We start from the raw sequence: 72,089 nt of genomic DNA, 5'->3' as shown, positions 1-72,089 counted from the left end.
GTAATTAGATTGTTTTATACATCAAAATGACTAGCCAAGTCAATATTGTAACCCAACCACTTATATATTGCCCTTTTACTTTATATTCTTTCGATGTGGGATTCCAACAGAAAGCATTAGTTGTTTTTTTAAATTCAAGCTCTCATATAGGATAAAGCATAGTTAAAATAATTTAATTTATAATTATAAATATATAAATTCAATAACGTACAACTATTTTTTTTATAAGAAATTATAAAACAATAATTTAATTCAAATTAAAATATTTTTTAAAATACTTATTAGACTTTATTTTAATTTTTTAAATTAAATATTAATACGAATAAATATGTATGAATAAGAATTTTTATCCAAATTTGAACGTAGATCAAAAGTAAGAGCATTATTTTTGTGTATTTGTAATGATTAAAATTAGGTGTAAGTATTTTTGAAAAATAATTTTATATTAATTAATATTTTTATAAATAATATAAATTTATAAAAAAAATTATCAGTTAATTAATTTATATTATTACTATTATTAGAGTAGGTATAGCGAAAAAAAGTAGCATCATATATACGGGAAATTACCCCAAAAAACTTTAATTTTTTTTAATTATACCTATATTAATTTTAGGGAAAACTACGAATAAATACCTGTGTAGTTTCGTGTTTTGATACATAAAGTACTGTAATTTAATTTTTGTCAATTCGATATCATGTGTTTTTCTCTATTAGCAAATTGAATATAGTACAAACTGTTAGTTATCATTAAATAACTATTTAACATTGACGTAATAAATATGTGGCGTTGACGTGGTGATATATGGTAGGTGTGGTGTTTACATGATGCTCATGTAGTGCTTATGTGGCAAACACATGGCATCCATGTATTGCCATGTCAGTGCTACATGTTCACCACATTAGTGTGGAAACTCAATATTTATCTATTTAATTATTTATTTATTTTTAATTATCTAACAATAATTTAAAATATTTATCTAGAAAAAAAAAATAAGATAAATAATATTTTATTGGATGGCCTGTTTATTTATTTATATATATATATATATATATATATATATATATATATATATATATATAATTTTTGAAATTAAATATATATCTGTAATCTGAACAATTCAATTCAATAATAACTCTTATCCCATTCTACCCCTAATAGAACTCTTGAAATATATATACCCTAATCATCTCTTCTGCTAAACTTTGCTCTCAAAACCTGCTTGTCACCTCTTTTTCTACCAAATACTCTTTCATCATCTTTTATTTATTGTTATATATATATATATTAAAAAAAATTACGGTTTATAATCTAATGTGCGTAGATAATTCATAAATTCTTACTTCTCTATTCATCACCTTGGATTCTATTTTCAAGGTAAAAATTTCTTTTCTTTGTTCAATAATGGGTGAATTTGATTTTATTTTCTTTCCTAGAATTGTTACAACTACTCTAGAAATTCATTTTTTTTATTTGACCATTGGTATTGAATTGGATTGATCATTATTACTGTGAGATAATAACTTTGAATCTACATTATATATATACATATATATAAGTGTGTGTGTGTAAAGGAGAGGGAATTTTCATCTGGGTTGTCGGCTGTTCTTATATATATATATATATATATATATATATATAATTGAGAGGGATCCTTGTTCGTTCTGGGATTTCGTTTTTTTTTCATCGAAAGTATATATGTATGTAAAGGAGAGAGGAGCTGACTTGTCCACCGAAATATATATATATATATATATATATATATATATATATATATATATATATATATATATATGAATATAACTGTTTTGTGTCCCCGTCGTCCCACCATCTACCGAAATATATATATATTAAGTTATTTTGTTTTATTATTATTTGATATTTTTCTTTTATATTTTGGGTGTATAGGAGATTTAAATATTTAATCTGTCAGTTGAAATTGTTTATTTTCCATTGAAAATAATCATTGTCTTGGAGGTTCCAGGTGAGTGGTAATTATAGTACATGATACCGTTTTAGTTCCTTTTAAAATTTCTTAGCATTACATTTATTATTAAATGAAATTTTAAATCAATATTTTATTAATTATTTTACATGTAATTTTTTTTAGAGTTTTATTTTATTATTGAATTTAATTCCGATTTTGATTAAATAATTGATTTTGTTAATTATCTCTGCATTAGAGCTATTAGAATTCTAGGAACAGGCCTTTAATATCTTTATATTGATTGATATCTGACTATAAAATTTACCGATGTGTTACACTGAATTGATTTGATATTGATTTGATCTTATTGACTCTATGGAATTATTGAAATAAATTATTAGAATTGTACTATCACTTATTATTTGCTATCTGAAATTTTTTTATTGATTTTGATTGATTTGTGCAAATTGATTTTCTGTTTTGAATTGGTACCTGTATCCATTATCTGTATCTATTATCTGGCCCACAGTGTGGACTATCACGGTATTAGGTTGCATTGTTGAGTCATGCATCATTGCAAGTTATGGTTTGCATTAGTGTCATATGCATTGATATTTGTGAAAGAGGAGAAAGGTATCTAATATCTAGTAGCGCGCTTACTATCTGGCCTTTGGTGATTTGGGATATCATCACCCTGGTGTACTGTACCATAAAATTTTATTGAACAAATTTCTTTTCTATATATGTTTTATGAAATTATTTTATTAATGATTTTGATAGCATGAGCATGATTTTATTGAATAGAAATTTTTGTGAAATTATTCAAGCGTCCGCCTGTTCTTATTCCGTTGTGTGCTATAATTATCATTCACTGAGCATTAGCTCAAACAACGTTTTCTCTGTCTATTATCTGTTTCAGATCAATAGAATTCTGCAGTTGGTCCAAATATTTAGTACATTTTCTGGAGAGGGTCAATCTTTGATTTGTTTTCATGGTATGCCCAAATTCATGTTTCCTCTGGCTAATAATTTTAGTTTGTTGAACAGTTTAAGTTTTTATTTGAAATCTGTAGAGACTTCACAGTTTACTTATGAGATATTTATGATGTTTATTCAATATTTTGTTTAGTTGGATTTTGTCTATTTTTGGGATTAGTAAGTGACAATATATTTATTTAAGATACTCTGATAAAGCATGCATGATTTAAGAATACTTAAATTATGCGCCGGTCACCGCACAAAATTTTGGGTCGTGACAATTAGCATCATTTAATGGTAACTAATAGTTTAAACCATATTTACTAATAGAGAAACATACAAGGTATCGAATTGACAAAATTAAATCACAGTTACTCATTTGTCAAAGCACAAAATTACAGAGTATTTTTCTATACTTTTCCCTTAATTTTATTTTCAAATAAATTCTATACTTTTTATATTTTTCTAATTACAACATACTGTCAAATTAATTACTTTTATTTTCAATTAAATTCTATACTTTTTATATTTTTCTAATTACAGCATACTGTCAAATTAATTACTATTATAAAATGTGAATTGTAAGTTTGAAGTGTAAAATTGTGAACTATAATTTACTATTGCCAAATGTGAATTTTAAGTTTAAGGGAATTGTAAGTTTAAGTAGTGAATTGCATTTTTAAGGTATGAATTATGAAGTGTGAATTGCAAGCAAGTGTAAATGGCATGGCATTTACTTAGCAATGATGCAGCTGTTTCATTGCAATTCTACATCAGTATCTTCTCCTGCAGATGTATCCTTGCATTTCTTCTCTGTTAACATTCATTGCATCACAATCTCATAAACTGAATCCAAGTGTCAAATGAAAGACAAAAGCAATTACACAAATTATATTTTGGATAAAACAAAGTAATTAAGGGACCTATTGATGATACGATGTAATTAGGAAAATATGAAGAGTATAGGGTTTAATTAGAAATAAAATTAGTATAGGGTATAATTGCAAAAATATTAAGGTATAATTTTTTTAGGAATTTTTCCTTTATATAATGAGAGTATATATCTTAACTTATAGGTTGATAAAATCAGTTTATAAGCTCTAAAAATAAATTTATATCTTTTTTATAAAAATAAGCTAGCAGATATTAACTTTTCATTTTGTTACTGTAACACACTAGGCAAATCCCACATCGGCAAAATACGGGAGAGATGCAGGGTTTATAAGTTGACGGTTCGTAACCCCTAGAGAAGCGTTTTAAAACCGTGTGGGCTTCGGCCCAGAGCGGACAATATCATTAGTGGGCCGAGCCATTACATTTGTGGTATCAGAGCCGCTCCGCGTGCAACCTTGAGCGATGGTGGGGCAAAACACGGGAGAGATGCTGGGTTTATAAGTTGGCGGTTCGTAACCCCTAGAGACTCATTTTAAAACCGTGAGGGCTTCGGCCCAGAGCGGACAATATCACTAGTGGGCCGAGCCATTATAGTTACTTACAAGTTTTGTGTTTATAAGCTAATTTAAACAAATATTTTACAATGTCACTCTCATTTAATTTTTAATGAGAAAATAACTATTTAGTCTATGTATTTTGAAAAATACACTATTTAGCCATATATTTTGCTTTTATTAAATTATTTAGTCCCTCTGTTAAAATTTTCATTAGTCAAAGGATTTAATACTAGTCGAACTACTATTTAGTTTTTTCTATTTTAAAGAAATTAATTAGTTGGTTCTTGCATTTTGGAAAATATATTAGTTAGTTTATATTTGGTTTGATTAACTTTTTAGTCCTCCTATTATTTTTCTAAATATATACCTAAGCTATGTTGACCATCTCTCTTTTATTTCTCTCTTCCCATGCCTCTTCTCTTCTACACCCACACCCTTCTCCCCCTCATCCTCTTTCTATTTTTCATCTATTGAAAAAAATTGATACAAACTATATGCATAAAAAGATTAATTAATTTCCTAAATCTCCAAGTAATTAAGACGATAATCTAGAAATTTTATTTTTTAATAGAAAAAATACAAAAATGATGCCTAGAGAATTGAAAGAAAATACTTAAACAATTTTTTTTAAAATGTAAGGTCATATTTAGTCTTCACACAGTAAAATTTTTATTTTTATCTAGGAATATATTTTTCAAAATATTGTGTTCTTAAAATACAGGAACTAATTAATTAGTTTTAATAAAATAGAAGGACTAAATAATAGTATTTTTTAAAAGGTGGGGACCAATTAATTAAATTGGCTAAAATGGAAGGACTGAATAATATTTTGATAGGTATTGGTTAATAAAAAAAGTTGACAGAGGAACTAAATAGTTTAATGAAAGGAAAGTATAGGGACTAAATAGTTTATTTTTTAAAATATAAAGACTAAATAGTTAATTTTATTAAAATACAAAAAGTAAATAGTAATTTTTCTATTTTTAAAATTTTACCACACATTTCATTTAATATCCTTTTAGCCATTTATGATAAATGTGCTTATAAAGTTTTTTTTTAAGCTATTTTTTATTGAACATATTAGCTGCTTATCAGTTACTTATAAGTACTTTAACCAAACGTAAAAATTTTAAATATTTATAAACTCAATAGAAAAATTTATTTTTTAGTCCCAATATTTTAACAAAACTAATTATTTAATTTTTGTATTTTGAAAAATATACTATTTAATCCTTATATTTTACTTCGATTAAATTATTTAATCCATCCGTTAAATAAAAGTGAGTAAAGCAATTTGTGTATAAAAAAAATAAGAGAGACTAAAAAATTAATGAAATCAAATTACATAGACTAATTAAAATATTTTTTAAAATATAAGAATCAACTAATAGTTTTATTAAGATAGAGAGAATAAATGATAATTTGACTAAAATTAAAATTTTTGACTAACGAAAAATTTAATAAAGTAACTCAATTACTTAACAAAAATAAAATATATAAACTAAATAAAATATTTTTCAAAATATAAATTAAATAATTAATTTTATTAAAATATAAAAAACTAAATAATAATTTTCCCTAACTCATATAAACTTATTTTTATAAACTAGAGGCTAGTGCTATTCAAACACCCCCACCCAATGTGGTCGAGAGTGAGACAAGACACCGTCACAAGTTGTAGATTTTCCACAAGGGAATGGACACCACCGACAATGACGATATCTTTCTCTCCTCTTTTTATATATGTATATATATACTTTCTTAATTAATGTATTTTTTTTTCTTTTTTAAGAAAAAACCTTGTCCTCACCTTCAGGTGAGCCATGAGAACCCAAAATTAGCTCAAACGTTCTCTACTTACTTACCACAACATCACATGCATTACAATTAACCCTCAATTTCCCTATGAATTATACATCTTCAATTGTCACTTGTTATAATTTGGAAACAACTCCGGTGATATGATGAATCCCATGCCATAAAGGAGGGAAGTTTTCTTCATATGATTTTTCTAAGGAACATTATACATGAAGGTGCAAAGGGTAGCACCGAAGGAGGTAAATTCAACTTTCCTTCTTTGGTTCTTTCTTTCTTTAGTATTTTCATAGCCATCTCATAGATGGGCAAAGGATTTCTTTGTTGAATCTCCTTTCTAATCCCAATCTAGGGGCCAGAATCAGAAGATGAGTCTCTTTGGGCTTATAGTGGTCGCATAAAAAATGAGAGCGGCAATGTAACTTTTTCCACTATTTTGGAGCCAAAGGAAGATCATAGTCTCCTTCCCAGTTTTCATTTTCACAATCACAATTGGGATCACACATACCCGATCCAGGAATATCCCAAAGAAAATGACCATCTATCTTTCTGGGATAGATGTAGTGCCATTCTGTATGAAAAGGGATATTTTCTTGTCTAGGGAAGGATAAATTGTCCATTATAATCAGGAAACAGTGACCTATGAGGTGAAACTCAATTTTTTTTTTTTTTTGTCATTTTTTATAGCTAAGATCTTCTTGTAAACTGTATAGTAATGCTTTTCAGATTCTTTGAATCGTCTGTTATCATATCCACAGATGTGTTTCTATCTATCAATATTTTCAATTAAGATAGCAACCCAGTATTCATCACTGGCATCAGTTTGGAGTATTCTTTTGCCTATACTGGGAATCTTTAAAGGAGGTGGATATTGAGCTATCTACTTAAGTACCTGGACAGCTGTGGTTTGCTCATCTCCCCAAGGAGAGACCTATTCCTTTAACATCTTTGAAAGCTGACTGGTATGCTCTGAGGCATAAGGAATAAAGTCTCTCAAATAATTGATGATGCCAAGAAATTGTTGAATTTACTTTATCGTCAAATTTTTATTAGAAAACTTGAGCAATTTTTCAACAATATGCGGATCAAGCTGATATTTGCACATTCTTAATTCTATTATTATTATTATTATTATTATGAATGATGCTATTTAAAGATATGAATTTCAATATCAATATAATGCACTTTTTTTATATAAATAAATTTGGTCTCTTATTTATTGATCAAAATGAATTTAACAACATATATAAAAATTCATGAGGTGACTCCATTTTTTATTTTAAAAAGCAATAGTTAGAATCTTTGATCTCATCTTTTATAATGCCCTCATCTACATGGATGACATTGTATTATTTTCAAAAGGTATTCCGGCCATGAGCAATTATTAACCCAATTTCATAATTTAGCTCCGAAGTATAAAATAATGCCATCAGAAAAAAAAAAGTAACTTAAACTAAACAAATATTAAATTTCTTGAGGTGACCTTTCAAAATGGAAAATATCAATGAAAAATAAATAAATCTAAGGAAAATAATCATAAATGACAAATATTAATTGGTTGAAGATTTGAACAATATGGTGGGTGTATTAAAGTTGATGTTATGATGATGATGATGCTTAAGTTGTCTCTTTGGGGCAGTCGGTGGATTTATTAAAGCATAATTAATATACTTAACTAATCCAAAAAATGAGTTAATTTTATATTCTGCTCATAAAAAATGTTGGTTCCTCAATTCACATGTGTGTTGCTCTCACTAATCACTGTCACATCCTTAAGTCCACCATATTCATAATTCACCCGCTCATTAAAATATAGGAACATACTCATTCTCTTTGAATTTTCATTCATCTAGTAAGCCATTTATTTTTTTTTTAATATTTATTATTAAATGACTTTTTTTATGAGGTTAAGAATACAAACTATGCAATTTATACGTTTTAAAATTACATTTAAATTAGGGGTGTAATCGAACCGAGTCGAGCTGAGCTTTGACTTGTTCAGGCTCGGCTCGTGAATATATGTTTCAGGCTCAAGCTCGATTCGAGCTTTAATATTAAAGTTAGAGCTCGATTCGTTTACAATATGTTAAATTCGAATTCGATTTGAGCTCAGCTCGGTTTAAATTCGTTTGTCAAGCTCGAGTTTGAGCTCGTGTCAAGCTCGATAAGTTTAAGCTCGAACTTGTTTTGATAAGCAAGCTCGATAAGCTCGAGCTCAAGCTTGAGTTCGAGCCCAACATTTATAATACATATTTTAAATCACAATTACTTTCAAAATAAATTATTACATAAGTCTGTAGTCATTAATAATACAAAATAACAAGAAAAAAAAAGATAAAATAGATTAAAAGAATGTGGGTGTTTTTCTATTTTTTTATTTAATTTATTTAAATAAGTTTAAAAGAATTAAATAGATTATATTATTTACTTTACCAAATTATATTTGGTATTTTATATCTTTCACTAATGCTCTATTAAAAAAATAAATAATTTAATTTATATGAAATAAGTGTACAATATTAAGTAATATAGTAATTATAGATTAGTTAATATTAATAAAAAGAAATAGGGAGAGAGAGAGGGAGAGAGAGAGAGAGAAGGATAGTTACAAAATAATTATAAATTAATAATATATGGGTAGATTAGTTAGTGTTAATAGAAATAGGGAAGACACACACACACACACACACACACACACACACACACACACACACACACAGAGAGAGAGAGAAAGAGAGAGAGAGAGAGAGAGTCAAATAGAGACAGGGACAGTAGTAGTATACAGAGTATAATAAATTAATAATATATAGGTAAATTAGTTAATGTTAATAGAAAAAAAAATAAGGAGGGGAGGGAGACTACACACACACACACACACACACACACACACACACACAGAGTCAAATAGAGACAGGGACAGGAGTCGTATACAGAGTATAATAAATTAATAATATATAGGTAAATTAGTTAGTGTTAATAGAAAAAAAAATAGGGAGGGGAGGGAGACTACACAACACACACACACAGAGAAAGCGAGAGAGAGAGAGAGAGAGAGAGAGAGAGAGAGAGCAATATTGATTAAATAGATTAGTGATAAGTTTGAAATTTAATATTTTAAAAACTCAATATTTAGAGAGAAAAAGGAAGAGAGGAGGAGAGGTACATGAATTCATATTTAGTAATTTAATATGAATACATTAGTTGAAAATAATTTTTATACAGAAAAGTTATAATACATTATAGGAGCAGATAAAAATAATTATATTTTATAAATGTATTTTTTTATTTTAATTATATCATAAATTTATATAATAATATAATAGTTAATAATATATTATTTTGTATTTAAAATAGATAAACGAGGCCATTCACGAGCTTATAAATAAGTCTATTCATGAGTTTATAAACGAGTCTATTCACAAGCTTACTCACGAGCATGTTCACGAGCTTAATTAACAAATTAGTTGGTGAGCCTGCTCAACGAGCCAGTTTGCGAGCTTGTTCAACGAGCTAGTTTGTGAGCCTATTAACAAGCTGAACTCGAGCTCGGCTCGTTTAATAAACAAGCCTAAAATTCAAGCTCGAGCTCAACTAGTTTAGAAAATGAGCTAAATCGAACTGAGCTTTTTTCGAGCCGAATCTCGAGTAGTTCACGAGCGACTTGGTTCATTTACACCCCTAATTTAAATTTATGTTTTTGGTAATTTTATCTTATTTTTTTAATCTTTGTAAAATTTGCTAAAATTTCAAAATATATAAAAGTTTTATTTAAATTTTTCAAAATTTTAAAAATTTATTGTAATTTTATATTTTTTAACATATTTTTTTACTTTATTTTCTAACTGATCCAACCTTATTAATACAGTCAACTACTTTCAAATTTTATTTTGATATCCATGGTGCATCAAAATTCTTAGTCATTTAATTAAATTTAATAGTTTTAGTCACACTTTCTTTTCTTACTACTATTAAATTTCATCATTATTTAATATTCAATGATTATTAAAATAAAATTATGAAAGAGTTGATAAACGCGGTAATGTTAAATTTTAGTAGTAGCTATAAACAAGTCAAAATTTAATTATTTTTATGAAAATTAAGACATTTGGATTAGATTGTCAAAATGCGAAAAAATCTAACTTTTTTTGTTATAACATCTATTTCATCTCTTATCTATATTTTTTAAAAACAATATATTCACAAGAATTATGATTACTCTAGCTATTAGGGATAACCATTAAGCTAAGATAATGATTTTTTTTAAATAAGAGATCAGAGTGAGGACTCGAATATGTCTATTAAATGAGTAATACGTTTTTAATTACTAAATTAAATTAGGCTAGACGGTCATGATTGCCTTTATTTATTTATGGCCATTAAGAGAGTTACCAACTTAAGTGTAGGACATATATGAATGAACCTTTAAGCTAATAATAAGTTTCTAAGGTATTATTTAATTAACTATCAACTTTTCAATATCAATTCTAAAAATTTAAAAGTTTATTATTCGGAATTGTGGTTAAAACATCTTTAAAATCTTAACATAATATATACTCAACTCGATATACAAGACATATATACATTGCACAAGTGTATAGCTAATATTCCAAGTTAATTCCTTCTAAAATAATCCAAGCTAATTTTGTTTAAATATTGTTTCAATTGAAATGCTAAAATTGTTAAGAATTATGTTGATATTTAATATGACATAATTAAAATTAGATCATAATTACATTGTACATTTGATTATAACATAAAAAAATTTAATATAATGAAATAATAATTATATAATGCAATCAATTATACTTAAACTAACATAATAATAACTATATATAAAAATGGATATATCATAACTACTTGTTTTAATTTTTTTTTTTTAAATTTATTATCAATACTATTACCACTATCATTATTCAACTGGTACTATTACTATTATCACTATTTCTATCTTGTTGTTATCGTTGCCACCACCTTGTCATTACTATCACTATCATCATCACTACCACTTGACCACCGCTTTCGTCATTTAGCCATTGCCATCTTTAACACTATCTGCCACTATCACCACCACTATAAAGGAAATTGTCTTCTTTGTTAAGTTCAACTCAATTCCTATCTTAATCATCGGATATCTTATGGTGAGAAACCTCTCTTTTCACCACAACCTGTGTTGATTATATGCAGGTTCTATGTGACCATCACCTAAGTATCCACCGAAAAAGAACTGCATCAACATTCAAAATCCTTTTTGGTTGTTAGAAAATTCTAATTGGAAGAACACACAAGATAAATAAATTAAGCATTCTCATTCCATTGCAAGATTTGCCAATTTTGAATTGATATACTTTTACTATTCTTTTCTAACTTCAAAAGGCAAATTAAAAAAAAAAAATTCCAAGATGGAGCCTAAGCCTAGTGTTGCTTTCCTTTCTTTTTCTTGTTTCCTAACAAATAAACAAAAGAAGACTTTTTTTTTTTTTGGCCTAGAAGTAAATTTTGAACATCTTTATTTAAGCTCTAAAGAGAATCCAAGGCATAATCACAATTTTAGGTGAATGATTAAAGTAATAGATGACATCTTTAATCTTTAGCTACTGTAAAAGCCAAGATTGTACACTAAATAAACTACTATTCATCTATTAATGGATGATATATCTTACTATAAAAAGTGAAAATCTTGAATGGATCTGGTCATAGTTGATACTTGTTATAGTGATCCCATGCATGGACATGTCATGTGAAATCAAACCAAAACTTTATAATATGAAATTCATCAAGAGAAGCCTTGAGTAACATGAGGACATCCAATGGAAATGGTAAGAAGGAAGTGATGAGTTGTTGTGGAGCATCCTAGCTCCAAGAACTGAGCAAGTCTAATCTAATTCACATGTCAAACCAGCTAGCTAGCATATATGTAACAGAAAATCAAGACCCAAATTAAAGAAACAAGATTCTTGATGAATCATTTGTGGGCATAAACAAGTGTCGATTAGATCCATTGTCATATACATGGGAAGCATTTCTTTTTTCTTTTAATGTAGAGATGCTTTTGGAGTTTGGACATTGCATAAAACAATTATAAGTTGCCCTATTCTGTATGTTTGCTCCCATATCAAATTACAAGGTTTCTCACTGACAAGTGTTAGTACAGTGATGGGTTTAAGTTTGATTCTTAGAAAAAACATTGTGAGAGCAGTAGCCATGAAATTCGAAAAAATTAATTTTTTATGAATCATAAAATGAACATGCATAAAGAGATATCTACTTAAAACAAAAATAAATTCCAAAGTTTCTCAAAAATCTTTCTCCTGACTAATGCTTTACTAGCCAATCAAATGCATTTTCTTAGCATATCAGACGATTTATATAGAGTTTTCTAAAAGATTGCATATTATAAATTATTTTGAATAAAAATATTAATTTTATCAAAATATATTTTTTTATCGATTTAATTTTATAATTAAAATCTGAATTGATTAGTCAATTTAAATAAACTTTGATTAAACTCTCAATTTTATAAACTATTTAAATTTAAATTATTTCATTTTTATATATTAAAATAAGTTATGAATCATTTTAAATTCAGTGAATTCGAATGAGTTAATAGCTCAGACTAAAATTTGTCACTTTTAAGTAACTTATGGGAAAGGTAAGAGGAAATATATATATATATATATATATATATATATATATAAAGCAGGCTAAACTTAGATAAGAGGTTTAATTTACATAAAAAATAATAAAAATAAAATATTAAATAATTAAAAATAAATATAAAATATTTCTTTATATATTAAAATTAAAAAATATATAAATTAAATTATTTATATATAAAATTATTACTAACCACATGCAAGCAGCAATTTCTAATTATTTAACAAGTATACAATGTGACAACGCAAAAGTTATAATGTTTTCTCTTACCACAGGTTAATGCGCTTTTTTTATTAAAGAAAAGTTAATGGGACTAATTTATCCTGCACTCTCAGAGGGAAAAAAGAAGGGAAAAAATATTATTTAATTTTTATATTTTAATAAAATTAATTATTTAATTTTTATATTTTAAAAATATTTTATTTAATTTTAATATTTTACTTTTCTTAAATTATTTAGTTTTTTTTTATATTTTCTAATAGTTAATAGATTTTAATATTACCTAAATTATTGTTTATTTTTTATTTTAATAAAATTAATTAATTAATTCATATACTTTAAAAAATATTATTATTTAATTTTTTTATTTTAGTAAAATTAATTAGTTAGCCCACATATTTTAAAAAATACTTGAAAAATAGTAATTTATTGTGTGGAAACCAAATTTGAATTTACATTTTTTCTAAATCATTCAAATATAATTTCATTTAATTTCTTAAGTATCATTTTTGTGTTTTCTCTAACGAAAATCAATTTTCTTGGATTATCATCTTGATTATTTAGAGATCTAAATTAAGTAATACTTAGTAAATTATTGTTACCCAGTAAAAAAAAAAACACAAAAATGATGCTAAGAGAATTCAAATAGAGCACTTGAACAATTTAAAAAAAAAAATTCAAATTTACTCTTCATACAACAATTTTCTATTTTTTACTTAGGGATATATTTTTCAAAATATAGAGATCAACTAATTAATTTTACTAAAATAGTAAGGCTAAATAGTTATGTTTTTCAAAATATAAAGACCAATTATTTAATTTTACTATAACAGAGAGATTAAATAGTAGTTTAACTAGCACTAAAATTTGTTGACTAATGAAAAAAATTAACAAAAGGACTAAATAATTTAATAGATTAAAAATATAAGAATAAAATAATATATTTTTTAAAATAAATTAATTAAATAATTAATTTTATTAAAATGTAAGAATGAAATATTAATTAATAAAAATAATAATGAACATCCAGCGTTAGTTTGTTTTAATGGGCACACTCAGGAGCCCAAAGGCCAGAACATAAAGATTAAAGAATAGTACAAGCTACCTTGTAGATAGATGTCCCAAAGCAAGGCCATCAAATCCATCTAAAGATAAAGAGAGACGGCAGTGTCCTCGCTGCTCTTAGAATTGCCTTTTCCTTAAGGTACAAGACTGAGTTATGACCCATAACAACCACAAAGAAGATTTTCATTTGCCAAAATCGACAGAAACCCAATGACAATGGGTCCATGAGGTTTAGGTTGCTGGTGATCTCATGGCCCATGTAATAATACCTCGTAGAGCCACAGATTTCTGAACAGAAGGCTTTGTTTGGCTGGAATAAGTTCAAATTTAACTTTTATAACAAACTCAACTTATTGGGTTGTCATTTTGATTTCACTTGTCAAGAAATAAAGGAAGCAATTTCAATTTAAGGAAGTAACTTACTTACCTCATGGGAATAAAGTGAACTTACCAGGAAGCTAAGAGTTTGAACCAAACAAGGCCGAAGTTTCTTTCACAGCAACAACGAAGCTTCATACAAATCACCCTCGCTCTTAATGTTATTTTCAGAGACCAGGTCTCTGCAACACTTCTATGGCTGCAAAGTGTCAATGAAATATCTGCAATATTTAGCCTGTGTTGGCGAAGTTCAGCTTTGTATATGGGATTCAAACTCAGGCTTGAACGAGCCCTTATAAGCATGCCAAAACCTTGCTGCCTAACACAAATTAACCACCTGAAGCCAGTTCAGATTTACAGTCCAATATTCTTTTAAGCTAGAATTCAGGTTGAAGTTGAAGCTCATAAGTTATATACAGCTTAGGGAAGCATTTGAACCCAAATTGGGTCTTAACACTTACCTCACTATACCTTTAAACCATGAAAAAAAAAATCTCAACCTACATAAAATGAGAATCTGTAAAACTAAAAATTGCATCAGAATAATATAGAATTTACAAACAAACATCAGATGTTAATGCATGCTGTTTTTCTGACAGTCATGCGCATCATCCATCCTCCAGCCTCCAGTGGGTGTAAGTGAACTTATTCTTACACCTCAGCCCAAAATTCTCTGTCACTGAGAAAAGACAACCATTCTCAACAGATTTTTTTTTTTTTTTTCCACGGGCCATGACCCACAGAAGTATATTACTTTACAAACTTAATGTTTCTACTGGTAGTTGTTGCCTACTGAAAGTAGAAGAACGATAAATTATTGCCTAAAACTTCACCAAAGTGCAATAACAGCACAAGAAATAATGTCATCACATATGTGAAAAATTCTACAGGTACTAACTGATCAACATTAATCCATCTTCCTAAAATGGATGAAACTTTCCACAGGATCTAGTAGTCACTTTTCTAACATGGTATGCTGCCAAACAGCCTTGATATTAATATCTTTGTTTTAATCAAAACATTTGAATGCATACCAAAGCAGACATTATCAAACTAAATATCCAAAGCTCTAGTATTACTTACCCCAAAATAATTAACTGATTGAAGAGAAATGTATAAATTATAGATAAATAAAGACAACATAAACCAAAATGAGCTGATGATGAAAAAAAAAATGATATTAGACAATGATTTTCAACAAAAGCAAGAGGCTATTATATGCATCCAGGTGGTAAAATCACTAGTCCAAATGTTTTACGTTCATTTGGATATATTTGAATTTGAAACGAAAGTGGACTTGAACTTATGCCATCATAAGCTTCAAGTGAAAAATCATAGACAATGAAAACAATAAAAGATTCAAATGCCCTTTCATCTCTAATTCTCATTTATCCTGGAGCCTTGCGTAATTTCCATTCCATGATATTATGTACTTTCCTACACAACATTTGCCAAGGTTGCACCATCACTACGAACTCATGACTAACTAGTTTATTACTAATGTATAATACTACAGCAGATATTTTCTGCAAATACTACACAAATCATGCATGGTCAAACATGACAATAATCCAAGTCAGAAAGACAGCTAATATCATAGAAAAAACAAACATTCCAGGCCCAAGAAAATTACAATTCATAGCCAAATTCTAAATATGTTGATTCTTTAATCAAAATGGAATTAACTACATTGTGTTTGGTTATCCAATTTAACACAAACAATAAAACCAAAATCTTATCACAATCCAAAAAGTTCAAATTATAAGCATGAGATTTAAACTTGTTAAAGCTTATGCTATATGAAACAATGACCAGGTTGCCCAAAAGCACAAGTACAACATTTGAGAAGCCTTATTCGGCCACAAAGCATCAAATAAATAATCTCAATCCAAAACCCACAAAAAATAAATCAGAGAAGTGAATCTACAAGTAGCTTCCCAGATAATAATTCAATAATAAATGAGTTGACAATAGCTCAAATAGATCAAGCTCAAGCCACTAAACAACCAAAAAGACTTAAGGATCACGAACATTGATATTGGAATATATACTACAAATGATTTTGAAGTCAAATTTTAAATCAATATGCTTCAACAAAGCTTCACCACCTAAGATCTTATATATCCACAAGGTAAAGACACCAACAAAATTGCAGCAGGAAAATCATATGTTGGCAGACAAACAGCAGTTCTTCAGTTACGATTGAGACCCATTTATCAAACTAATCAAATCAATAATTATCCAATTTAAACATCCATCTAATGACTAAAGAGACTAATGAATTGGAACAAGGAAATTTAAACTCATAGAAGCTTATAAAATCAATAACATCCAAATTAACAACAAAAAATTTGCATAATTAAGCTCCATGAACATAATGTCAGCAGAATCAAAAGCCCTCTACTGAACTATGCATTATCAACAACAGGTAAAAAGTTCACCACCCAAAAAAATCAACAAAAAGTTTTTGCATCCAAAGAGTCATATGTCATACCCTAGATCATGATTCTACTCTGATTCCCCACAACCCAAGGTACCAAGTTTCAAAATATCAAGGCATTGGAGGGCCTTCTGGTGCACCCAAGTCTCGATGGACAGATTGAGCATAGCATTCAACTCAACACTGAGAATCACAATGGTTAGGAAGCTGGTGATGTAGCAGGGGAGCTCCGAGTCGTCCCACATGCAGGACTGCCCTGGTGGAGGCGAGGTCCGGTTGAAATTTTAACCTTGGGCCTCTCCTTGTGGCCTAGACATGTCCACTGGCTGCAATGATGAATGAGCCATTGTGCAACCAAATCAGCAGCTTAAGGTTCTACAAAAAGGGTTCAACTTTCACTGCATCACAAGTGAATCAACTGAATTACAGTTGTTATGACTGTTGTTTTTGAAATAAGGTTGCACATTCATCTTATCTCTCCACTGAAAATACACTGTTCTTTGTGTTTCGACCAGAACCTATATTGCAACAAGCCTCTCACAATCTCCAGAGGGATAACCAAATAACCAAGCATACATACGGTAAAGTCTCCAAAAATCACCAGTAGTCACCGCAAGAACAGATTCCCCCAACAATATGATGGAACCGGTTTTTATCCCTTAGAGACACATCTCTTCCGTAAAACTTTGAAATAAGCTTAGCAAAATTGTGACAATCACTACAGATCCGGAGGTTTTTTATCACACGTATTGGGACTCTCTCTGAAGCAACAATGAGTCCAAATGCCATAGCCAGTTTTTCACTATGGGCTAGAAGTATTTTCTCCTTTTGCTCCTCATCCACATCATATAAAACACAACTCAAATCAGGGACATAGCCAGCTTCCTTGAACTTGATTGATAATTCCCTCACCTTCCAAAATACCTCTTCCCTCCTTGGGTGGGAGCGATCACTTGCGTGAAAAGTATGCAGGGTTTGGTCAAGTTCAATCCAGCTTCTTCCTGGCTCCTTCATCACAGCCTTGTCCATCATTAATTCCCTTACTTTTCTCACATCTTCCCATCTCCCTGCAGAAGCATATAAATTAGAAAGAATGACATAATTTCCTGCATTCTCAGGCTCTATTTGTACAAGTCGTTGACCTACAAATGTGCCAATGTCTATATTCGAGTGAACTCTACAAGCACCTAAAAGTGAACCCCAAATGGCTGCAGTTGGTTCAAAAGGCATCCCTTTGATAAATTCAAAAGCCTCTTCCACTCGGCCAGCACGCCCAAGCAAGTCAACAACACACCCATAATGCTCTATCTCTGCCTGAATCCCATTATTCCCTTTCACCATTTCATCAAATATTTCTAGTCCTTTATCTACCAATCTTCCATGGCTGCAGCCAGATAGAACAGCCAAAAAAGTTACACTGTCAGGTTTAACTCTATTTTCTTCTCTCATCAATTTGAAGAGCTCAACCACCTCTCTGCCCATTCCATGTTTACTATACCCCACAAGCATTGCATTCCATGAGATAACAGTTCGCTCAGGCATAATATCAAAGATCCTTCTCGAGTAATTAAGGTTTCCACATTTTGAGTACATATCAATCAGAGAATTCTGAAGAACTACATAAAAGGGCAATTCACATCTAAGAACATGGTTGTGAACTTGTTTACCATGATCTAGTGCAGCAAGCCCAGATAATGCAGTCAACACACTAGCATAAGTAACATAATTTGAGCTCATTCCTTCCTTTTCCAACCTCCGGAATAGTTCTAATGCCTCTTCATCAAGACCTAGTTGGGCATATCCTGAGATTATTGCAGTACAAGAAACAACATCCCTTTCAGGCAACCCGTCAAAAACCCCTCGAGCTTCAAGGATTTTGCCAGCTTTTGCATACATGTCAAGAAGTGAGCTTCCAACAAATATATGGGCTTCATAATTTTGCTTGATTATGAGAGAATGAATTTGCCTTCCCAGCTCAAACCCAGAAGCACCTGTACAAGAAGTTAGTACAGTAGCAAAAGTGAATTCATTTGGTTCTGTACCTGCACAAATTGCTAGCCGATGTCAGTAACACAAATGCAAAATTATAACTCGAATTTGATCTAATTTGATAAGGGTACAATAACCTCTCAAATAGATGAATACCTGATCTCAACATCCGCACAAAAAGATGCAACGCTTCAAAGCCAAACCCTCTCTGAGAATAACCTGAAATCATTGCAGTCCAAGAAACCACATTCCTCTCAGGCATTTCTTCAAATACATGTCTTGCATCACCCAAACAGTCACACTTAGTATAAAGAACAATCAATCTGGTTCTGAGATAAGGAGGTGGGAGATAACACGTTTTGATCATGTGGGCATGGACCCTTTGGCCTTCTCTTATGGCCTTTCTGTTCACGCAGTCATTCAACAGCGTGTTGTAGCCATCAAATATCATTTCAGGACCTTTAAAGGCCATTTGTAGTAAGGACTCTTGAAGGTGGCCATTGATGCATTGAGAGTTTAAATTTGGTTTCAATGGCGGGAAAGATGAGAGAGAGAGTTGGCGGGTAAACAGGCTAAAGAATATGGAATGATGATTATACAGCAATTTCATGTCCTGCCTCCTGCTGTACTGATTTGAGCAACTTATAAAAATTGTCCTTCTGAGTAATGAGGGAACTTGCCACAGATATTTTTTATCATCTCAGAGATGGGGACGGGGAGGTAATGGTTTGGTTTCGGGCTGAAAAATTTTTCGTTGGTTCGATTTTGAGACGATTTGTATTTAGTTTTAGATATTATCAAATTATAATAAATTTTTAAACATTATTTATAAACTAAATAATTTAATTTCTAATGTAACAATTAAAAAGCCTAACAAATATAAACTGAATTTAAATTTTAAAAAAAGAAAAAAAAGAACACGTTTTGAATCAGGCCAATTTCAATTTAGAATCACTAATTTGAACTGGTCAGTTATGGGCTCGGTTAAAGAGAAATGGCCAATAACAAAACCCCCCTAAATCTGGTTTAGGGTCGGTTCAAGATCTAAAACCGTTAACCAAGACCAGTTATAAATTTAATCCGAGCATATTTCAATCTGGTTTGGCCTTGGCCGTATCTTAATCATCTGACCATCTCATGCATATGTTCTCAACCTCGAAGCCTCCCATGGGTTCCATGATGATCCCGGCTGCAGTGTGATCAAATAAACCCTAGCAACAAGGTCTTTAGTCTACCAATCCGTCAGCATTTTGAACATTCTTCTCTTATCCTTCTATTATTATTATTATTATTATTATTATTAATAAAATAAGGATAGAACTTCTCTCTTAAGTTTTTTAAGAGGGAAATTTCTCCAAGTTTCCTTTGGGTCTTTAGTCTTTTCGGTTCAGTCAGCGCTTCCAATGTGTTTTTTTCCCTGTCTTTAGGTAGGAGAAGCGTCTTGCTTTGCGCCGATTAAGAATGGGCGTCCCTCCCTATCTTGATTGGTGTGTAAATATAACTGGTTTTGATTTTGATTTGCAGAGCTTGATGGAACTTTCATGGCGAGGAAGACTTGCAGCAGATCAAGCATCTAAATAAGCTAAGGTGTGAAGCTCTGGTTATGTCTGTGTTATCATGGGTTTAGAAGCCACCATCGTCCTATCGAGAGGGTTTATTTGCATGTGTTGATTTTAATATCTCCAAGGTTAAGCTTACTCTGCGACTAAACGTGATCCCAAACGTTAAATGAGATTGAGAAGTTGGAAGCTCTACCGCGATGCTCCCCTAGCTATGGCGGTAGTTCTGAAATGGTAAGCAAGGAGGTCTCTTACCGATGAGTTTTGAAACAAAGGTTGATGTTGGTGTTAGGTCTCTGTGAGATCTTTCATTTGTTGGTACCTGCACATCTCACAGTGTTTCAACTTGGCAAGGTTTTAGCTCAGGCAACATAAGGGGTGCACAATCGGTGGGTTCGGTTTCGAACCGAACCAAACCAATAAAATCGAAGAACTAAACTTTGAAATTATGAAAACCGAACTGAAATATAAGAAAAATCGAATCGAACTGAAATTTCAGTTTAGTTCAGTTTGATTTTTCAATTTCTCGCATTCTTTTTCATACACTCTATATCATTTGGATTATAAATTCAAATCCATTTATTTTTTGCAATCAAAATCTATGATGCCAAACAAATATAGATCAATAACCCAATTTCAGCTGGTTCAGTTTTTGGTTAATTTTTTTGGTTTAAAAACTAAATCGAACCAAAAATTAAACTTCTTAAAAATTTCAAATTGAAACCAAATCATATAACTAAAAAACCAAATAAAAAATTAAAATAAATCGATTCAATTTTTCAATTTAAACCGTTGTGTTTTTGTTAATTGTTCTTTTTTTTAAAACAAAATGTTAAGAAATTTTTTGCCCCTAACGTCACATATGTTGCTCTCACTCTCATCTCTTTAATCAATTCCACCTCATTCATAATTCACCCACTCATTAAATATAAAAACATAATTATTATTCTATATAATCTTGATATATAATGGCATTAATAATGTAAATCATCTAATTAGTGATTTAATTTTTTTTTCTAATATTTATGATTAGGTGACCTTTTCATATTGATTTACGAATTGTGAATTAAAATAATAATTTTATCAATAATAATTTTTATTTTATGATTAAAATTTGAGTTGATTAATCCATCCAAATGCAAGTTCAAGTTATACAATTCAGATAAAATGAAAAGTTAATAGGATAAATTTATCCAGCCCCCTTGCAGGGCAAAAAGAAGAGTGAAAAAAAAAAATCTAATAAAGGGATCTTTATTAGAGGGTAGAGGGTCTATGTTTAAAGAGGGCACCACCACACTAAGGGTCTCCTAGGTTGACCCATTTGAGTTTCTTCACAATCTGGAATGAAATTCCAACTTAGCCACCCTAACTATAATTCTCTGAATTTCATACCAATATCATTTGAGTTCAAATTAGACTCAGTTCATTTTCTCTACATGTATCAGAATTTACTTTATTTTAATGTTGAGCCATCCGCAGATGTGTTTGCCTACAAATTTCATACTCCAGATGTTTATACCTACACGTGAGGTGTGCTATCCCACATTGATTTGAGATAAGGTATTTGAAGTATAGACTTATAGACTCATGCAAACGTTCTCCCCTTAAGTTAGGTTTTGTGTTGAGTTAGACCAAATCCATCTTCTCTATAAATATAAATCACAAAAGAATACATGCGGTAATAACCTGAATTTTAAAAATATAAATTTTATATTTTTATATATTATTCAAATATTATTTTAATATTGTCTAACTAAATTATAATTTTTATAATACGTTCATTTATATATATTTCTAATGTTATTCTTAAACATATTTTGTAAAAATTATTTTAAAGTTTCAATCTTAAATTTAAATGATTTGTTTTAAAGTTTAATATTATACTAAGTATTAAAGTATTAATATTACCATGCTTTAATTTATACCTAGATTTTTTTTATTATTTAGACATAGATAAATGAAATATTTAAATATTTAGTAGTAGTATTTAAATTATTAATTTGGTTAGATTTTAAGGAAATTTAATTAAAAATTTACTTAACGGTTTTATTGGAATTAATAATAATAATAATAATAATAATAATAATAATAATAATAATAAATAAATAAATAAATAAATAAAACAAAAGCTGCTATTGAAGGGACGTTCCAGCAGGGAAAAGAAAAAAAAAATGAAATGAAACCCAGCAACACCGCCCCCCCGCCGCCTGGGGCCATCATCACGTTCTCTCTCTTCCCTCCCCCTTCTTCTCTCTTTTTTTCCTCCATGATATCCGGCCATGGGCTTCGACCAAGCTCTAGCGAGGCATCGACTGCCTTCCCCCACGTCAAGGCAACCACCAAGCAAAGCCACCACCCAACAGTAAGCGGCAGAAAGAGAGAAAAAGAGAGAGAAGAGGGGAGAGGGAGAGAAGTATGCGCGAGGTAGCAACTTCCAAGCCTCATATCGCCACCGTTCGATGGTTGTTTTGGGCAAGGGAGGGCTCGTTCAACTCCTGGCATAACAAGCTTCAAGACCCAACTAGTCTCACCTCCAACGATGGCCGGAGAGAGACGATCCAGCGAGAAAAAATTGAGAAAAAATCATATGGATTTCATCAGTTTTTAGCCACTTTTCCAACGATCCAACCTTTAGATTGAAAATCCAAGACACACAAGGCAACGAAATCTTCGAGATGGGACCGGTCTCACTCCGATTGGACATCGTTTGAAAAAGGCGATCTTCGGACGGTCCAGATCACTTGGCAAGAATTTTGAGCTTTTTTCAATTCCCAAAAATTAAAAACAATTTTATGATAATTATTAACAATTTTTTGGCATAATTTAGGTGCGATTGGACCGATGATAGCTTATTGGCCCAAGGACCGCAAATTCGGCCAGATCCGACAGCCTGTCTCAGAACATAGTCAATATTACAGTCAAGCCTAGTGTTTTCAGACGTTCTAGACGCGTTCCAGGTGTCAGAATTGACATAGGTAAACCCAAACTCTAAGTTTCTCACTTTCATCTAATACCGGTTTAAAATAAAAAATTCATAAAATATTCGTGAGTAATTAGAAAATTATAATTCTTTTTGTAATAATCTTATAACCTTATTAAGGACCACGGGACAAAAATTTTAGAATTTTTTGAGCCCGTTTGAGTAATTTTTACAGAATATCAATTTTAGGGGCAAAAACGAAATTTTTTATTTTGTGAGATTTTACTTGGATTGGAGGGCCCAAGAGGGGTCATGTGTTATTAATAAGATATGGAGATGGGATGTGTGATTTTAGAACTGTGATTTGAACTACTTTGCAGGTTGGTTACAAAAGAAACTATGTCAAATTTTCAACATAAATTAGGCTATCTGTTATCACTTTAGAGCTTTATTTTGAATTAGACTAACAAATTTATAATATAATTATTTAGGTGATTGATGTCAGCTATTTTTCTCCACCCAGCAGCCATAATAGCCCCCAATGTACTGTGAGTAGATACTGATTTTATTTATAATTTTAATATTATTATTATATATTCAAGACATGCTCATGCATCATATATAAATATATGTATGTAATTAAATACTATGCACGCTCTATGTTGCATTTTCTTATTTGAAAAATGTTTGTGGATGTCGCCTTAGGGTAATTTGGAGCTGTGTGCATGTATTGATATGCATCTAGTGTGGTGTGATGGATATAGGTAGGACGGGCAAATTGGCTTAAGCTAGTCTCACTTGGGGCCTGGTCTTTTTTGAGAAAGTCGAGGTTAGTACGACTTTAAGTTAATCTCGCTGACTCCCACATTTGGATTATTAAGCGAAAATCCGACTCGAGTTGATCTCGCCGGCAGGCCTTGGATTAAGAGAGATGTATAGGTGATCAGCTCACATCTGTATATATATATTTGCTATGATATATGGGTGTGTGAGTACTCCAAATTATTCTTTGTGTGAATATTATTTGATTTTGGTGAAATTGTTGATCCGTGTTGCATTTCATCCTTAAGGATACATTAGTGCTAGATAGTTATAGAAATTGTACATAAAATCAATATCTTACTCTATGAGTCAAACACTCACTTATGTTCACTCTATTTTTCCAGGCTACAAGAGGAGTTCCTTTTTTTAAAGTAACATGTTTTCTCCCTTATAGGTTTATACGCAGTTATTTATTTGTATTATTATTTTCTAAATTTATAATCTAGAACTCCGCATGTGTTAGCAATAGTATGAATATTGTTAGAGACACTGTTAAATTGAGTTACTGATTTTTAATGAACGAAAATTTTTAAAATATATAAATAATTTGTAAATGGTGGTAATGGGGTTGAGTTGGGCTCCCCTTGCCTTAGTAGCTGATAATTATCGAGTTGAGTTAACTCGAATTAAAATGAAATATTTTATTTTTATTTACCTCAGTTTTTGGGCCTTGGTTATGGATTTGAGAACAGTAAGACTTACTATGGGCCTCGCGAACTTTATGCTAGCTCAGGTCCTAGTGCTGGTCTGGCCCATGGGATTGAATTGTGACAGTGATGATATCAGAGCTTAGGCTCTAGATTCGTAAGAAGTACATGTCTAGGATTTAAAAAGGGACTTGTTAGGAGGTCACATGCGGAGTATAGGATCCTGTTTTGTCTTCTTCTGTAATTCCTTATTTCTAGATTCTGCTTTATTTCTTGGGTATTGTAAGAGTGTTTCAGTTTAGTGTCTCATATTTCCTGGAGTACATGGTAATGAGAACTAGAGCTAGCAGACATGTTGAGGTCTACCATGGGAATACGTACTCCACAGAAATGTTGTGTTCCTATCAAATTGGGCTAAATGGTATGCCTATTTAGTGCAAGACAAGAGGACATAAAGGTGATTTTGGCAGTATAATTGCTCTGAATAGGGGTAAAGTTATTGATATTGGCAAACGTCAGTGAAGAGCCCAATTAGAGAAAGCTATGATATTAGTGGGATTGAGAGAGATAAAAGAGTAAAAAACCTAGTTTGCTGGGACATACCATAGTAACTATGCAATATTCTTGATGTTTGTGCTGTAAGCTGCAGATTATAGTACCAACATAAAATTATTGTGTAGAGCTACATGCATCCCCGTGGTGCTCCATAATGAGGGTGTTTGCGGATAGCCTCTATTTTGGTACAGTTATGCTAGAACATAATTTTATATCTGCAGAGGAGTTGGAAACTCCTAGTTAGGGGTCTAGAGCTGAAATATCGAAAGGTCATGGTTGGGTGGTAACTAGAGTCAGTCACTCAGTTACCCTAGCATGAGCTAGAGTTACACTAGGAGTTGTCATCAGACTAGAGGTTTTGGATTAGTTGCAAAGTAAAGGTGACACCTGTAGAGTGAGACCATCTAGTCTTCGGTGTGAGATTTTAGATAATTTTTGCAATATGGTAGACATTTTGCCTAGAGTGTTGTGAGAATAGTATCTCCCTTGCATGGCAACAAGGTGCAGAATACACTTTGCCCCTAAAAGGAGACAAGATGTTATGATTGATGTTTATAGCCCGTGAAGTGACGTTTTAAGAAGTTTGCAGTATGATAAAAGAGCAGATGGCATGGTTTTGGCAAGGTGGCAGATGTAATACCCCTTTTGCAGCCAGTTGTGATATAAAATAGAAAGTTACTACTAGTGATGGTGACCTACAGAATTAGTGTCCCAAATGGGACTGTAGAGTGAGGTAGAGAGTTGTTAGCTCAAGTATTCTGGAGAGGGTACAAGTTCCACTTTTGGAATTATAAGTGATAAGATCAAGAAGTACATAAGCCTTTAAATCAAATGACAGGTTTGGATACCAGGTATTTTAATTTTTGACTAATTAAATGAATATGAGAAATTAGAATTACTATAGATCCCCTCTTTAAGGTAGTAAGGGGTAGTATGTAGTCCAAAGGGGCAGGAACAAAGATCATGCAGGGAATGTATGACTGTTATTCCCTGAGCTCATCCTTGGCTTCTTATTGCCCAAGACAAAAGTATATTGTAAGTAAATGAAAGGAAAAGGACAGCAGTTAGCATAGATAAATCATAGAATATGTGTATATATAGAAAAAGTGCATAAAGGAAAGATAAAATAGTTGGATCAAATGTAGCAGGAGAGATAATCTAAATACCAGTAGAAGTACTAGCTGGAGTGGTTAAAAGACTAATTCTGGGTAACATCAAGGTGTTGATGACTTGATAAAGACAGTATAAGGGGTATAGGTTTCTGACATGATAGTCAGGTGAAGAAGAGAGTAAAACTAAGAATAAAATAGTCAAGTTCTATTTTTGGAAAGATAAAAAAAGTTGGCTAAAGAACAAACTAAAAAGCCCCGATTATGATAAGAATGGGAAGAATAGAGCCAAGATATAGAGGAGGCAAATATGGTTCTAGGGAAGGTAAACAAGATAAACAGAAAGGTAAGGATAGAGAGTTTAGAAATGGACGACATTAGAGATAACATTTATTGAGATATAGAACCTTGAAGTGCCGAACTTAGAGTAGGTAGTAGTTGGTGCAGTGTTAGGGACCTGAATCTGGAGCTTAGAGTTCTAGGATATGAATTAGACCTTATCTATTTTCTGTCCCCAAGTTAGAATAAGGAGGCGACGACATAAGAACCCTTTTGGTTATTGACAGTATGAGGAAAGTTAAGTGAGGTGTGTAACCAAAGTAGGTAGTAGTTGTAGAGTGTGTTGTGGTAACTTGAATTGTCTTATAAGACAAAGAAGCAAAATCAGTAGGAGTAAGCTGAATAAAAGCCAACATAAGGGATTTAAATATGCAAGATGAGGGAAAAGAATGAGAGATAATGTTATAGAGGCTTGATTTTAAAATTCAGAATGGTGAGACCTAGAGTCTATAACTGGAGTTAGATAGATATATTCAGTGTGACCGATAGGATAATTACGTAAAAAAAAATGATAGTATGATAATATTTAGCAGAACACTAGTAAAGGTCAGAATAGGACACGGTAAGTATAGATGTAATTATAAGTTATTAAGAAGCACATGGATTAGAGGAGTGATTGTTAGTAAGATTGGAGTATATCTAAAAGAATTTATCTATTAGTGCTTTATCTTCCAAAATATAACCATGTATAATGAGCATTAGACAAATAATAATAAGTTAGAGGACAAATGGAGAATAAAAGAGTTTATAAATTCTAAGATGATATGTCAGATGGGGCAACAGTACAACGTAGGATAGGCACAGTTGACATCTTATGATAAAACACAACAATTGCAAAGAACTGATGAAACTGAGAAGGAAGACTAAGGGGTAGGGGTGGCCACGGTCCGGTTTTGAACCGGAACCAGTTCGGTCAAAACCAGACCAAAACTGATCAAAACCAGAACCGACTTCAAACCGGACCGAAACCGTCCTTCTATGGTTTGATTCAGGTTTATAATTTTTAGAAACCGTGAATCGGCGGTTCCGAACCGGATTAAACCGACGATTCCGAACCGAACCAAACCGGCGATTTAAATACAAAAAAATTCAATAAATACTTCACTCTACTCCTAATTCATTTATATATATATATATATATATATATATATATATATATATATATATATATATATATATATATAATTAATTCTCTACACAATTATTCTCTACACTCTCTTTAATTCTTAATACTCTTTCAATTTCTCTCAAATTTTCTAAATAATTATTTTCTACACTCCTTTTAATTCTCAGTACTTTCACAATTCCCCTACTTTATTATTTTTATGCTCACTGAAATTTTTAATACTATCTCAATTACTCTGTTATTATTTTATATCTTCAATAAAATTTTCAATACCCTCTATTTTGATTTTTTTTTTCTTTTATGTTTTTTTAATTATCAATTATCATATAATTTTTTTAAAAATGGCAAGTAATACTCAATTCAACTCAATTCAACTAAGCTTTTATCCTAAAAATTTATTGGGGCCAAGTATATGGATTCTCTTTCTCCACTCTAAACGATTTTAGGTTAAATCCTCGGAAATGTGTAATGCTTCCAGGTCATGTCGTACTATTCTCCTCCAAGTCAGTTTAGGTCTACCTATTATTTTCTTTCTATCCTCAACCCAATATGCTCTACTTGTCTAATTGGAGCTTTCCTATGTCTATGCTTCACATGACCAAACCACCTCAATCTCCCTTCTCTCAACTTATAACTGAAAATTTTGATTCCTCTAAATCCTAAAGGGATACATAGGCAAAATTAAGTTCATGCACCTTTTTCTATTTTTTTTTTAAATTAATTTTATCTCTAGTTTTTTAATAAGTTCAAGTCTTTGCTTATTAAATTTTTCTTAAAAATAAGTTATTTTTATTCTTATTTTTCTTATTTTATTTTGATTAAAAGATTTTTAAGAAAAATTAAAATATTTTTACAAATATAACTTAAATTCTAAATCAATAAAATTTTCCTCTAATTTTTTTCCTTTAAGTTGCTCTTAAACCGCCCTTAAACCGCTTTCAAACCGTCTTGAACTGTCATTTTTCGAACCGTCCTTTAAACCGGGGCTCGAACCGGAACCGGCGGTTCAAGAACCGTCTTTGAAACCGTCCTATGATGGTTTGGTTCAGGTTCATGATTTCATTTAACCTGAACCGACGGTTCCTGAACCGTGGCCACCTCTACTAAGGGGTATGAGCTAAACCTTGTTTATCAAACAATGGGGTACTAAAAATTGTAGGAGAAAATTTATCCTTCTTTCCAAATTAGCTTATATGGCTCGATTCTAGGAGATTGTGTTAAGAAGAGAGGTTATGTCAAGGTGACCCAGTTAATTGAGAATTTGATGAGTGCTAGTATGTACCTAATCTCCTAAGGTGACAATGAGTAAGTGCATACTTAATGTCAAGGATGGATAAAAACTTACTGATGGGTAAATTTGAGACTGAAGTTTGTAAAGATGTGGGCAGTAAATGTGGCTATATCAAGGAAAATGGATACATGAAACACTCTATCTGGAATTAGTTCAAGTGGAACTTATAGTTTCAAGGGCTCCTACCTAACCATGATGAGCAATTTCCTACAAAGGATAGTAGGGAATGATAAAGTGTGAATGGTCAAGTTAAGAAAGGAGATACAAGAAGAAATTTTCTATGGACAATTATAAGTGTCACATAATGTGAAGGATGTGCTGAAAAGAGCCAATCATAAGGTTAGAATTCCAAAAGTAATGAGACTAGTAATCAAGATAGGACTAAGAAATAAAAAAAAGGTTAAAGTTGATGATGGGATGAACATCCTTGAAAGAAAAAGGTATATGGGTGAGAGAGGACAAAGGTTAAAGAATGAGTATAGTAGGTTAGAAGGATACCAATAATAGCAGAAACAGGAAAAGGAAGTGGATAAGATCCAAAGGATGGAAGAAAAGCTCAGTAGAGTTGGTTACAATGATGAGAATAAGAAGGACTAAGTATGCTAGGGACTCTCTTTTCAGAAAAGAAGTAGGATATGATAAGTTGTTTTGACTGGATGGCTTAAGAATATGTAAACTTTTGTTAGGTCAGAGAGGAAGCCTAGCCCACTTTCTAATATTAATAGATAGAATATGAACGCTCAACACTTGGATGGAGCTCTACATAACTAGTTATATAAGATGGACAGGAGTTAATTTGAGGACCTTAGTAATGACACCAGTATGTTGGGAATTCGAAGCATCATCGGAATGAGAAGATGCATAGGTATTGGCCATTGAGGCCATAGGATAAGTAAAGATTTAGAATAAGATGCCTATGATAGGTGCTACAGGAAACATCGTATAGAGCATTATAGGATAAAGAAATAAGTTATGTCCTTGGGAAGCAGAATTGTTGAAACGAAGGAATGAGGATTAAAGTCACTAAGAGACATGTTGGGGCACGTTGAAAGAAGGGTAAGCGCCAAGGTTGATTGAAGTTATGAGATATCAAGTCAAGTACAGAGAGGTATAGTGAATACTTGAAATGTCAGAAAAAGGGTCAATGAATAGTTAAGAGATCAGAGCACCTGTAGTAAGAGAATATGACAGTTAGGACACTACAGTAAAATCAGAGAGCAGAGGAATGTGATCTATAATATACGAAGAGTTTGGAGAATAAAGCATTTTAACCATCTTTGCTTTGTTGGAGGAGTAAATGCTCGCACCTATCCCAATAGCCCTCTTTTCTTTATCCCTTGTTTATTAGAAAATTCGAGGATGAATTTTTCTTAATGGGGGAAGATTGTAATAACTTGAATTTTAAAAATATAAATTTTATATTTTTATATATTAATTAAATATTATTTTAATATTGTCTAACTAATTATAATTTTTAATAATACGTTCATTTATATATATTTCTAATGTTATTCTTAAACATATTTTGTAAAAATTATTTTAAAGTTTCAATCTTAAATTTAAATGATTTGTTTTAAAGTTTAATATTTTACTAAGTATTAAAGAATTAATATTACCATGCTTTTATTTATACCTAGATTTTTTTTTATTATTTATACATAGTTAAATGAAATATTTAAATATCTAGTAGGTAGTATTTAAATTATTAATTGGTTAGAGTTTAAGGAAATTTACTTAAAAATTTAATTAATGGTTTTATTGGAATTGGTAATAATAATAATAATAATAATAATAATAAAAACAAAAGCTGCTGTTGAAGGGACTGTAACATCCTCACTTTAGATAGTCTGTACAGTCTACTGTTCCAGTGATCAATGTCGGTCTGGGCAGCTAGAATGTTTGAAATTATAAATAGACTAGAGTGAGGAGTTATAAAGAAACTAAATAATACTCATAAAAATCAAGGAAAAATTTTAGAAACGAATTACACTAAGGTTAAACGAGCCGAAACACCAGGGATGAGTAACCCGAAGGGGAAGTGACGGTGAAGGCCGTTAGTAACCCTAAACCCGGGAGAAAAATTATAAAATAATTATTGGGACTCCAGAGAATGGTCATTGAGGTTCTTATGGCATTAGAATGCCAAGAAAATGCTTAGAAAAATTTTTCTATCGGTACACATAATTTTAGCTCGTTAAGCCAAACGGAGGGCATTTTGGTCATTTCGTCTTTAGAGATGATTTTTGGCCAACTTGTCCAGTTAAATAAATAATTTATATGACATAAAATATGAATAAATATTATTAAAAATTTGATTGAAATTAAATAGACAAGAAAAGGAGAGAAAATGAAAGAAAATAGAATTATGACATCATAATGATGTCATTAAAATTCTCTCAACTAATCCAATGTTGACACATGGCATGAGTTTACTTAAAAGAGACTTAATGGGCTGAAAAATGAAAAAAAATCAGAACTCTCTCCCTCACCTTCGTCTTGCCGTCACCCGTCCCTCAATAGCCAACCATGAGCAAGCTTTTCAAAGCTTGATTTCCCTAGTTTTTGTCCTACTAAACCCTATATTCCCAACACAAAAAAGTGTTCTTACACTTGGAGAGTCTTTTGGGAGCAAAAAGAAAAGAAAAAGAAGAACCCTAGCAAGTGGGAAATCTCACTCCATTAGAGGTTTGTGACCTAACATTGGTTTTCACTTTAAATTCATGTTTAAGGACTATGAATGAGTGCAAATGACAAAGAAATTGATGATATACCATTTGTATGCCATCTCTAAATTTCGGCAGCCTTGGTTGGGGTATGATTGTGATGAGTTTTATGGAGTTAAAATGGTAGTATGGCTGCCCTCAATATGCATCTCTTAAGGGAAGTGATGAAATGCAAATGATAATGCATGGTTGATGATGTTTGAGTTAGGGTTTGGGGTGAAAAATGAGACTTTGATCATGTGATGATGAAAGTAGGTTTTAATGGTCAATTAGTGACCATTTGGTTCTGTTTAAATCAAAAATGAAGTGAATTGTGTAGTGGGATTGGAGTTTGGTGTGGCTGCCCTTGGTGACCTGCAGGACTGGGCATGAGTCTAGCAGGTTTGGGCAGCAATAACTGGAATTGTAGAGGTTCAATTGGTGCAAGGCCAATTGGACATGAAACTAGACACATAATGGCACAACTTTGGTGAAGAAACCATGCTCACAAAACTAAACCAAGTTGACTAAAAGATTGCCCTAATCCAAGTGACCTGCATTCTGCCTGGGCAAAATGACCAAATGAACAGTGTTTATTCATTTGGCCATAACTCAGTGTAGAAAGGTCCAATTGACCTGAAATTTTACCAGCAACAAGCTGAGATATAGACCAACAACTTTCATGAAGAAACCTAATCACAAATTATGACCATAACATATTCAAAAAGTGACCTGAAGTCACTGCTCCTAATACTGTAGATTTGGTCAGTCCAGAAATTCTGGAAAATTCATAATCTGGCCAGTTGTGGTTTTTGAGCCATAACTTGAGCTACAAAACTCCAAATAGAGTGATTCAAAAAAGGAAATGTAACTAGACAAAATAAGGAACAACTTTCATGTTGATCATTTTTCCAAATTCCCACTGCAAAAATGACTAATGGAACAGTAAACACAAAGCTTGAAAACTGAAAATTCTGTCCAATTAACATTAAGCTTCGAAATGGTATTGGTAACCAATACCAACAAATTTAGAATGTAAAATGTGGTATGTTTGGAGTATTAGAACTAATGTACCTATTGTCTATACAAAAGTCAACATTTTAGTTGACTAATGAATTGAATAGTAACACTAAAAATTGAATTTCAAGAATTGTGAAACTTAAAAGTGTAATATGCCCTAGTATATCTAGCAAGATTGGTTTGGATAGGTTGGCATACCAATAGGGTTCTGTTAGCAGTACTGCATGTGGCTTCATGCCATTCTGTGTTTCATGGCTTCCCATGCCATTCTGTGATATAATAGCCTTTGGCTATGTTATTTGAGTTGTTACACTCGGGTTTTATCCCTGATGATTATTACAGCTTATTAGCTGTTCTGTTGCACACCAGGAGACACAATATGACCGATAGTGTGATGGTCCGAGGTACTTAGTACCCAGTGCCAGTTTACCCGTTTATCCAGTCCAGTCGATTAATATGGGTTACTTGGGCAATGATAATAAATTTTACTAAATTTTAATCGAATAATACTGCAATAAATATCAGAAATTAAGTCTACCAAAAAATGTAAACATACATTCTGCATACTTATTTTTATTTTATTTTATTTTATTTTATATTGTCACCACTAAGTAGAATTGCTTAGCACGTCGCTTTTGCCACGTGCAGTCGAGACCAAGTGGGAGCCCAAAGAGACATCGCAGGTGAGCCTTCAAATCTGCATCCGGAGTCCAGAGTCACCTCACATCTGCAGTGCACATGGTAGGACATTAGGACTTTGGGGTAGCATTTTGTATTTTGTGTTTTATATTAGTTTTGGATTGTAACTATAAACTCTTGAAATTATTTGATGATGCAAATATATGAAATTTCATGTTATTGAAATTTTCTGTATAATGTATGTGGAAAAATGAAATGTTGAGAAATATGTATAAATGTGCTTCAAGTGATGAAGTAAAAAGAAAAATTTCTGAAAATAGTGTTGTGATTTGAGATTGAGTTGAGATATGTGTGTATAATGGAGTCTGGATTTGGAAATTATACTAGAAGTGTTTTTAAACAGTTCTGCATTTAACTTTTTCTAATTTACACAGACTCTAGGATTTTCTATAAAAATTTCGAAAAAATTCAGATTTATCAAAAATTGTAAATAAATAAATTAAAAATGATAAATTGTAATTAAAATATGAATTGGTGCTCCGGCACACTGAGTGGCATAACTTGCTCGGCTACACTAAAGATGGGTAAGGGGTGTCACAGGTACATTCCAGCAGGGAAAGGAAAAAAAAAAAAAAAAAGAAACCCAGCAACCCCCTCCCCTTCCTCACGTTCTCTCTCTTCCCTCCCCCTTCTTCTCTCTTTTTTTCCTCCATGATTTTCGGCCAGGGGCTCCGACCAAGCGCTAGCGAGGCACCGACGGCCTTCCTCCAAGTCAAGGCAACCACCAAGCGGCACCACCACCCAGCAGTAAGCTGCAGAGAGAGAGAGAGAGAGAGAGAGAGAGAGAGAGAGAGAGAGAGAGAGAAGAGGGGAGAGGGACAGAAGTATGCACGAGGTAGCAACTTCCAAGCCTCATACCGTCATTGTCCGATGGTTGTTTCCAGCAAGGGAGGGCTCGTTCAACTCCTGGCACAGCAAGCTTCAAGACCCAACTAGCCTCACCTCCAACAGTGGCCGAAGAGAGACGATCCGACGAGGAAAAATTAAGAAAAAATCATATGGGTTTCATTAGTTTCCAGCCACTTTTCTGTCGATCCGACTGTTGGATTAGAAATTTGAGACCACGGATGGTCTCAAGGCAACGAAATCTTCAAGATGAGACTGGCCCCTCTCCGATCGGACATCATTTGAAAAAGGCAATCATCAGACGATCCAAATCGTTTGATAAGAATTTTGAGCTTTTTTTAATTCTCAAAAATTAAAAATAATTTTATGATAATTATTAACAATTTTTTGGCATAGTTTAGGTGCAATTAGATCGATGATAGCTTATTGATCCCGGGATATCAAATTCAGCCAGATCTGGCTGCCCGGCGCCCGTCTCAAAACGTGATCAATATTACAGTCAATCCTAGCGTTTTCAGACGTTCTAGATGCGTTCCAGGTATCAGAATTGGCATAGGTAAACCCGAACTCCAAGTTGCTCATTTTTGTCTAATACCGGTTTAGAATAAAAATTTTATAAAATATTCGTGGGTGATTATAAAATTATAATTCTTTTTGTAATAATCTTATAACCTTATTAAGAACTGCGGGGAAAAATTTTAAAATTTTTTGAGCTCGTTTGAGTAATTTTTACAGAATATCAGTTTTAGGGGCAAAAACATAATTTTTTATTTTATGAGATTTTGCTTGGATTTGAGGGCCCAGGAGGGGCCATGTGTTGTTAATGAGATATGGAGATAGGATGTGTTATTTTAGAACTGTGATTTGAACTACTTTGTAGGTTGGGTAGGTTCTAAGTATAAGAGAGACTCTACCTGATTTTCGGCATAAATTAGGCTGTCTATTGTCACTTTAGAGTCTTATTTTGAATTAGTACTAATAAATTTATAATATAATTATTTAGGTGATCGAGGTCAGCTATTTTCCTCCACCCAGCAACCACAATAACCCCCAATGTATTGTGAGTAGATATTGATTTTATTTATAATTTCAATATTATTATTATATATTTAAGGCATGCTCATGCATCATATATAAATATATGTATGTAGTTAAATACTAGGCAGCTCTATGTTGCATTTTCTTATTTGAAAAATGGATGTGGATGTCGCGTTAGGGTAATTTGAAACTATGTGCGCGTGTTGGCTTGCGTGTGGTGTAATGTGGTGTGATGGATATGGGTAGGACAGGCAAATCGGCTTGAGCTAGTCTCGCTTAGGGCCTAGTCCTTTTTGAGAAAGTCAGGGTGAGTACGACTTTGAATTGATCTCGCTAACCCCCGCATTTGGATTATTAAGCGAAAGTCCAAATCAAGTTAATCTCGCTGGCAGGCCTTGGATTAAGAAAGCTGTATAGGGGATCAGTTCTCATATGTATATATATCTGTTGTGATATATGGGTGTGTGAGTGCTCCAAATTATTCTTTGTATGAATATTGTTTGATTTTGGTGAAATTGTGGATCTGTGTTGCATTTCATCCTTAGGGATGCATTAGTACTAGAAAGTTATAGAAATTGTATGTAAAATCAATATCTTACTCTATGAGTCGAACGCTCACTCCTGTTCACCCTATTTTTCTAAGCTACAGGAGAAGTTCCTTTTTTTAGAGTAACCTATTTTCTCCTTATATGTTTATTCGTAGTTATTTATTTGTGTTATTATTTTCTAAATTTGTAATATAGAACTCTGCATGTGTTAGCAATAGTATGAGTCTTATTAGAAACAATATTAAATTGAATTATTAGTTTTTACCGAATGAAAATTTTTAGGATATATAAATAATTTGTAAATTGTGGTAATAGGGTTAAGTTAAGCTTCCCTCGTTTTAGTAGCTAATAATCATCAGGTTGGGTTGACTCGAATTAAAATGAAATATTTATTTTTATTTTATTTATATGTTAGCCCTCAATTTTTGAGCATTGGTTATGCATTTGAGAACAGTAAGACTTACTACGGGTCTCGGGGGCTTTATGCTGGCCCAAATTCTAGTGCCGATTCAACCCATGGGATAGGATCGTGACACATGCAATACGTGATGAAGTGTGAACAACACTTGTAATTCAGAAAGAAGTAGGCAGAACTTATGTTTTTTGGAGCTTAAGTTAGCCCAAGATCTTATTGTGCAGAACTTCTAGCTTAGTTAACCAGAAGAGATTATTAAATGTAAGTTTCTTTTACAGCACCAACTAAGCTTCATGCAAATCACTCTTGCTCTTAATGTTACTTTCAGAGACTTGGTCTCTCCAATACTGTTATGGCTGCAAAAAGAGTCGATGAAATATTTGCAATGTTTAGCTCAAACTTTTTATGAAACAGTGCAACCTTAAAAGACCTCAAACTAAAATTGCACCATTGAAACTCCTTTATGCTCCTAAATTCAACACACGTAAACATCATGTCCTCATCTAAGATCATGTGTCGTGTCTCTCCCCATCGACAGACTTACCTCGCTATACTTTTGAAACACGAAACAAATCTCAACCTACGTAACATGCGAGTGAAACTGTAAAAGTAGAAATTGCATCGAACTTCAAATATGGAATTTACAAACAAACATCTGATGCCAATCACTAACTCTTGTTTTTTGCCTCCATATGACATCCTAATAGTTTGAGTGCACTAATACAGGTAAATCAGGCCTATTATTACTGGACTTTGCACTTAGTTTCAATATGGCAACTATACTTTCAAATTCACTCACAAAAATCATTTAACATCTCACATGGTTGCAATCAGGTCTCCAGACCACATCCTGGCCAAAATGTGATCTTATTGTTGATCATAATGCCAAGATGATCAAATCATCTTTTTCTAAAAAAAAAAAAAGAAAAAAAAATCATTTTGACATAAATGTTAACCCTCAAACTTTGAAACAAACCTAAAGAGAGAGGGAGAGGGAATAGACCATAGATATCAGAGAGAAAACACATTTCAAAGCAACTATGCCAACAACAATAATTACAACTAAGTCTCAATCCCAAACTAGTTGAGGTTGACTATATAGATCCTTTTTCATTATTCAACTCTAGCCGAAACCAATTCCGCATCAATATACAAATATTGTAAATCTTTTAATACTACTTTCCTCCATAATATTTGAGGTCTCCCCCCTTCCCCTCTCACTCATTCCACCATTAACTTATCAGTTATCACACTTCCATACCTGAGCATTAGATGCTTTACATTGGACATGACTAAACTATCTTAATTGACCCTCCCTTATTTTATCCCCAATGTTTATTACATACACTATTTGGCAGATGTGGTCTTTCATAATTTTATTCATTATGTCAAATAGAATTTTTTTAAAAAGTACAATCAAGTCAGCATTTCCAACAATGGAATTTTTTTTTTTTTGGGGTCAAAATATAGGTGAATAGATATGAATTTGATTTGATTTTTATGATTCAAACAGACGTCTTAGTGCAAAGTTTGGTTATCATAGGTGTAATTGACCCCAAGTAATATTGCCCAAAGGGATACCATCCTCTTCTACCAAGAAAAAAATGGTTGAAAAACTTTCCCTAAGATTTTAACAAGGTACAAAAACAAACAAATGAAATATTGTCATGACACACGGGAAAGCTTCTAATGGCACTAAAAAAATCAACATCAATCCACCTCTCTCAAACTAAAGTGTTAGTGCAAAAGTGTGGTATCATAAGTGTAATTTACGTGCAACAATCCTGCCTAAAAAGAAAATCAAGATTCCTCTTCTGCCAAAAAAAGAAAAAAAAAATGATAAATTATTGCCTAAAACTTTACCAAAGTCCAATAACAGCACATGAAATAATGTCATCGCATGCGTGAAAAATCCTATTGGCACTAACCAATCAACAATAATCCATCTTCCTAAAATGCATGAAACCTTCCACAAGATCCAGTAGTCAGTAGTCACTCTTCAACATGATAGGCTGCCAAACATCCTTGATATTATTACCTTTGTCTCAATGGAAAGTGGAAACATTTGAATGCATACCAAAGTAGACATTATCAAACCAAATATCCAAAGTTCGAGCTTTACTTACCCCAAAATAATTAACTGATTAAGAGAAAAGTATGAATTATTAATAAAAAAAAAGGCAAAATAAACTAAAATGAGTTGATGATAAAAAATAAATAAATAAATAAAAATTGAGAAGGGATGATATTAGACAATGATTTTCAACAAAAGCAATAGGCTATAAGCTTCATGATGAAGAAAATAGAGTGGTTGGAGAATGCTTATATGCAACCAGGGTAAAGCCTCTGGTCCAAACGTTTTAGGGTCATTTAGATATATTTGCATTTGAAACGAAAGTGAACTTGAACTTATGCCATCATAAGCTTCAACTGAAAAATCATAAATAACAACAGCAATACATGATTCAAATGCTCTTTCATTTCAAATTGTCACTTATCGTGGAGCCTTGCTTAATTTCCTTTCCATAATGTTATGTACTCTCCTACTCAACATTTGCCAAGGTTGCACCATGACTACTAACTCAGGACTAACTAGTTTATTACTAATGTATAATACTACAACAGACATTTTCTGCAAATGCTACACAAATCATTTATGGTCAAACATGACCATAATCCAAATCAGAAAGACAGCTAATATCAATAAAAAAAAAAGGTCCAGGACCCAAAAAAATTACAATTCATAGCCAAATTCTAAATTTGTTGATTCTTTAATCATATTGGAATTAATCCAACTAAACACAAACAATGTTTGGTTATCCAATTAAACACAAACAATAAAATAGTAAACGAAAACCAAAATCTTATCACAATCCAAAAAGTTCAAATTATAAACATGCAATTTAAGCTTACTGATGCAGGAGCATCCAAATTAAATTAGGATTTCCGTTTTTTTTTTTTAATTCAATTTTCCTTCTTTATGCAGGATTCCTATTTAGTTTTGCTTCTTTATTTAGGATTCCTATTTAGTAAAGTATTTTACTCTATTAACTAGCATTACTTTTCCATCTAAGATTAGGATTTTTCCTAACTAGTATAAATAGGACAGCAGTAGTTAATTTCTGTATCTATCATACTTTCAATTCAGTATTTTAATTCACAGGTTTTCTTTAAACCTAATTACTTTCTATTGTTCCTAACACAATCACCCTATTCTAACCCTAATTGTTGAGATCCAATTGCCCTAACTCTCCCACTCCGTCACTTATGCTATGCAAAACAATAACCAGGTTCCCCAAAAGCATAAGTACAACATTCGAGAAGCCTACACAGCATCAACAACATAATTGCAATCCAAAACCCACATAAAATAAATCCCAAAAGTGAATCTACAAGTAGCTTTCCAGATAATGATTCAAGAAAAAATGAGCTGACCAAAGCTCAAATAGATCAAGCTCAAATCACTAAACAACCAAAAAGACTTAAGGATCACCAACAAGATTACATTGATATTGGAAAATCTACTAGAAACGATTTTGAAGTCAATTTTAAAATCAATATGCATTAACAAAGCTTCACCACCTAAGAGCTTATATATCTACAAGGTAAAGACACCCGTAAAACTGCAGCAGGAAAATCATATATTGGCAGACAAACAGCAGTTCTATTACTTCAGTTAAGACCCTTTTCTCAAACTAATTAGATTAATAATTATCCAATTTAAACACCCATCTAATGACTAAAGAGACTACTGAATTGGAACATGGAAATTTAAACTCATTGAAGCTCATAACATCAATAACATCCAAATTAACAACTAAAAATTTGCGTAATTAAGCTCCATGTAAAAACGGAATGTCAATGGAGTCAAAAACCTTTTATTGAACTACACATTATCAACAACAGGTAAAAAGTTCACCACGCAAAAATACCCAAAAAAGTTTTTGGATCCAAAGAGTCAAACGTCACACCCAGATCATGATTCTACTCCGATTCCCCAGAACCAGAGGTGCCAAGTTTCTCCATCTCGAGGCGTTCGAGGGCTTTCTGGTGCGCCCAGGTCTCGATGGACAGATCGGGCTTGGCGTTCAACCCAACACCGAGAATCACAATGGTTAGGAAGCTGGTGATGTAGCAGGGGAGCTCCCAGTCCTCCCACTTACGGGACTGCCCTGGTGGAGTCGGGGTCCGGTTGAATAGGTAACCCTTGGGCCTCTCCTCGTGGCCTGGAGATGTCCACCGGCTGGGACCTGCCGCGGCACCTCCGCGTGTACGGAGGGAGGATGCTAGGCGCTGGCGGAGCATCGATGACGCCGTCGTGAAGGGTTGTGGAGAGGGCATGGATTTTGCCTGCAGAGTGACTAGGAGTCTGGAGGGACAGGGACGCGCTGCGGAGACTGAACTTCGATTTTTGAGTGAAAGTTTCGTAGGTGTTGTGGGCAAAGGAACCGATGGATGAAACTGCGTCGTTTCATTTTACTGAACGACGTCGTACCTCACCATCTTATTATTCTTTTTTCAGCCCATCATCTTATTCATTAAAAGATACAAGGGTGCAAGGGGTGACGTGGCCGCAAACATTTTTAAAAGTATTTTAATATGTATTATAATATTTATTTTTTATTAATTAATCTCTAAAAATTTATATTAATTTTGATAAATATTTTAAAAATATATTAAATAAGTATAATAAATATTTATTTTTTATTAATTGGCCTTCTTAAATTTTTTTAATGATCTCTAATAATTTATAACTTATATTATAATTTAAATTAAGACATTAAAATTAATCGTTTGATATTAAATAAGTACAAAGATTTAATTAAAATCAATCATCCAAATTTTTATATTTCTAAATTAAAATTTAATTGATAATTGTTATTTGATAAAAATTAAATACAATTTAATATAATAATTTTTTATTACACAATTTAAATTAAATGAGATTTTTCTATTTTTATTTTTACTCTAATAATTTTCAATGATCTTCCCTTTCATTTTACTTCCTCTTCTTTATTTCATTTTTATTAGAAAATTATTTTATTTATATGTATACAAATAGATAAAATTAGTAATTTTTAACTCTCACACAAATTTTAAATTAATTAACTTAAATATATATTTATTTTTATATAATATATTTATTTTATTATTTTATTAATCTTTAATTTTTCATGTATCTTTAATTAATTATTATTATTATTATTTTAATTGTTTTAATCTTACACTATTATGTCATATAATCTAATTATTTCTGATTTATATTTATTTTTATTTTTTTTTATTTTTAAATATATGAATTTTATGTAAAAATTTGACATAATATTTTAAAGCTGACTAATTTTTAATTTTTATGAAGAAGTTATATAACAATGAAAATTATAATTTTGTAATTCTAATATTTATTTGTTTATTTGTTTATGCTATTACAGGTTTCTTTGAAAGTTACATACCCCAAAGATGGTGGAGGCATTAGGGCTGAGAGAAGTGTTAAAGTGGCTGCGTTTTCATTTCCTTTCAATGAAGATGTGGAGGCAGACTCTCTAGAAGTTGCTCTTGCTGTTTCATCTCAAGGAGATAACCTTTCGGAGTTTGGCATGGTAGTTAGAGACTGCCAGCTTTTGCTGTCTTCTTGCTCTGGTTCACTGTTTCGGGGGCCAGCAGGCAATCTAATGTGGACGCTCACAAACTTGCCATTTGCTTTCATCCGGACTCTGTTAGAAAGAATTGTCTTCTATAATTAAACAGTGTTCAGAGAGGTACAAACAAGGATTTCTTCTTCTTCTTCTTCTTCTTCTTCTTCTTCTTCTTCGCAATATCTTCTCTACCTCTTCACTTGAACCAAGAAACTTCCCTGCATTTTTGCCTTAAAATCCAGGAGCAAATTTGTCTCTTTACCATCATTTAAATTTTCTTCAGATCCTCATACTTTTAGCATTTTGTCTTGATTGCAGAAAATTTTTAATCCGCTGCATCAACTTCTGAGAAGGAAGAAGAAGAAGAGCTCGATTTGATGAAAAAGGCTTCAAATTTCAACGTATCACAAGTGAATCAACTGAATAAAACAGTTGGTAAGGGAAAACAAGAGTGTGGTCAAGACTGTTGTGTTTGCACATTCATTTTCAGGCTCTATTTCTACAGGCCTTTGACCTACAAATGCACCAATGTCTATATTTGAGTGAACTCTACAAGCACCTGAAAGTGAACCCCAAATGGCAGCAGTTGGTTCAAAAGGCGTCCTTTTGATAAAATTCAAAACCCTCTTCCACTCGGCCAGCACTCCTAAGCAAGTCAACAACACACCCATAATGCTCTATCTCTGCCTGAATCCCATTATTCCCTTTCACCATTACATCAAATATTTCCAGTCCTTTATCTTCCAATCTTCCATGGTCTGCAGCCAGATAGAACAGCCAAAAAGTTACACTTTCAGGTTTAAATCTATTTTCTTCTCTCATCAATTTGAAGAGCTCAACCACCTCTCTGCCCGTTCTAGGTTTACTATGACGGAGTCAGAATTTTAGTTTAGGGAGACTCAATTAAAATATATGATCTGTTAATAAATTACTTATTAAAGTGTTGATTGAAGAGATTGATTAATAATGATAACTGTTTTATAATTATAAAATAAAATTCATATAAAATTACTATTAAACTCTCTTAAAGCTTTTAAAATCTTTAATACAAGAATAGAAAAAAAAAATTGACAAATTACTATTAAATCCTTAAAAATGCCCAATGCTCCCCTTAACCCACCCCTGACTCCGTCCCGAACTAAACCCCACAAGCATTGCATTCCATGAGATAACAGTTCGCTTAGGCTTAGTATCAAAGATCCTTCTCGAGTAAATAAGGTTTTCACATTTTGAGGACATGTCAATCAGAGAATTCTGAAGAACTACATAAAAGGGCATTTCACATCTAGCAAAATGGTTGCGAACTTGTTTGCCATGATTTAGTGCAGCAAGCCCGGAAAATGCAGTCAACAAACTAGCATAAGTAACATGATTTGAGCTCATTCCTTCTCTTTGCAACCTCCTGAATAGTTCTAATGCCTCTTCATCAAGACCTAGTTGGGCACAGCCTGAAATTATTGAAGTACAAGAAACAACATCCCTTTCTGGCAAGCTCTCAAAAACCCCTCGAGCGTCAAGGATTTTGCCAGCTTTTGCATACATGTCAAGAAATGAGCTTCCAACAAATATATGGGATTCATAATTGTGCTTGACTATGAGAGAGTGAATTTGCCTTCCTAGCTCAAACCCAGAAGCACCTGTACGAGAAGTTCTTTTTTTTTTTTTTTCCTCGAGAATACCTGTGCAAGAAACTAGTAGTACTGCAGCAAAAGTGAAGTGAACTCATTTGGTTCTGTACCTGCACTAATTGTTTGCTGATGCTAGTAACACAGACGCATCATCATAACTCCAATTTGAACTTTGATAATGTTACAATAACCCTCTCAAAATAGATGAATACTGATCTCAACATCCGCACAAAAAGACGCAAGGCTTCAAAGCTAAACCATCCCTCAGAATAACCTGAAATCATCAGCCCAAGAAACCACATTCCTCTCAGGCATTTCATCGAATACATGCCTTGGCATACAATATAATCAATCTGGTTCTGAGATAAAGAGGTGGGAGATGACATGTTTTGATCATGTGGGCATGGACCTTTCGGCCTTCTCTAATGGCCTTTCTGTTCACGACAATCGTTCAACAGGGTGTTGTTGACATCAAATATCATTTCAGGACCTTCAAAGACATTTATAGTAAGGCCTCTTGCATATTCATGGATAAAATTTAGCCATATATATAACCAATTCTTTTTTTTTTAATTTATGGTCGTTAATATAGCCCGTAAGTTTTATTTTTAAAGATCCTAATCAAGCAAAAGCAATGGACTTGTGGGTTGTAACTGAAGATATGGAGTGAAACTGTTAAAAGGGATAAAATAAATGTAACACAAAAAGAAGCCAGACTTCCACAATAGTTAAGGGATGGGATGATGAATCATTATGCGTTTCTACAATATGAATCAATCAATCATCTCACAACTCAAGTATTTGATTGAATGACTCTCACAGTTAGTATATATATATATATGCACTGAATTATATATTTATATAAGAATAACATATTGAAATTTCTGAAACCCCAGTTGAGAGAATTCAGAGTCTCCAACCCACTCTGTTAAAGAGACTGCATGGAAACCCGAGATGAATGGTAAGAGGCCTCCCTCTCTACTTGCTGCTAATTACTAATATTTGGTTATATACACACAATCAATGTAGCTTCATTCAGCCCTCACAGCTCCATTTTCAATTGATTCGAGTGCAGAGACGCTGCGCCATGATCACAATATGCAGTTAGTCTCAAGGTAACACAGTAGAAGTTAAAATTGACAGCTAGCAAATAGCAATCAATTTTCTGTGCCATTCTTCACATCCCAATATGATTTGTTTATTTCACACACAATATAGCAAAAATAATTTCAGGAACTGGAAAATTCATCAGTGATAGAGTCATATTCTGTGTTTTGATTTCATCATCCAATGTTGACATTCTTTTTCCATTCAAAAGATTTAAAAAGCAGCATGATAATGAGAATGAAATTTGCTAGGAGACAATGGGAGTACTTGTTCCAAGAGAAATTGTAGCTAATTTTAGTCTACCTGAATTGGCTGAGGAGTCATAACTCAAAAGGGAGTTCTCTGGAGTAATGAAGTTATAGCTGTCTTCTTCTCTTCCCCAAACCGGTTGGTTAACTGCATCAAAATGCCATTGTTGTTGATAATTTTGTCTGTTCCCATTAACTTGGACTTCTGGCCACGTCAGAGGCATAACCATGCTGGGGAAATTACTGTCCATTAAAGATCCACCCTGCAAGTTTTAAAACACAATCAAAAGTCATTAGCAACATGATAAAATACCAACCATCAGTAGTAATTAGCTGATCTGATTAAGGAAATACAATCCCCACAATACTCGTTTACAATATCTACATTCGCATGGCATCACATTTTTTTCCTTCTATTTTGGTTTTTTCTGCCCCCGCATGGCAAGTCGAGATAAGATACCACTGTATAGTGCATAGTCCAAGGGGCCTTAAAGGTGCACCCACCATTTCAGGACAACTTTACATTTAAAATTCTGTGGGCAGATGAAATCGTGTGGCCCAAATTGGACACACAGCTTTGCATGCACCGATGGAAGGAAACTTTTCTTCTAGGCAAACAGATGGAATTCTCAAAAAGCAATCACATTATTATTACTAAGGTTGTCATCCACCTACACATTCAGGCATACTTGCACCTTCATATGCAAATCTCTTCAGGAACACAATCCATCCAACATGCCCCTACAATGGATCTGGACTTTTGCATAGTTGTGGGAAAAGGCAAAACTTAATGTACCCTTGTAATAATTATGATTAAGTGAAGAAGTATACTTACTTCTGCAGCTAATGTACTGTCAAGATTGAAATCAATTCTCGGGTTCACTGCTGCAAGTCTCATTGATAAGAACTGAAACCAAAGAAACATTAGACCAGAAATAAGACTGGCATTTAATCAACACATTAAAATCAGAAAATACTTGAAGCTTGCCAACTTTTCATGCAGCTTTGCTTAATTATAGAGGGAATTTTGTTATGCACTTGATTTGTTACCATGGTGATTAGGATCGGAAAGCAATGGATGCTAGTACCTTTTCGCAGGGGAAATGGCACAAGAGACATGGCAAAATAAATAAATAAATTAGATGGTCCAAAATAATCATGCATTAGTCACAATAGAATTTAAGCCTTAGTTGTTGTTTTTCTGTAGTCATAATTGAACCAACATATTAATGTACCACTGCAACACAAAGTGCAGAAAACAGCCACCTCTCTGTACAAGTGATAAAGTAAGACAACTTGACCCTTTAATAATTGAACAAAACATTTTTCACAAATCCCAACACACCCCTGCCTCCAAAATAAATAAATGAATAAAATGAAAAATCACAATTCAATTTCCCCTCAATTTCAAGAATTTTAATTATTTCTATAAAAAAATAAATAAATGCATCAGATATGCAAGTCTGACCTCCACTTGGCGTTGTAGTGACTGTACATGATTGATGATCTCATCCAGTACCAATGCTGTTCCAGAAATCTGCATAGCAAGATAACCCTTTTTTAAGACTCGACCACCTTACAATTTAGAAGCATATGCCAGGACATAATCAATATACAAAAGTTCTCACAGGAAAAATATGCCAGGATATAATCAATATACAAAAGTTCTCACAGGAAGAAAATATGCCAGAATATAATCAGTATACAAAAGTTCTCACAGGAAGACATGAATAGAAGATTTTTCTTAACTATTTAAACCAAGTGAGATGAGCACTGTTTGTGGTATGAAATTGATGATGACACAATAAGCCAGCTCCTTAGATGACAAAGGATTAATTTGCACTTGAATAATTTGATATGAAAAGATTCATCAAAATGTCCAGAGTTGACCAAAATTTAAGAATGGCTAAAACAAGGCATTTTAGGTATGCACACATTAGATAAAATTTATGGACTCCCTTAACTTTCATGAAATTTATTACAGCTTCAATTTGCTTGAAATTGACAATATGAAATGCATAAACAACATAAGCAACATTTAGTGAGAGAAGAGGAGAGCTTAGAGGAATATCATATGAAGATCAAACACCAGCTCTTCTGACCAAATCCTTTTTCTTACATATCCAAATGTTCACTTCCATACTGGGACCCTCAAGCAGTGATTTTAAATTGTTTAGGCGCACATAGACTATATCTTTGTGTGTGTATATATATGTTTTTTGTTGGGGGGGGGGGGGCGCGGGGGCCGGGTGAGGGAATGGGATCAAAGGGACAAATAATAGTATCTCCCATACTAATCCCCAGAGTGAGTGCACTGCAATTTACATAAATGCAGGTGGCCACCAAACTAATAATTTGAAACCACATATTCAGCTACTATCCTGTTGTATTGCACATGCTCAACCTGTCAAATAAAAGCATAATGAAAGCAAATTGAAATACATAGCACTTGATACCAATAAAATGTAAATATCATACTTTTAAAACTTCAGAAAACTCTGATTAGAGGCCCCATACAAGAAAATGATTTTTAATTTCACTCACAGCTTGGATCACTTGATGCAGAAAGTAATAAATAAATATTATGCATGTCTATGTATATTTTTGAATATTAAATTCTTACTACACTATGAAACCATAGATTAGATTTGTGTTTGCCCTCAAATCATATTTATATCTGTTTATCAACAATCAAATCATGCCCATTTGCTGTTAGGTCAAGGAATTTGACATATGAATTTGTTTCAGTGGTTTTTTTTCCTCAACTTTTTTCCATCATCATCAAAGATGTATACCAAACTTGGAAGAGAAGTTGGTATCATGCACCTTTCCAATTGAGATCAAAATTCTCCTATGGGATGGGACTCCAAAAATTTGATCCAACACATAGAATAGAAAGTGTACGAAATTACATCCAGCTAGAACTTCCCCACAACTGAAACTTCATGAGATTTAGCCCATGAAGGGTACTCCCTTGTCATTTTAAAGAAACTAGCCTGAATTTCAAGCTTCAAATGCTTCATTCTGAAAGAAAATTTCCAGTCCAAATATGAATCCACTTGAGGAGGAATAAATGGTTCAACCACTTTATCAGTCTGGCAACGTCATTTTCAACTTTCAAGGCACCTTCTTTTTTTTTTTTTTTCTTTTTTTTGGTGGGTTAAAACAACCTTCATTTCGGTACCTCCTACTGTAAGCAGGAAGGCAATTTCAGTAGATTACCGATTAACCAGGGCAGAACTTGATTGGAAGGAAGATGCGCCGAAGCATCAATGACCTCAAATGACAAAACTAACCTCATAAGGGACCTATTGGCTAAACTGCAAAGATAAGGAAATTACGAGATTGCCACCTAGACAGCCAAGCTCAACACTTTTCTTGGTAGAAAAGCAAGACCCACTTTTGGTGAAAAAGGTGACAGTGACAGAACCTTAATTAATTATTAATCCATATAATCCAAACACATAATTACAACTTTTTAATGATAATTTTGGACAGTTACCCTCCATAATCTAATCCACCAAAAATCTAAATCTAATGATTAATTAATCAATTACCTAAATGACAACTAACCTTGTTGCAGCCTGGGACCAGCTCTTGAAGTAGCTTCATCCTTGCATTGATCTTCTCTCTCCTCGCCTAGAAAACAACCCATATTCATGTCACAATCAGCTTTAAATTTTGGCAATTAATTACTAATTAAACAAATTAAAGGTCAATTAACTAAATTAAGTTGTTAATTTATGAGATTACTCTCTCTGCTAAGCTATGGCTGTCTGTGGCTTGACCACGACGAGCGCGAACGTGAACATAAGGAAGCTTCTCAGCATCTTCAGAGTTATCATTCCCGGAACTTTTACTCTTCTTTGTCGAGCTTTTACCCTAGAATACCCTCAATTAATTAGTTTAAAAAACTAAAAATTAACATTACTGAAAAAGGGAGAACCGTTGAAACCCTAATTTTGTCTACCTTCTTCTCTCGCTCCTTCCTCTTCACCGGCCTCTGATTCTGTGCTCCGATCTCAACAGTCGTCGGATCGGAAACCAACGGCTGCGATGGATTCAGGTCAGATTCGGCCTCTGCGGGTTCACTCTTAACGACTTTCTCGAGATTCGCACTGGAATTCGACGGTCCTGAGCTCGTCTCCAGCGAATTATTGCTAATATTGTTCAAATTCTCACCAGCGAACACCGACAATCTTGCGGCTCGCTCTATCAAACCACTGTTAGTAGGAAACGCCAAATTCGCAGCATTGAACTGGGGCTGTAGATACGGTTTTTGATGGTGGGTCTCGATAACGGTTCGGGTTCTGAGAGTCGAATCAGGCGAGTGTAGAAGCTCCACGGCCTGATTAGGCGGCAACTCGAGAAGGGCAGTGAAGGAGCTGGCATTTTCCGGCGGCACGGAGATTAAGTGCTGGATATCTTCGCCAAATTGGAGAGAATCAAACACAGTATCCTCAGATTGAGGTCTCATGGGACTGGATCTATGTCCAGGTCCAGTGGGTAGCTCCATAACGAGCAAAAGAAGTAAAAAAAGAGACGAAATTGAATAAAACCCAGGTCTGGAAAAAGAGAAAGGAAGTGGGTTTTGGTTGTCTGTTACACAGAGAAGGATAAAAATGGTGGTTGAAGAGGGCGAGCAGTTGAGCTTGGAGGAGCTTCAATGGCAGTGAATGATTCTGTTTAGCTGTAGTAGCTTGGGCTTGGTTGAGGTATGTTGTTTGGTTGCAATGTGTATATGTTAATTGTCTCTATAAAGAGATTACGTATCAGCCATTTGAAGTATAGGGAAAGCAACGTATACGGGAATTTTTAGAGAGAGAAACTATGCAGTTGCCGAGAGAGAAAGAGTGAGAGGGGAGGGGGGCAAGGAGACTTTCCATCTACAGTTCATCTTGTACAGTTTGTTGGGATGAAAGAGAAAAGGTTGACTGGGGCCCACCCCGAAAAAAATTCAATTTTTACAGAGAATCAACTCCCGGTCAAAAAGTGAAAACTAAAACAGACCCCAAAAAATAATATTAAATAAATCAGATTTTTTATGAATATTTTGCTTTTAAATATAAGTATTTATTTATTTTTTCACGCATGTAATTTTATATAATTTATAAATATATATTGAAGATCATTTATAATTAATTAATAAATTTATGATTTGACTTTTTTTATTGAATAAGGCCAGAATTTAATATTTAAAATTAATAAATTATTATTTAATTATTATTTTTTATTTTTTATTTTTAATATATAATTAATATTTTATAAATATTAAAATCATAATTCTTTATTTATAAAAATATTTTTATTTTAATATATTTAATATTTCATATAAAATTTTGTTGATTAAATTTTTGAATTGTCCATTCACTAGCAACTCATCAATTTGATCCCTAAATTAGATCAAGTAATATGTCTGATTTAATAATTATAATCAAGATAATTTTATTCTAATATAAAAATAATAAATATAACTAAAAATAAATATTAAATAAAAATAATTTATAAATGTTAAATAGCATAGAAAATTTATATATTATTTAGGTTTTTTTTTTTTCACAAAGACACTACCTACATAAATAGGATTTTATATAAAATTAGTTGGATATTACTATATTGTTACAAACTTCTCTATTAGTAATAAATTTTAAATTCTACTTATATTTAAATTTATAATAATCAGTAAGCCCAATTTTGGCCAATTAAATTTCCTTTTTCAATACTCAAAAGAAATGAATTTATAATTAAATTTTATATGACATCTGATCGTAATATTATTAATAATAGATTTTTTATTTAATAAATTAAGTATAAATTAAAATAAAATGTCCTTTTAAATATTCATTTTTATATTTTTATTATTTTACTACAACATATTGTTTAATTAATATATATATATATATATATATATATATATATATATATATATATATATATATATATATATATATATATATAAAGTAGATAAGTATTTTCATGACGTGATATTTTTTTTATAAAAATTTGACAATTCTTATGGGTAATTTTATTTTTATAATTAATAAATTTTTAATAAATTTTAAGTGCTTTTTTTAATAAGGGGATTGGGGAGTTATTATATGCATATTAACACAATAAAAATATTAATATTACTTTCATTATTATTTTTTAAAACTATTTTATTATTTTTTATTATATATTATTTTTAATTTATTTATATGATTATTAAATAAATAAATTCATATTTAATAGGAAAACTAATTATTTAATTAATTAAAATAAAATAAGTAAAAATATTTTATGCATTCAATCATATATTAATGACAATAGTAATATGTGAGAATGAGATAACCATGTGAGGTAAGATATATGAATGGTAGTAATAATAACTTTATTATTGTAGGAAATAATTTCATTGGTTTGTTTACCTTATAAAGCATTAAATCAAAAGTTAAAATGTTGACAATTTCATATATATATATATATTTTTTGTTATGCACTGTAAAATCATATAAATTATTAAAAAATAAAATAAATATATAAAATATTAATATTTATATAGTTCACTTTCTTAACATATAGCTACATTACAGGCATGTCATCTTCCACTATCATTAATAAATATAAATAATTCATTATAAGTTCAAATTATACTATCCATCAATCCAATTACATTAAAGAAATCACTTATATCAATTCTTCATAGTAAAAACATTAGTTAGTCATTTTAGTCTCCTCTAAACATACATTACAAATGGTATGTTCAACTACATGAACAAGAGTCTTCTCACCAATTGACATAAATTTATTCATCTTGAATTTTATTCCATTTTTCCACCTTAGGCTGAAGCCTATTTTCCTTCATAAAACTAATGGGTAAAAGCCTTTCATCAAAGTAAAGTCAAATTCTCAGTGATTGGTAATGTCACTCTCTGCAATGAGTGGAACCCCTTTTCCATAGACAAAGTCACTCTCTATGGGCAAAGTCACTTCCTATGAACAAAGCTAAATAATATTTTCATCATTTTCTTATTTATAATGTTAATTTTCTTAATTTATGAATAACACTAAAATAAGAGTTTTACTCTATGTAGGAAAATGCCTTTTAAATCTCACTAGGATCTTGAATCACAAATCTAACACACACATATATATAATTTAGGAATAACATTAAAATAAGAGTTTTACTCTATATAAGAAAATGTGTATTTTTTAAATCTCACTGGAATCTTGAATCACAAATCTATAACACACACACGCGCGCATATGTATATATAGCTTTACTCTACATAGGAAAATGTCTCTTTCAAAATTTCAATAGGATCTTGAGTCACAAATCTAATATATATATATATATATATATAAAGCTAAAAAATGGCTCTTCGAATTGTAAAATGACACTCACTTGATTATTAGATATTAATTATATTAAAATTTAGGTTTTTTTTTTAATTTTTAAAATTTAGATTTTCATTTTACTTTTCTTTTATTTATTTTACTTCTTTTAAATGTTGTAAAATTTTTATTTTTATTTTTTCTTATTTTTTTATCAGCTGATTGGTATATATGAGATAATTTAAACAATAATACAAATAATTTATTAATAATTAAACTTCAAATTTAAAATTAATGATATTTACAAATAATTTATTTATTAATGCCTGAAATAAACTAATTTCGCACTTCTCTTAGATGACTTCTTATCTCTCTCTTTTTCACCTGTTTATATCAGAAATTGAGTTGTTCTCTATTGTCCAAACGCGCACAATTATATTTTTAATTATTTATTATGTTATATTTTTCAAATCCATTAAATTTTATATTCATTATGGTGGATTATTTTTCAAATCCTTTCTGTTTGTGTGCATAATTATAGACTATACTTTAAAAAATAAATATTCTTATAAAAGATATAGAGTTTGAAAATCAAATAATCAAAACATTATAGTTAAATAAATATTTAAAAAAATGCAAAACATTAGATAGGAAAATAATGAAAATTTGTAATTAATGAGAAATATAGAAGATTCAACTTAGAAGAACAAGCTAAAGTCCAAAAATAGAACAATCAACTTGAGAAGAAAAAAGAAATATCACAAATTAGAAAAATGTTTTGACTTTTAATTTTATTATTATTATTTATAAAATATTAATAGAATATTTAAGATTTTATTTTCAAGTATATTTATTATTACATTTTTGTATTAAAATATATGTAACACTTGAAAAAGTAATTAGAAAGGTCAAATTATATACAAAAATAATCTTCATATTGCTTGGAAATTTTGTTAATCATACAAATATAAACTTTTGATATTTTTACAATCAATACTTTATGCTTTGAATTTTAAATATTTGTCAAATATTCAACACTAAACTTATATCAAATGTACTATGCTTCTTGCTTGGAAAAGTATATTGGTGTGATTTTCAATTAAGATATATTTAATAGGTGGATCTCATCGTACATTACGTATCTTAAATAAGAAAAATTTGAAATCACATTTAAAATATGTGAGACCCATATATTTATATTTTAAATTTATCATAGACCGATTTTAAGTAAAATTTTCCTTTGTGGGCTACTTTTCTTGCAGAGTTGAGTATTGGAGATGGATTCATAAAAAATGTAAAAATGAATTGAAAACACACACATATTTTATTTATTTATTCATTTATATTTTTATATAAACCAAGAGAAGTTGTATAAATTGGTCTCTTTCTTTAGCTCTTTGTCTCTCTACTTTTCCCCCCTCACCCCTCCATTTCTATGTTTTTCTTCCAAAAAAATCACAATAATAATAGAAAATTAAATTCAATTAATTAAAAATTAAAATAAAAATCATGACCATCAATTCCTTTTTGTCTCTCTTAATCTCACATCAAAATTAAAAATTAAAATCAAGAAACCCATCAAAAAATTTCAAAAATTATAATAATAAAAATATATTGTCTAAATATTTTTCTAAGTATTTTTCAAAAAATTTATGAATATATAAAAATTTATTTGTTACTTTTATAAAATTTTAAGGACTAAATAATAATTTATGTATTTTATTTTGACTTATTGTATCACTGACTTTTTATTTTTTAATCTATATTGCATCCTTCAATTTTTATTTTATAAATAATAAATATAATTTATTCAACCCAATAACAACTAATTAAATAAATTATCAAATTTAATCTATTATAAAGTGAAAAAATCATGTGATTTATTTAACAATTCTTATAGCTATTTTTATTTTTATAATTAATAAATTTTAAGTGCTTTTTTTATAAGGGGATTGGGGGAGTTATTATATGCATATTAACGCAATAAAAATATTAGTATTACTTTTATTATTATTTTTTAAAACTATTTTATTTTTTTATTAAATATTATTTTTAATTTATTTATATGTTTTATTAAATAAATAAAATCATATTTAATAGAAAAACTAATTATTTAATTAATTAAAATAAAATAAGTAAAAATATTTTATGCATTCAATCATATATTAATGACAATAGTAATATGTGAGAATGAGATAACCATGTGAGGTAAGATATATGAACGGTAGTAATAATAACTTTATTATTATAGGAAATAATTTCATTGGTTTGCTTACCTTATAAAGCTTTAAATCAGAAGTTAAAATGTTGAAAATTCCATTTATATATATATATATATATATAAACACACAAAATATCAATATTTACATGATTCACCTTCTCAACATAGAGCTACGTTAACAAGCATGCCATCTTCCACTATCACCAGCAAATATAAATAATCAATTACAAACTCAAATTACACTATTTATCAACCCAATTACACTCAATAAATCACTTATTATAAATTGCTCATAATAAATATATTAGTTAATCATTTTAGTATCCTCTAGAAATAACTAAATATATTTACTACTATAACTGCTACACCACAAAGGGTATGTTCAACTACATGGATAAAAGTTTTCTCACTAATAGACAAATATTCCTTATTCTTGAATTTTATACCCTTTATCCACCTTAGTTTGAAATGGGTAATGCTAAATCCTCAGCAATTGACAAGGCCACTCTCTGCAATAGGCGAAACCCCTTCTCTGTGGGCAAAGTCACTCACCATGGGCAAAACAACTCCCTAAGCATGAAGCCAAATAACATTTTCATCATTCTCCTATTTATAGTGTTAATTCTCTCAATTTATGAATAACACTAAAATAAAAGTTATTATCTATATAGAAAAATGTTTCTTTCTAAATCCCACTAAAATCTTGAGTCATAAATCTAACACACACACACATATATATATATAGATGAAGCTAAAAAATAGCTTTCTAAATTGTAAAATAGCACTCACTTAATTATTAAATATTAATTATATTAAAATTTACTTTTTTTTTTAATTTTTAAAATTTGGATCTTCATTTTACTTTTCTTTTATCCATTTTACTTCTTTTAAATGTTGTAAAATTTTTATTTTTATTCTTATTTTTTTTATCATTTGATCGGTATATATGAAATAATTTAAAAAATAATATAAATAATTTATTAATAATTAAACTTCAAAATTTAAAATTGAATGGTATTTACAAATAATTTATTTATTAATGCTTAAAAATAAACTCATTTCTCACTTCTTTTAGATGACTTTTTATCTCTCTTTTTTTACTGATTTATATCAGAAATTGAATTATTCTCTATTTTCTAAATATGAACAATTATATTTTTAATTATTTATTACATTCTATTTTTCAAATCCATCATATTTTATATTCATTATGGTGGATTATTTTTTAAATTCTTTCTATTTTTGTGTATAATTATAGACTATCCTTTAAAAAATAAATGTACTTATAAAAAATGTAGAGTTTAAATATCAAATAATCAAACAAAGTGATATGTCAAACTATATAACTTTTGTAGTTAAATAAATATTTTTTTTTTAATTGCAAAATATTGTATAGAAAAATAATGAAAAATTGTAATTAATGAGAAATATAGAAAATTCAACTTAGAAGAACAAGCTAAAGAAAAAGGGGAAAAAAAAAATCAACGTGAGAAGAAAAAAGGAATATCACAAATTAGAAAATTATTTTAACTTTTAATTTTATTATTATTATTTATAAAATATTAACAGAATATTTAAGATTTTATTTCAAGTGTATTTATTATTATATTTGTTATTATAAAAAAAAATTATTTCCAGCTAATAATATATGGGTTTTTTAAATTAAATTATTCAAAGTATTTAGTCTCTTTTATTATATTATTGCATTCTTATGAAGAAATGTTTAAGGGAAAATAATTAATAATAATATAAAAAATGAAAATTTAATTTGATTTTAATAGATATATAATTAGTCAAAATTTTAATACAAATTTAAATTATATTTAATATAATTAACTAAAAAATATAATATGATTTTAAAATATTAAAAATAAAAAAATAAATATTAAATTATGTTATTAAAAAAATAAATAAATAAACAAGCCACACAACACTCCAGCAAAACAATTAGTTGAATATCTAAATCTCTTTGCTTTTTTTTTTTTTAATCTCATCCAGAACAATAAAATTAGAATACATAAATCTATTTAAAGAAATATTAACCTATCACAAAATTAATAGCAAATATATATATTGCTAATTTTTTTTTAATATCTTATAAAAAGATTTTCACACAATGATGGTAAAATAAACAAAACCTATTTAACCAAAATATCTAAAAATAAATAAAAATGATATCAAAACATTTAAAATGCAAAAATTTAATAATATATTTACACTCACTCCCTTATGGTTTTAGTCCTAATCAAGCAATAATAATGCATTGCTAGTATTGGAGTTCTCTTATTTCCAAAATTAGGAAAAAATAAAAAAAAAGGTAATAATGCAACAAAATCACCATTTCACAATTACTATAATCAATATTAAATTATAATCATGATTGGTCAATGTGTACATATCACAATTCCCTTAGAAGCATAAATATTTTGAGAAAATTATTATTTATTATTTTTATTTTAATAAAATTAATTATTTTATTATTTTATTTTAAAAAAACATTAATTAGTTTTTATATTTTCATTTTATTTATCCTTTAATCTCTCTAGTCATTATAAGTGTTAACTTAAATTTTATTTAGTTTCTATAATTGAAAAAACGTAATTATATTGTCTCTCTATTTTTTAGATATTGAATTATTTAATTTTATAAAGATAATTTTTCTCGCCTCTAAATGCAATAATTATTAGAAATTTTGATTTAAACTAAATGGAATGACTAAAAAATAAATGAAATAAAAATACGGATAATAACTTTTTTCTCACATTATTTTGCGATAAAAATTTATGCTAGATATAAGATTTAAGTAAATCTACTCCATTTAAATTAACTCTTGAGGTGAAATTAGTATAAATATCACGCTAAGATAGATTCGATTCAAAAATTAATAAATTTTTAAAATAGAAGTAATTACTTTGATTAAATTAGTGAAACTAAATAGTAATTTTTCAAATATTTTTGAGAACCGCACCGTATGAAATGAACCGTAGAAGCATTAACCGAACTGTGAAAAGGACGGACCGTGGGCCGAAGTTACGGGTTAGGTTCCTTAGGGTGGGGACCGGGCGGGAACCGAAGCCCGACATGGTTTTTATTCGTTGAAGATGACCCGTCCTTTTCTTGCATTTATAGGCAACCATATTTTTATTTATTTTTTTCTAAATTTTTATCCCCTTATTTTCAGAAATTCTTTTTGTCCACATAACTTATTCACAATTATTATATGCTAAATGATTTTTTTAATAATTATTTTCTCCTCTCTCAATTTGAGAATGTAAATCATATGTTTTGTTTATTTAATTTTTCTGTATATACACATAAATAAATAAAAAATATAGCCATTATGGGCTTATTTACTTATAAAAAATTAATGTAATTTTATGAAAAAATTTTCTTAAAATATTAAAAATAGATTTTCGTGTTCACATGTATTAATTTTTCAAATAAAGGAAAAAAATCAATTTTTTAATTTTTTTAAATTTAATTAAAATTTAGAAAATAATTTAAAATTATTTTATATAATTTTCCGTTATAACAAAAATTTTATTTTCTAACTATTTTTTCCAAATGAAAAATAATGATTTTTTATGATAAAAAATATATACTGTAAAATTTTTTATTTAAAATTAAATAATTATTTAAAAAATATTTATTTATGATGACAAAATTTATCTAAAAAATTTATCCTATTGTTATAAAATAAATAAATAAATCATACATATTAAAAAATGTAAAAATAAAATAAAATTTGAAATATATTTTTTTAATTATGAAATATATGAATAGTTTTTTTATTATTTTGAATTAAAAAATCACAGATAAACATAATTTTTATATTTTTCCTTTTAAAAAAAATCTTAAAATATATATATATATATATATATATATATATATATATATATATATATTTTCATAAGTAATCAGACCTCTATAGGCAAACATATTTTATCTATCTTTTCTAAATTTTTATGTTGAGGCAGTGGGTGGAGAATAGGCTTTGAGGCATGATGAATCATTATCTTTAAGGTATTAATTATTTTCATTAGATTGCTGCAAGGTTATGGTAATATACCTCTAGGATATAACAAAGTCTGAAATATGCAGACAGCAACTCCTGAAGGTTTCCCTTAAGAACTTTTTATACGAACCGTTTAGAGAGACTAGAAGAAAAGAAGAAGAAGTAGAAGTAGTATATATCTGGATTGAAAAAATCATCCATATTTATAAAGAATGAAAAATCATAGCACCTTTACTAGATAGACACATCTGTCTATCTCCAATAGATACAACTATTTGTATAATAGATATGTCTATTTATTAAAAATTACCTATATAAATAGTTGTGACTATTTATATAGACACGTCTGTTTATTAACAGACACCTATACAAATAGTTATGACTTTTTGTATAAAATAGACATGTCTATTTATTAACAGACACCTATACAAACAGTTGTGACTGTTTGTATAGAATTGACATGTCTGTCTATTAACAGACACATCTACTTGTTAATAAACACATCTGTTCGTAATTTATTTACGAAAATTACAATATAATAGTTATTTTATTTCACACATATACATGCCAAGTGCCATAATAGAATAATATATATTGAATTATATATATATAATTCTATACATATTTCACTCTTGTCATTCCCTTATATTTTAACAATATAGGAATTCTTTCTCTCTATACTGTCTAACATACAAGCTATTTATAACATTTTATCCATTTATTTTTGAAAAATTCCTTGTCCATATAATTTGTTCACAATTATTATATGTAAATGATTATTTTTAATAATTATTTTCCCCTCTCTCTCAATTTTAGAATGTAAATCATATGTTTTATTTATTTAATTTTTATGTATATTTCCATAAATAGAAAATTACAGCCATTAAACAATTTCTTTATGCTAATAATTAATTTTTTTATTAAAATAATAAGGAGGGGGCAAGTTGTGAAAATAAATTATCGCCCGCATTGAAAATTATTCGTCTCAATATATTTAATGTCAAATAATAAATAAGCTGATTAAAAAAATAAAGCAGCAAAGTATTTCATTTATTAACTATTTTAGAGTTTTTTTTAAAGCCATTTAGAGTTTTTATTGTTAATTATTTGTAAAAAATAATTTTTTGTTTTTATTTTTAAAAATTTTTATTTTTTATTTTTCATAAAAAAAAACAGAAAAATATGATAAATATGTTCATCTGTTAATAATAGAAAATAATTTTTAATTATAGAAAATAATTTTTAATTATAAAAAATTATTCATATTCTTCATAATTGTAAAAAAAAAAATCATTGTAAAATATATTTAAAATTTTATTTTGCCACTAAAAATATTTTTATAAAAAATCTCAAATATATATATATTTTTATATAGTTGTACCTTTTTTTTATATAATTATACCCTAAATTATTGATAACAATGCAATTGTAACTAGTATGATTTGGAAAATATAATTTTCTAATTTAAGTATAAGAAATATATTTCTCAATTGGACAAAGAATTACTTACTATGTTAATTAGGATTTATATTTTAGTGTTATTCTTATTTGAGCATGATTATATTAAAATTAAGATTAGGCAAAAAGAGTTAACGTTGGTTTAAAATGTAAATAGGTAAAAAGATTTAGACTAAAGTGTAAATAGACAAAAAGGCTTGAATTTTTTTTTTATAATTACACTTTTTTAATTATATATGTCATGTGGGCTCACAATATAATATTAAAATAAGTTAAGTGACAAAGTCAAAATCTCCCAAATTCAATTAAAAAATTAAATTAAAATTTTCAAAATTTTGAAAAAATAGATTATTCTACTAAAATTGAAATATTTAAATTAAAATATAAATAGGTGAAAAGGTTTAGATGTCCTTTTTTTAGACTTTATAATTATTATTTTATATTTCTAAAAGAAAACTTATCCCTTTGTTTATAAATAATAGTTAAATTTAAAATTTTTACAGTGATTAAAAAAATAATTAAATAACCTTATTTTCATAAAAAAATATTAATAATTTATTTAATTACCTTTTATCTAAATTAAGTAATTATTTTAATATCATTTTCTTTCTCTATTAATATTTTATAGAGATAAAGAATAAAATTAAAAAAAAAGTTAATTCTCCTTAATCTTTTAAATATGATAGATAATTTTGAATAAAATAAAAAGTCAAATGTATTATTATTTATGGATGAAGAGAGTATTAGATTGAGACAATGAATCATGTAAATATTATATTATTTTTATTCACTTTATTTTGTACATTAATCATGAATTTTTTTTCCTATTAGATTAAAGATTTTTTTTTTAAATGCGATATTTGCATTACCAAGGTCCATTGGGCAAGAGTTACACGAAGGTATTGCAGTATAACTGAGACTCATCTCAATCCCTTATAGACCCAAAATTAGAACCAGAAACTAGGAAGCCAGCCTAGAAACTTGCCTTCCACCTTTCAAAATCGCATACAATAAAACTATCCACACCAGTACCACCTTAATAAAACAGTTGCCACCCTTGATGCACACTGTCAGAGGAATCCTCCCAAACCACCCATATAGCATCACCGACCACCGCAAGGAGTTGATGTAGAGGTTGAGGCAAAAAGAGGCTTTGAAGACCAAGTCTCCTTGTTACCTACCCATTTGAAGCAAGACTCAACTCTCTACCGAACCACCCATCCAAGCAAGTTTAGAATGCATAAACAATAACTAGCAGAGAAAGCGTGCTCTTAACACCTAGGTCCAACGTATTTCAGTCTCACAATAGCCTTAGGTCGGCCTTAAAGCATTCTCACCAGCGAACTTAGTAACCACACTCTCTCCTTGATCTAGCCCACTCCATGCCAAAGCTTTAATCAAACACAAGTGTAAATTGAAGCTTTCTCCTTGATTTTCCAACTTGCAAAATCAGCATGTAAAACATTTATACACCCAACCAGGTAAGGAGAGCAATCTCGCTCTTAGCCGGAGACCACCATCTAAACACTAAACACCTTCCCTTCCCTTGCCCAGAGGACAAAGAAAGCAATGAAGGACGCTCGGCCAGATACGAGAAAACAAAGAAAATAAAAAATAAAAAAAAGTATTTGAGAGAAAATTCTCTTTCTGAAATGAAAACAGAGAGTTTAGGTTTCCACTGAGGACTTAGATTAAAGACCTAAGACTTGAAATAAGAACAATAGAAATGAGAAATATTTCACTTATGGTAATGTTAATAATAAGCAATAGCGATATCATCAACTCTTTTACCACATGTAACAAAAAGACAATCAAGATAGTATGATAGACATTTTCCCAATTGAAATCTTTCTATCTAATTATTTTAAAATTTATAGTAAAAAAAAAATGTCTTACCCATTAATTATTATTTGATTTATTAAATTTTTATTAAATTAAAATAAAAAATTACATCTTGGGATTTGAAATGTAATCACCAGAAAGATAAAGCCAAATCTCCAGCTAATACCATTGGCAAGCTGGAAATGGTGGTAGAGCACTCACATCAAAAGTTGCCAAATAGAGCCAAGAAGAGTATAGTTTTGGTTGCCAAACAACTCAAGTTGTGTAGTTTGGTTAGTCCAAAATGAACTAAGGCATCTTATAAATAAACAATTATTAAGTCTTGTACCTAGAAGATACCAATTGTCCTTCATTATGGTATTAATTGCAAGGCAAGGGGACCATTCTGCACTCTGCTGCCTGCCTTAAGCTATGATTTGGCTTCAGGGCTCAACAAGGGACGATATTTGTCCTCAACAAAGTTACCAAGAAAAATAGAAGACATGGGGATTCAATTTATTCATAGGAGGAGTACCCTGAAAAGACTAGCTACCATATTTGCCTTTTTTTTCTTTTTTCTTGTTTAGAAATGTTTGTAGTTAAAATTGATCAAATTTAACTCTATTTTAAAAATTAATTTAAAAAAAATAATTTATTTAAATTTTATATATTACAAATACTTTATTTCAAATCAATGTGGGACAGACATTTCTTTTTCGTTCAGACATGAATATTTAAAGTATGAAATTTATAAACAAACACATCTACGAATAGTTTAATATTAAAGCAGAATAGACTCTGATATTATATAGATAAAATAAAACGGATCTAATTCTATCCTAAAAATTAGCTCAAATGGAGGAAATTTGTTCGAAAATGAAGTGAAATAAATAAAAATAATGAAAGAAAAATATTTTTCTCTTGATTGGGATCATAATAGAAGATAAGGAGAAATTATGAATGTGGAATATTTAACTACAAAGCAAGCACTTTATTTAACTTTGTGGTGGAAGATTTTGAGCAAAAAAATTCCAATAATTGTGATAATTGAACATTAAGATTTAAGATTTTTTTTAAAAAAAAAAAATCGATTCATGAGATATGATAGATGTTTCACAAGAATAATTGTTCAATTGAAATTTTGAAGTGAAAAAACAAATTTAAAAACTGACACTATTGTGAATTTATGTCTCATATGGAGTTGGAATGCTCTGTTAATTCTTATTTATCAACACATGAACTTTTAAGAAAGAAAATAAAACACATTTTCAAAGATGAAAGGATATAACTTATAGGTTAACGATTATATATATATATATATATATATATAATTTAATTGAAGTTTAAACTCTTAATTTTAGAGTTTTAAAGCTAAAGTTCATTTATTTGTTAGGTTAGGAATGACAATGGAACGAGTCGAGGGCTGAGATCGCTTCCCTATCTTTACCCTATAGGAATTTGAGGTAGGTAGGATGGATTTTTTTTTTTTTGCAGAGAGTTTTTTTGTTTTTTATTTTAATTTATTAGTATATAATATAATTTTATTTATTAAAAAATAAAATATAATTATAAATAAAAATTTTAGGCATTATTTTAACCATATATTTGTATTTTTTTTTCTAAAACTATCATATTTCAATATATAAATATGTAAAAATAAAATATTTTGTTAAAATTATGACTCAAAATTCTAGTGAGATAGCGGAATATTTCCTTAAAATGATAGCGGAATATTTCCTATATAAAGTAGAAAACTCGTTTTAATGTTATTCATAAATTGAGTAGGACTTCTAATTAGATTAAGATTGAGGGAATTAACATTATAAATAGGAGAATAGTAAAAAAGACATTTTGGCTTTCAGCTCATGGAGTGAGTCTGTGGCCCATTGTTGAGAAAGACTTTGCCAATTGCTAAGCATTTGGCTCTGCTCATTGATGAGGGGCTCCTGCCCATTGCAGTCCCAATGAGGGAAGGAGGCTTCGACCTAAGGTGGAAAAAAGACATAAAATTCAATAGAGAGTATTTCTTGTCCATTGATGAAAAGACTTTTACCCATATAGTTGAAGATATCTTTTGTGGTGTAGCAGTTATAATAGTAAATATATTGGGTTATATTTAGAAAAGACTAAGAGGGACTAACTGATATATTTACCATGAGTAGTTTGATATAATGTGAGTTCTCTTGAGTGTAATTTAATTTATAAGCAGTATAGTTTGAACTTGTAATTTATGATTTATTATTTGAAAATAGTGGAAGATAGCATGCCTGTGGATTTAACTCTATATTGAGAGAGTAAATCACGTAAATATTTATATTTTATATATTTACTTTATTTTTTTACAGTTTACATACTTTTACAGTGTATAACATATTTTTTAATAAAAAAATAATAATATATTACTATTTAGGCTGAGTTATAGAGATTTGGAGCAAGGAGAAAGTCTTCCCGCCTTCATCCCTCATAAAGTAAGGTAAAAAAAATTAATAAGTTCGAAATGAATCATGGCGGGTTTGAAAACTTTTATCATCCTATCATAAGTTAATAATATTCCACTGCTGGTTATACATGCACAGATCAGATTTTAGTTCTAACAAGCTTCATATCCGCGCGGTAATTTCTTATATTTATTATATTTTATAATAATATAAATTATTATATTTATATTTTATAAACAAAATGATTATCTATTAATAATTACGAAAATCATCTAGATAAATTTAATTAAAATAAAAATTTTAATAATTTATTATATTATATATTGCTTATGTATATATAGTTTAGTTTAAGATCAACTAATATTAATAATATAACAATTATTATTTTCGTATTATAATAAATTAAATAAAATATAATTTGATATTAAAAAATTTAATTATATAGTCCAGTTATAAAAAGAAGATAATCATAATACTATTTAAGAAAATTAATTAGTTAATTAATATAAAAAAGTCTCATATTATTTTTATGGTAATAGATTTAGTATATAAAAATAATATATATGCACACTGTTTTAAAATATTTGTTTAGTTATTAAAATTAAATATACTGTAAATTATATCAAAATTTAAGGGCAAAACAAATTTATAAACATATTTAAAAATATACTAACAACGCTAAATACATATTATGAAAGTCTAAAGATAATATTTTTTAATTAATTTTTAAATAATAATAATAATAACGTTATAAATAATAATAATAATAATAATAATAATAATAATATTATTATTATTATTATTATTATTATTATTATTATTATTATTATTATTATTATTATTTTGCTTTGATTAAAAAAGTTCAAAATGACATGGCAAGAAGCATAAATGAATGTTAAGGATTGGGATCAACAAAGTAAAAATGTACTAATATGATGACTACAATATAAGCTGAAAATTGTTATAATGAGCACGTAAATATAAGGTACACACATAAATTATATAATCACACAGTATTGAAAAGAGAAGAAGAATAACGCATGATTTAACGTGGTTCAACCGTAAGGTTTACATCCACAGATAAGAAAAGAAAAAAAATTCTACTATAATGATAAGAGCAAGATACAATCAATCAGAACTTTCAAACTCTAATTTCAGTGTGTTTTCTGACTATATCACAACTCTAGCGTAAATGGTAGAATATTACAATATTAATATTAGTTTATATTGCGGAAGCGTTGTCCCCGCGTTCTCAAAAAGATCAGTGGTGGGCTTCGGACCTGAGCCTATCGGCTCATACCCTCCGTTACTACTATAGATTTCACTTTTTATTTCAATCGAATTGCAGTGCGAAACATTCGGTCGGGTTATAATTCGAGTCTATAAAAAATATATCTGAATTTCAAAACTACAAAAATAACATAAAATATACTTTTTCTTTTAAAATATATTAAATTAAATATAAATCAATCAGAGAAGTATGTGTCATTAACATTTTTTCGAAAGGCATGTGAATATGCAAATGCAAAACATATCATGTTGGCTGATAAATCGACATTTTAGGATGCTATGTCTTTGTCTATATTTTTTACTCTCAAATAACGAGATAAGTGAATATGTTCCGCTAAATCTTACGTGTCATTTAGAGACGTTAATTTTTGATTTATTCCAATTCAAATTAGAATAATATTTTTCATCAATTTAATATTTTTGGTACATAGCCTTCATTTCTAAAATTTAGAATTTCACAATAAAAGATTAATGGGTTGCATCATTAATAATTTTAAAATAGTAAATATTTAATATAAAATATGAAGAATTTTTAAATTTTTATAATTTGTATGAACAGTAATTAATCAAAAATAATATGATAAAATTGACTTACAAACTGTTAATTAAAATATTTCTTAAAATTAGTTTGAGCTCAATACTTTAACAAAATTTCAACTTTAATTTTAGATATATTTTTTTTTATGGAAAGCATTTTGATCCGTCACTTTTATTTTATACACAGCAATGAAAGGATTAGAAACTGGGCTGCTAGTAAGAATTATAATCTTCATTTTAAGCCTTTATTAGAAATCATAGTAGTATGTTATTTAATTAACATTAATAATATTTTTATATTTTTTATTAAAATTATAATATTTAAATATATAAAAATAAAATATTATTTAATAAAAAAATATATTATTATATACGTAAATTATAAAGATTCAAGATAGGAGAGGAGATCTTCTTATCCTCACTTCACACAAATCGGAGTCGAGATAAAAAAAAAAAAAAAAAAATTGCTCAGATTGAGAAACTTTTGACGTCCCTATTTAAAAGCAAACCCCAAGTCTTTTCAGATACCCGGCGAAAATATTAATGCCCTTTGTCTAGTTTGTCACCACCGCCTTGTCCTTTGCTGTAACTTGTCAACACTACTGATGCCTGTGGTCCTCTTCTTTAATTTATATCCCATTTTTTTTTACTAATATTGCATTTAAAAATAACTTTTTGCTATATTTATGAATTTAAATAAATTCATTTAGTAATATTGTAACATCCTTTTTAGTTTAAGTGATATTAGAGTCTTGTAACAAAAATATGATATGATATCTTTTTCAGTTCAAGATTTAAAATCACAAAAGTAATTGGACATTTCGTAAAAATATTCAGAAATAGCCATACATACTTAGAAAATATTAAAGTGCTCTTATTTCCCTTAAAATAATATTCATTATCTAAATGTTTTTGAAATCAGTAATTATAACAAACTAAAAAAACTCTATTTATTATAAATAAAATCGCCATAAAAAATTTCATGCAAAGTATGAAAAATCATATATTGAATTAAGATATTTGATTATGTTAAAATGGATTCAAGTTACTCATGATGGATCAAATTGGATCATGATATTTTAATATTACAAATTTTAAAAACAAAAAAAAGAAAGGGAAGGTTGAACGTGGAGTAGCTGCCAATGCAATTACCTCCCATGCATAGGTGAGGAGACATGGGGACAACTTCCACAATGGAAGCTGTGGTTTGGTTATCATTCTAAGTTTAGGAGCAATGTATTGTGAACCGTGAGGAACCACTAAAAAAAATAATAATCATTAATGATTGGATATATAGATTCGTCGCTAAATTCATCATTGATCTGCTGTTAAATTATATTAATGACGAGTAAATTCATCGCTAATTTTGTGAAAGTTATGCTTTGGTTATGGGCACAAAATGGCACTACCACCATTTTTGTTATCATTCAAAGTTTTGGAGCAAAGTGAAGCGACACTGCGACAGGAACCACTATAAAAAAAAAAAAAATACATTTAGTGACAGATTTATGGATCGTCGTTAATCTATTGACCCTGAATTTTTTTTTTAATTTTCATGTATATTTACCCTGAAAATTTTCATATTAAGATTTTAATTACAGAATTATAATTTTAAAATTTTATTTTATTATAATTACAATATATATTTTTCAGTCAAACATTAAATAGACTGCAAAAATAAATGAGTATACCTTGGCAATAAATAATATCCCAAGCAATAAACTCAAGAGAGAGATATGCATAATTTAATTGATCTGAAATTAATATTTGAATCAAAGGACAACCCATTCCATTATATTCTTACACTCATAAATCTAAGTACAATCCATTATGGTATGTGAAACTTAAAATTAAAGCTATTAGGCATTTATTATAGCCCATCAAATTGCAGGTATAATAGAGATCACAAGGTGGGTAACTAACCAAAATTAACCATTTTTCACCATCATACGAGGAGGGTAGGACCAATAAATTAATATGAAAGAAGAGAAAGAAAGAAAGGAAAAAAAAGTTAGATTCTGCCATTGTATAGTGCTGCTATATTCCTTACCAAGGAAAATGACACTCTGAAAAGTGAAAACTCAAATAAGGGTACAACTATTTTGGACTTTCCATTAAGTAAGATAATTAAATTTTACAGTAATATTAATTTTATTGTCTATAAAATTAACGTACAGTAATAATATGAATAATTGCTACAAATGATAAATAAAAAAATAAATAAGAAAGATACGACAGTAATTATTATTATCATTAAAAAAATTTTACAAAAATTGAATTATATTGTATTAATATAAAATAATAAATAATTATTAATCGAGATCTCTACTTTTATTAATAGTCGAATATGTGATAACTGAAAAGAAAAACCCAAATTACAAATGATATCGATAGTTTATTTTATTAGTATGTTGAATAATATAATTATCTTTTATATTGCAATAAAATATATAATTTTTTTTATGCTATAAAATTTTAATATATCAATTATATTATAAAATTAAGTTTTATTTTGATTAAAAAATAAAGAAAATAGTAAGGAGAAAGAAAGCATAAATTATGATAATTTGAATTAGTGAATACGAGAACTTAAGTCCTCCTATTTACATTCCTATTATCACTTTAAAAGAGAATGATTTTTCGCGATGGATTAATTTTTTGTCACTAATAAATTGATTAGCGACGAATTTATCATTATACATTAGTGAAAATAACTCTTAGCGATGGATTAATTTTCTGTCGCTAATAAAATTGATTAGCATTGAAATTATCGGTGATACATTATTAAAATGACTTTTAGCGATAGATTAACTTTTTGTCGCTAATAAACTTGATTAGCGAAGAATTTGCTGTTAATACATTAGTGACAAGGCATGTATTAACAGCCTTGTTAACTCATGCAATCTCAAAATAAATTGATACTAATTCTACCATTACTAATTAATTACTTCACCCAATCTCAAAATAACAATTTATTTTGATAATTTTTTTAAATAAATAAATTTAACTTATGTTACATAATAAAATATAATTTTAAAAAATAATTATAAATAAATATAATTTTAAATTATAATAAAAAAAAAACAAAATATAAAAAAATTTATCATTAATTATATTAAACTAAAATTCATTGAATAAACCTTCTTTCCATCATTACAAGACATAATTTATATATAAATTATATAAAAAATAATTTATATATAAAAAATATTTTTTTATTATTTAATTATAATTTTAAATTAATAATATATATATATATATTATGTTATATATGTATAAATATTTTTATATTTAAATAAAATTATTAAAATTTAAAAAATAAAAAAATTACTTTTCTTTTAAAAAATAATTGAATTTTCTTTCTTTCATTAGAGTATTTCAAATACTAAATCGTGAAATAAACAGAAACAAAGAAAACATAAAATTTAGAAAATTGGTAATGGATAATAGATTTCTCAAACGAACTCTTAAAGCTCCTGTATTACTAGATGACAACCATTTAATCTCTTAGAAAATTAATGATTAAAAATTTAATATTTAATTTTTTTTATATTATAAAATAAAATTTTAGTTATTAAATAAGTGATTCATTCAAGAGAATCCAATAATATTTAATAGACTATACATTAAAAAAAAAGTTATTTCCTTTTTAATTTTCATTGTGAAGTTAATAAATTTTATCATTTATAAATAATGATATTTAAATTTAAAACTTTTTCATTTTTTACATTTTTAAAAGTAAAGTGATATTAATCAAACTTTTTTTTTTATAACAAACTATATTAATCAGGCTCTATTTAGAAATTAAAATTTAATCGAAATTTAATTTATTTTATTTTTTTATTAATTTTTATATTTAAAAATTTAATAAGTAAAAAAATTTAATACTTTTTAATTTTAAAAATAAAAAAATATATAAAAAATAATATATTTATATGAAGATTTAATTTAATTTTTTTATTATAAATAATTTTTTTAAAAAGAAGCCCGAATAAATAAGGTTTTGAAAAGTGGGCATGTACATAAATTCCTCAAATAAATTTGCAAGACATGTTCATAAAATTGGAAAAGAAATGCAAAAAACATTTATTGCAAAATAGGACCACAAAAGATTTTCCCCAAAACCCAAAATCCACTTGACGAGGACTAGAAGAATATCCACTTGTGTGGGCCAAATCAGCGTGCCAACCACGTGATTATGGCCGATTGGTCTGCATGGATATTAATTTTCACTAAGAAACAAAACCCACTCATTATTTTCCCTTTGAATTTTAATTAATATGACCATTTTTATTTATTTATTTTTTAAACTTTAATTTTGGGGTTATGAAATTTGCCATTTCTGTGTGAATGAAAGATAAAGGATGTTGAGTAGGGACATGTGTCCTATTCAGATTTCAAAGAGGTCACTTTCCAACCTTCTCAAGTTGGCCATAGAATGAACAACACATTCCAAAATGCATATTTGTAAGGAAGCAATGGTAAATAGATTGGCTGCCAATATGATCTAAAGTTTTGAGTGTTAGGCAAATGTATGGTTATCTCATCAATTGTCACCAATGAATTCTTCTTGCATTATTTTTCATAGCCCAAACAAAGTTTGAAAAGGATGTGTGAAATGTGAAGCTACCCATTTGCCAAAGAAATTAATATCATGCCATATGATATTTATTAGGAAGACTTTTATTTTCTTCTCTTTTGATGATTTTTTTTTAAATTATTAGTTAATAATTTAATAATCCAATTCTTGTTCCACAATATAGAAATTGAAAAAACAAATGAGTTTTTTTTTTTAATTGACTTCGACTGTGACTTAACTTAAAACTTTATAACTCTAAAGACGACTACAATACCATTAAATTAAAGCTTAAAACAATTAATGAATATTAGAATATATTTATTTTAGCTTGTACTTATAAACTCTAAAAATAAGTTAATTTGTTTATTTAGAACAACTTTTGAATTTATAAATTGAGTTTATAAGTTAAAAAAAAAAAAGTTGAGAGGACTCAACTTTTCATTTTAGTGTTTATAAGCTCTATGCCTGTAAGCTAGTTTGACCAAGTAATTTATTATATTATCCTTATTTAACTTTTAAAATTTATCATAAATCTCATTTAATATTAAAATTTTTTAAGTTATTTTAATAATAAATGTACTTATAAATTATTTTTAACCAAACACATTAACTGCTTAATTGTCACTTATAAAATATTATAGTTAAATACCTAACCGTTTAAAATTTTTAAAGTTCAAATTATAGCCAAACACCCTCTGAACTTAATGGTATATTAGTCTTATGGTGAGAAGTAAGATTTTGAGTTCAAATCTCGTCAAAATCGATTATACCAAAAAAAATTGAAACATTTAAATAAGATAATTTTTTCTTTTAATTTTTTTTTTTGATGTTTATAAAAGAAATAATTGTGATTGCTATTTGCTTAATAAAAGAATATAAAATGAGCTTAATAAGCAATACACATTTCATTTTCAACAAGAGAGAGAGAGAAGGAACAATTCTTATGATTATGAAGCATTAAAGCAATGAACATCAATGAAAGATAATGTTGTTGGTGATAGCAACAACATATATGTGTATATGATTTAAAATCTTTGGATAGGGTTTCTCTTCATGAATAATGATTAGGACTGTCTTAGTTGGATACCAGCTAATATTTAGCTTCTAAAATTGAGAATATGAGACAGAATTAAGCCATAGAAAAAGACTATGTACTAATAAGTAATGGAACTTCATCAACTCATGTCTCACTTGAAAATTACATTATTTGATAAGACATTTATCAATTCTCTTTAATAAACCAT

The 72,089-nt window shown here is 29.5% G+C and overlaps 4 protein-coding genes across 5 annotated transcripts; all 4 read right to left on the bottom strand.

Moving 5' to 3' along the window:
- Positions 1-16,766: 16,766 nt before the first annotated feature.
- LOC110670540 (putative pentatricopeptide repeat-containing protein At3g13770, mitochondrial) lies at positions 16,767-19,806 on the bottom strand. The gene is made up of 2 exons (XM_021832627.2): positions 19,074-19,806; positions 16,767-18,970 (listed from the first exon to the last, which is right to left on the bottom strand). The coding sequence occupies exons 1-2, from the start codon at positions 19,525-19,527 to the stop codon at positions 17,526-17,528; spliced, it is 1,899 nt and encodes a 632-aa protein (XP_021688319.2). The 5' UTR covers positions 19,528-19,806; the 3' UTR covers positions 16,767-17,525.
- Positions 19,807-40,377: 20,571 nt separating this feature from the next.
- LOC110670539 (uncharacterized) lies at positions 40,378-40,972 on the bottom strand. Its single transcript, XM_058143787.1, has one exon. It carries the CDS (start codon positions 40,892-40,894, stop codon positions 40,538-40,540), a length of 357 nt encoding a protein of 118 aa, XP_057999770.1. The 5' UTR covers positions 40,895-40,972; the 3' UTR covers positions 40,378-40,537.
- A 2,306-nt stretch (positions 40,973-43,278) lies between these two features.
- Positions 43,279-44,203, bottom strand: LOC110670552 (putative pentatricopeptide repeat-containing protein At3g13770, mitochondrial). The gene is made up of 2 exons (XM_058143227.1): positions 44,092-44,203; positions 43,279-43,910 (listed from the first exon to the last, which is right to left on the bottom strand). Exons 1-2 carry the CDS (start codon positions 44,201-44,203, stop codon positions 43,279-43,281), a joined length of 744 nt encoding a protein of 247 aa, XP_057999210.1.
- A 310-nt stretch (positions 44,204-44,513) lies between these two features.
- Positions 44,514-49,992, bottom strand: LOC110670570 (transcription factor bHLH48). Of its 2 annotated transcripts, XM_021832657.2 has the most exons (7): positions 49,143-49,992; positions 48,926-49,054; positions 48,746-48,811; positions 46,641-46,709; positions 46,008-46,079; positions 45,228-45,435; positions 44,514-44,897 (listed from the first exon to the last, which is right to left on the bottom strand). In XM_021832657.2, the coding sequence occupies exons 1-7, from the start codon at positions 49,686-49,688 to the stop codon at positions 44,860-44,862; spliced, it is 1,128 nt and encodes a 375-aa protein (XP_021688349.2). In that variant the 5' UTR covers positions 49,689-49,992; the 3' UTR covers positions 44,514-44,859. The 2 variants fall into 2 exon arrangements, with proteins under 2 accessions (XP_021688349.2, XP_021688350.2); XM_021832658.2 differs by lacking the exons at positions 44,514-44,897; positions 45,228-45,435; positions 46,008-46,079; positions 46,641-46,709 and adding an exon at positions 46,716-47,576.
- Between the last annotated feature and the right edge of the window lie 22,097 nt (positions 49,993-72,089).

The sequence above is a fragment of the Hevea brasiliensis genome, chromosome 3 (assembly GCF_030052815.1).
Source record: "Hevea brasiliensis isolate MT/VB/25A 57/8 chromosome 3, ASM3005281v1, whole genome shotgun sequence".
Classification (NCBI taxonomy): Eukaryota; Viridiplantae; Streptophyta; class Magnoliopsida; order Malpighiales; family Euphorbiaceae; genus Hevea; species Hevea brasiliensis.
This window is presented reverse-complemented; position numbering and strand designations above follow the sequence as displayed.

Excerpts from the sequence above, each read along its gene's own strand:
- LOC110670540 (XM_021832627.2), bottom strand. The coding sequence starts at position 19,527 with ATGAAATTGCTGTATAATCATCATTCCATATTCTTTAGCCTGTTTACC. Across the intron at positions 18,971-19,073 it reads TGTGCGGATGTTGAGATCAG|GTACAGAACCAAATGAATTC; the intron begins GTATTCATCTAT and ends CAATTTGTGCAG.
- LOC110670539 (XM_058143787.1), bottom strand. The coding sequence starts at position 40,894 with ATGCCCTCTCCACAACCCTTCACGACGGCGTCATCGATGCTCCGCCAG.
- LOC110670552 (XM_058143227.1), bottom strand. The coding sequence starts at position 44,203 with ATGTCATCTCCCACCTCTTTATCTCAGAACCAGATTGATTATATTGTA. Across the intron at positions 43,911-44,091 it reads TCTTGGGCTGATGATTTCAG|TTCACTTCACTTTTGCTGCA; the intron begins GTTATTCTGAGG and ends GAACCAAATGAG.
- LOC110670570 (XM_021832657.2), bottom strand. The coding sequence starts at position 49,688 with ATGGAGCTACCCACTGGACCTGGACATAGATCCAGTCCCATGAGACCT. Across the intron at positions 48,812-48,925 it reads GCCATAGCTTAGCAGAGAGA|GCGAGGAGAGAGAAGATCAA; the intron begins GTAATCTCATAA and ends GTTGTTTTCTAG. Across the intron at positions 46,080-46,640 it reads CACTACAACGCCAAGTGGAG|TTCTTATCAATGAGACTTGC; the intron begins GTCAGACTTGCA and ends CTTTGGTTTCAG.